This window comes from Thermobia domestica, chromosome 12 (assembly GCF_964235325.1).
Source record: "Thermobia domestica chromosome 12, izTheDome1.hap1.1, whole genome shotgun sequence".
NCBI lineage: Eukaryota > Metazoa > Arthropoda > Insecta > Zygentoma > Lepismatidae > Thermobia > Thermobia domestica.
In genome coordinates, this window is record NC_137465.1 from 112,051,496 (window position 1) to 112,123,584 (window position 72,089).

The 72,089-nt window shown below is 36.2% G+C and overlaps 1 protein-coding gene and 1 pseudogene across 1 annotated transcript; one reads left to right on the forward strand and one right to left on the reverse strand.

Annotated features, from left to right (window-relative positions):
• Window positions 1-12,611: 12,611 nt before the first annotated feature.
• On the reverse strand, window positions 12,612-14,565 carry LOC145666073 (uncharacterized). The gene is made up of 2 exons (XM_081733170.1): window positions 13,857-14,565; window positions 12,612-12,697 (listed from the first exon to the last, which is right to left on the reverse strand). Exons 1-2 carry the CDS (start codon window positions 14,563-14,565, stop codon window positions 12,612-12,614), a joined length of 795 nt encoding a protein of 264 aa, XP_081589296.1.
• A 27,830-nt stretch (window positions 14,566-42,395) lies between these two features.
• On the forward strand, window positions 42,396-42,962 carry LOC145666074 (protein GVQW3 pseudogene; annotated as a pseudogene).
• The last annotated feature ends 29,127 nt before the right edge of the window (window positions 42,963-72,089 follow it).

The following is a 72,089-nucleotide window of genomic DNA, read 5'->3' on the forward strand; positions in this document are numbered from 1 at the left end:
ATGTTGCTTGCGAGCAATAGTGTCAAATAAAGGGTTAAAGTGCATAAAAATTGTAAAAACAGTTAATAAAGCCATAAACTGACATGATGATTTGTTACAAAAGTCCTTTATCATATAAATCCTAATTTATTTGTTTAAACGTATCAAGAAAACAGAACAACCGCAACAAACATTACTAGCGTTCCCTTTTGAGCAACCAATCAATTAGCTATTTCATGAGCAAAAGGAATGTGCATGATAACTCGTGATATTTTAAGGAATACGAACTGCAGTAATAGGCAATAGTAACATATATAACTGACAAGCCCAGTTGACAGGCTTCGATTGATTATATAACAACATACAGGGTGTCCACAAAGTTCTGGAACAGTTAGAACGAAACATAGCTCGTAAACTACAGCAGATAATAGCAGATAAGGACATGTGGTTTTATGCAACTTGTTCTACAACTCTCACCTGAGAATATGACCGGTAGCAGGTACTGATCGCTATCGTTGATTCAGGCCAGAATGCGAGCAGCAAAGTCAGCCCGCTGAGGAAGGTCAGTTGCTCCAAATCTTTTGTACTTTGCACTTTGTAGGGTGCAGCTGTAACCGCTTCTGCGTGATCTTATGACTTGTTGATCTCGGGATATACAATTCGCGTCAAGCACGACGGACTGATTTTTGAGGGCTGCGCTGCAGTGTCGCTTGCAGGTTGTCTATTACTTCTTGAATCACACCTGGTCGTCCACTCCGCTGCAAGTCCCTTACGCTAATTGTGAGTAAAACTTGTAGATGTAGAACACGTTGCAAAAAACCGCATGTTTTTATCTGTTATAGTTTACGAGCTATGTTTCATTCCAACAGTTCCAGGAATTGTAGACATCCTGTATATTCAGTTAATTTAAGTGAGATTCTTAATAGGAACTGTAGATAATCAATCCACATTAAAAAAAAAACAACATAGTTGCCTAACTGGCTCAAAGATAGCTATCTATTATCTTCAAGAGATAAAATAGCTATCTACTAACTTGCACATTTTCAATCGACTATATATATGGCTTTTGACACCAATCGGCGTTGGAAGAATGCCGTTGCCTAAACAAAATCTTTCACTTAATTTTGTGCACAAATGTACTAACGATAGAAATAATTCTAATGTCAACCGGTGTTGGTGATGGAGCTGACGTCTAACAAGATACGCAAATATCTCAACTTCCTTTTGTATACAAACGAAAATTTTCTGCGCACAAACGATACTCTAACGATTGAGATTAATTTGGCGCCAATCAGCTTTGATGGGAGACTGGCGAATAAACAAAATACGCCGATATTTCAAACTTCCTTTTGTGCACAAACAACAATATTGCGTGCAAACGATGCACTAACGATTGAAAACACTTTCTTTTATCAATCAGCGTTGGTAGAAGGGCTGTCGCCTACACTGGATACGTCAATATCTCACATTTCCAATTCTGTACAAACGAACTAGCGATAAAGATCATTCTGGATTTAATATGCTTTGGTAGGTAAGTTACTGCCTAAATACATACACCAATACTTAGCACGTCCTTTTGTATACAGACAATAATTTTGCACACACAAACGTGTGCAAACTGCAAACGATGCAGTAACAATTGAGACTATTTAGGCATCAATCTGAGTTAATTGAAGGGTAGCAGCTAAAGTGGATACGCCAATATCTTATACTATCTGGTGGATACGACCGAGAATTTTGCGTGCGCAAACGGTCGACTAACAGTTGAGAATATTTCGCGCCTATTGGTGTTGGTAGTGAGGTTGGCGCCTGAACTAAGTACGCCAATATCACACGCTTTCCTTTGTGTACAAATACAAATTTTGAGTGCAAAACGATGCAATAACGATAAAGACCATTCTGGCTTTAATCGGTGATTGTGAGTGAACTAGTACCTAAATTAAATACATTTAAAACTCACATGTTTTTGTACACTTGCGTGCACAAACTTGCACAAACATTGCACTAAACGTTCGACAGCTGTGTAAGGGCAATATGGCAAAGAGAACATTTGTAAAAGATGATGCAATTTCTGACTTGTTAGAAAACCTAGAAATTAGTGGTGCAGATGATACTTTGAGTGATTCAGATAATGAGTTTATACCTGATGGACATTATGACTCAGAACCTGAGGACAATTTAGAAGTAAATATAGAAGAAGATAGTGATGTGGTTGGTGACGAGACAATTCCAGATAATGATGAGAAATTTGTAGCAAAATCTGGGAGAGTTTGGAAAACTTCAGCTCCACCTGTGACTCGTCGTCGAAGATGTAATATTGTGAAAGGAACCCCAGGGCCTACAAGAGTCACTTTGAATACAAATAACATTCTTGATGTGTTCAATCTTTTCGTTGACGATGAAATGATAGATATCATTTGTAAGTATACGAATTAGGAAGCCGTCCGAACAATCAACGAATTTAACAAAACGTGTGTTCCAGGAAAACCTTAAGTTTAGAAAAATGTAGATCCAGATGAACTTTGAGCTTTCTCTGGTGTTTTAGTGACAGCAGGAGCTCTGTGCTGCACAAAAGAAAACATTTCCTAAATGTGGAGCACAGACGAAAGTATTCGACGTGCAGTTTTCACAGCATCCATGTCAAGGGCTAGATTTACTCATATCAGTCAATTCATACGATTTTATGATAAACCTACACGTGATCATCGAAATATGAGTGACAAGCTTGCAGCTGTCAGGGAAGTATGGGAGCACTTCGTTAAAAATTGCAAGAAATGCTATGAACCGTTCGATACGTTGACAGTAGAACAGCTACTTGTGGCGTTTCGTGGACGTTGTCCCTTGAAACAGTGCATGAAATCAAAGCTAGCGAAGTATGGCATCAAAATCTGGACTGCAGCTGATGTAAAGACATCGTATCTATACAATTTACAAGTGTATACAGGGAAACTTCCCGGAAGTATTCCAGAAAAAATGGCACATCGCGTTGTATGTGACATGATGCAACCTTTGTACGGAACAGGAAGAGGTGTCACAACATACATTTTTTTTACGTGTGTACCAACTACAGAATTTCTGTTGACAAAGGATATTACTATTACTGGGACACTCAGGGCAAAGAAACCAGACACACCACCGATCATGGACACTCCAAAGGACAGGGAGATTTTATCATCATTTCTCTTCTCTGATGATATGGCCATGGTCAGCTACGTCCCCTAGAAAAATAAAGTCGTGTGCTATGAACACAAATCATTGATGATTCTTTGTCCGATGAAGAAAATTGAAAGCCAATGATGATTCTTCATTACAATCAAACTAAAGGAGGAGTCGACAGCTCTGACGAATTGATTTTAGAATATAATTCCTCAGGAGGCACTTCCAGGTGGCCTTTTAGACTTTTTATGAACATAATTACCATTTCAGCACTAAATTCATTCGGCATTTGGCTCCTGAAAAACCCAGACTGGAAGAAGAGCATAATAAAAGATACCACTTCTTGTTACAGTTGGGAAAAGAACTCATAAATCCAAACATAGCACGGAGAACTGCCTATTCCATTGGGTTACATACTCATGTGTTGAAGGCCATAGAAGCAACAGGAGTACAAGCATCCCAAAGTCGCGTCGCAACTAACACAAAAGTACAGAAGCAGAAGAAAAGAGGACGATGCTGCCTGTGTCCACGAAATTCGAATCGGAAGCTAAGTACAAAGCGTGATAATTGCAATCGATTTATATGCAAAACTCACAGGGAAGTTCAAACTTGCAGTGTTTGCTCGGAATGTTGTTCCAACTCGTAAAATGCAAACTTCATGTTTGTATAAGCTTTTTTTTCCTGTAGAGTAGAAATTACTAAATATGTCCCAATATTGTAAATGTAGTGTTGTATCGTATTTGATTTACAAACCATGTAACAATCTATTGTATAGATAGAATTGTAAAGCATACAATATATAAGAATGTAGGACAAATTATCATTCTTTGTATAAGAAACGCTAAATAAAGAAACTATGAAAAATGATCAAAATTTATATTGTAAGTTTTAAGCTGCAGATGTGTTTCTTGAGATACGTTTTGACACACCCCGTATATACGTACTTATCCACTATTTACATATCTTAAAAATAAAAAAAAATAAGTGTTGAGGTATAACGGTATACAAACGGTGATCGATATTGATGCAGTAGTATTGACGTTCTTGTTTAATTATTAGGGGTACACTTGTTTAACACACACTGTATATATGTATATATACATTTTTTTCTAGAATTATAAAACTGAAGATCTTACGAACCTAAGATTGAAAAATGTGAGAAAAAGCATCAAAATAACACCGATGAAACAAATAGAGTGAAAAAAATCATGGGGTCCCTTAGAGACCCCCCTTGGTTAGGAACATTGATCAACTTACCTTGGTATGATAAGGGTTAAACTCTTTCCGCCTTATCCAGAGTCGTTTTGACGTATTATTAGGCCTCACTACTGCAGGAACCGTATGTTAGTCGAAGTCTTTAGTATGACTCTAGTCACGCGTCAAACGACTCTGTATAAGGCCCTTTAACTCTATCTTTTTGTTGGATATCTTTAGAATAGGACCCCTTTGACTTTTCTGTCCAAAAAATGTATACTTCGTTCTTGTTCCAGAAAAAGTTAAATTATTTGTTGAACACTACTTTTGTAGGTTTTCTAATATTGTTTCCCTTTCATGTCTTGAAGATGCCGGCAACACTATTGTTATGTCATCAGCATAACCAACCACTCCTTCTGTTTCTTCAAGTTGATTGAGACATTTCAGATATGGATATATTACAATATCCCACAATGTAGGTCCAGATACGGATCCTTGAGGGCATCCCTTTGTACTATATGTAGTTATGTTTTCATGTGGTTCTTTATATGTTATGTTCCTATCAGTGCAGTAATCTATAATCAATTCATACAGGGACTTTGGTACCCCCATTTCTTGAAATTGTTGAAATAGTGATGGCTACCATAGGTTATCGAAGGCCCCACTTATATCTACGTATATTACTACCTGATATTTCTTCGTCTTGCTTTTTTCAATTACTTCCGAAAGTCTCGTCATTGCAGTCTCAATTAGTGCTCTCAACGGGTCGGGTCGGGTCGGGTTGAAGATCGACCCGACCCGACCCGACCCGTGACCCGAATTGACTGACCCGACCCGATGACCCGACTGACCCGAACCGTGATCCGATCTGATTGACCTGACCCGATAACCCGACCCGAGCTGACCCGGTTGACCCGACCCGAATAACCCGACCCGAGCTGACCCGATTGACCCGACCCGACAACCCGACCCGAATAACCCGACCCGACAACCCGACCCGAGCTGACCCGACTGACCCGACCCGACAACCCGACCCGAGTAGCCTGAACCGACAACCCGACCCGAACTGACCCGACTGACCCGACCCGACAACCCGACCCAAGTTGACCCGACCCGACCCGTTTGAGAGCACTATGTTCACGACACTGGGTGAACGCCAAAATGCACTCACATTGGGAAACTAATTTTAAAAGCATAATTTTAGAAAATAAAGCATAAAGCATAATTTAAAATATATAGCACAATTCTTGGAAAATTCTCTTTAACTGAAAGTTTAACATACTGTGTTAATATTTTTTAAAGCCAATATTTGCAATGCAAAATCATTGAGAACATAACAATGCAACAATGAAAAGCTTATTTTCATTTCTGTAAACTTTTCGGTGTAATCCTTTGATGTGGAGAAAAGAAAGTAAAAGAAGAAATTTTTCCGCCAACAATGAATAGTATGCAAGAACTCCATACTATATTGTTACAGTGACAACGCCAGCTTTAAGTTGTTAGGGGGACAAAGGGGGGGGGGGCAGATACATTTTCGGGGGCGGCTATTTGCCATACCAAAAATAACATATTTATTACGTTTGACTTATTTTACATTACATTGTGTATTTCGTTGCTGTTTTTATGTTAGATCTATATGATTATAAATTAAACTTATTTCAAATAAAATTTGTAACTAACAAATAAGTAACGTCTGCACATGAAATATTTTTCAATGAAACTTTTGAAGCCTAAACATAAATTGAATTACTTTCGCGTATGCTACAAGTAACACATTCGTCTATATGCTACGTATCACTGTATCTCTCTCTCTCTCTCTCTCTCTCTCTCTATATATATATATATATATATATATATATATATATAGAGAGAGAGAGAGAGAGAGAATTTACGAGGAGCTGCTGAAAATGTCGTAGTCCAATCCAGAAGGAGTGTAGGTACTAGGTAGAAAAATGAAACCGTAGTTTAGAAAAACATATCTCTGTATGTACAAATATAAATTTTCATATTAATAATGAAATTCTTATTGTTTCTCAGGCCTCTGAAGTGATTATGTGTGCCCAAACAGATAATTTCACGAACATCCAGATCCTTACTGTTATAACATTTTTGTTCCACCAAGGAAAGTCACCGAAGTAAATTAATTAGGAAATCAGTGAAACACCACGGGACTCTCCTCCGTTATATATAGTGGTGAAGAAGTAAGTGGCTTAGTATAAACGTAGCATTTTCTCAACAAATTATGTTTTACATCCAGGATGATTAAAAGCAATGACTCTTCCTGGAATCATGGATGCAATTTGTGACATTATTCTTGAAAATTGCAGCATTTCAGCCAGTGGTGGATATAGCCCGGGGCCGGAGGGCCTAGGCCACCCCAGTTTTTGTGTGACAAAAATAATTTAAGCTATTTATATTTATTATAGTCTGAGGTCTGCACCCCGCTTTCTCAGTTTTTACCTTCTCAGCAAAACTTGTGTCAGGGATTCTGGGCATTTCTTTGGAACTCGTCGGTAGCATAATTCAGAATGGCTTGGGTATGCGCAAGTTCTCGGCATAATGGGTTCCCAAAATATATGTCAGGAGAATAAAAGGGTAACGGCATTAAGAGAAGTATTCTTCCAATTTGACCGTAATGCTGATCAATTTCGCTGACGAATAGTAACCATAGATGAAATATGGTTGTACCACTATGATCCTGAATCGGAACAACAGTCAATGGAGTAGTAGCACTCATTTCTCCATCGCCCCAAGAAGTTCAAGACACAGAAGTAGGTTGAGAAACTGTTTAGAACATTCTTCTGGTATAAGTATGGAGTGGTAGACTACCTCCTCAATGGTCAGATATTTAATCCAGAATCTCTACATTACTTATAAAACTGAAAGAAAAATTCAAAGTTCAACGCTGCGGAAAATGAAAAGAAAGGAATTATGTTCCTTCAGGAGAACACACCTGTCCATCAAGCCCCTGCGAACATAACTGACATTGCATAATCTAGGATTTCAATGTCTAGATCATCATTCTTATTCCGCAGATTTAGCTCCGTCTAACTATTACGTGTACTTATTTCCCAAACTTAAATAACACTTGAAAGACGCCATTTTAGATCTGATAGGGGTAGTGCTACGAACAGTGGTGCGAGGAAATCTAGATTTTTTTAACTTTTCTGCAAAAGCTGGAGCACTGTACAAGGTAGTATATTGACTCGCGGGGGAAGAGAAGAAGAAGTAAAACTTCACCAATCCACGTGCACTCCTTCTGGGTTGGGCTACGAATTTTTCAGCAGTTCCTAGTCAATATGGTAGACGTCACGTCAGTACTTTGAAACAAAATAAGTAAAGGAGCACTAGTATAAACCAATTACTAACTAAAGATCAGCACTCTGACAATACATTTTATTGGGAATCAATTTCATTCCATAATTTTATTATTATCATTTGCAGGAAGGGAAAACACAACTCTTTTTATCTCCTTCAAAAAATTAAGCCCTGGTAGTTGCAAACTAAGCTGTTATATGCACATCCTCTGAATATTGGAAGCCGAGAATAATGTATCAGAAAAAAGAAGTTTTAAATAAAACAAAATATGAAACTGAAAACTTCAAACCTGGACAAATACAAACAAGTTACGTAACTGGTTTTACCTTTCTTTTGTTTCCAATCGAAGTTGATCCAATGAGAAGAAAACAAGTCGACCAAATCTACTATTGTTCGCTAGGCACAATTATTAAAAATCATAAGAAAGAAGTATAACTAAAATTTACCTCAAAAGGGGCTAAATTAGAAAACAGAAATATGCGTGCATACCCAGACGCTCAAAGAAGAAAGCTTGAGGATTAATCTGCCACATAGTAAATTCATGGAAAGTAGACTACAATTTGTCAATGAGATTGGTTATGATACTGATATATAATACTACATGAAGAATGTTTAAAGATTGTACGAGTCTGGGGGGGCAGTCTAGGTGGCAGTCAGGGGGGCAGAAGTAGCTACTAGGGGGGCGCTCGCCCCCTTGCCCCCCTCTGGCGTCATCACTGTATTGTGATATTTACTTTTTGAACTTAAGCAGTTTCTGTACTTTTTGGTGGCATCTTTTACTTTCCCTTTCTGTATATATGTACCTGTAAGGCGCACACAAATGATAGAAAAAATTTATTTGAGCAAAGCACATCTCTTTACAATGAATTAAGTAGAAAGTTCATTAAATATGAGAGAAACTAGTTGCAAAAAATATCAATAAATAGATCAAGATATTTAGAATATTTGATGTATAATAAATATACATTATACACGATTAATGTAAAATAATCATTGAAATTAACAATAAAGCATAATTTAAAAAAAGCATAATTAAACAAGAAATAAAGCATAATGTGGGTTGCTCTAACAATTAGGTTGTATGAAGACGAGAAGAAAACGAAAGCTGATTCCTTAACGAATTTCGTTGATCATCTTTGTGTCTACAAAAACGCATTCCTACAAACCTACAAGCTAGGTATCATCTCTGTGATTATATAAGTTTCTAGTGCTACATGTGAAAGGTCATTCTCTTCTTTGAAAAGATTAAAGACTTGTATACGCAAGTCAATGACTCATGATAGGTTGAAAAACTTAGTGTTACTTTATATTGAGAAGAAAATTCCTAAATCGTTAGATCTTTAACAAGTTGTGGATATGTTTGCTGCTGCCCACACGAATAGAAAGATCCTCTTCAAGTAGAGGCATGAACCTATAAGTTATTTTCTTTACCTGTAAAAGTGTATTTGCTTCCACTTAAGTCAACCAGCTACACATATTTTAAACGCCATGATTAAATAACTATTTACTTATATTAGAAATCAATTGCATTAATGAATCCTAGTTGTTTGAGGTACTAGATTCTTATATTTTCACTCTTTTCCAAAGAGTAAAATCATGAACAATAAAGATGGAAACATTCACCTCGAATACACACACACACACACACACACACACACACATATATATATATATATATATATATATATATATATATATATATATATATATATATATATATATATATATATATATATATTGGAGATGTCCCCCTCAAAATCCTCTTGGGCCCTTCATTGTCCCCCCCCCTGAAAAAACTCTAGCTACGCTACTGGACACCATGCACCAGAGATGAATTCTCTACCACTGAGCCACCGCGGCCCTGCTTGGGCTTGGTCGTCCATATCCAATCTCTCTTTTGGTGTTGCTTAAACTACTTCTAGTTTTGTTCTAAATCCAGACTCCATATTGGCGTAGATATTAATATTACAGTCGATTGGTAAAATCAATCTTCCAGATTTAAAAATTAAAGTACACACAAGTAGAAAAATAAGCATTTATCATAAAAACACTAGCTGCAAGTGTTCAAAATAGATTTATGGTTTCTATAAAATCAATTGAAAATTGCTATTTTTAATTAGGCAGCTAGTGAAAAACAGCAGCTTTCGACTCCAGCCGAGTTTAAACTCAACCTAAACTCAGTTGACCAAAATGAACTGACCCGACTGACCCGACCCGACAACCCGACCCGATAACCCGACCCGACAACCCGACCCGATAACCCGACCCGAGTGACCCGACCCGATAACCCGACCCGAGTTGACCCGATTGACCCGACCCGAATAACCCGACCCGACAACCCGACCCGAGTTGACCCGATTGACCCGACCCGACAACCCGACCCGAATGACCCGACCCGACAACCCGACCCAAGCTGTCCCGACCCGACAACCCGACCCGATTAGCCTGACCCGACAACCCGACCCGAGCTGACCCGACTGACCCGACCCAATAACCCGACCCGAGTTGACCTGACCCGACCCGACTCGGGTCGGGTCGGGTTACGGGTCGGGTCGGGTCAACCCGACCCGTTTGAGAGCACTAGTCTCAATACTTCTTCCTTTCCGAAAACCATGTTGTAGTCTATCATTTTCTATATTTCTGTATTTGTTTAATCTTTGTGCGATAACTCTCTCGAAGAGTTTGCCAATTGTGTTTAGGAGACATATTGGTCTGTACGCTTTTGGATCGTCATTCATTTTGTCGTCATTCTTTTTGATTATGACTAAATTGTCTTTCTTCCAGTTTTTAGGTACTCTTCTCTGTTTTAGACTCAAATTGCACAGTCTCGATAAGTATGGTGCCCATTTCTCCATTTGATCCTTGTATATTTCTGATTTTATATTGTCCGGTCCTGCAGATTTTTTGTTTTTCACCATTTTTATGTACGCTATTATCTCTTCCTTCGTAGTTTCTTCTATTTGTTCATCATTTCTCGGTGGTATTTTCATCTGATTTCATGTCTATGTTCATCGATGCTAATTGTCCACGGATCTCTAAATTGAATTAAATTTAATGATTTGAAATTCTTGTTTCTATTTACTATAACCGCCATTAGTATCTTCCCTGTGTTATTTTTGTTCGGTTTCTTGTCCTTGCCTGGTTTATCACCTGTGTTAGTTTTCTTAGGTTTCTTTCTTGCATAGATAATATCCTTTAATCCCATTACTGTTAATTTATTGTTTTTGGTGTAGGGTTCCTGTATGAGAATAATATCTATCTCCTCTTTTTCTGCATATATTTCAATCTTCTCCATGACCGTTATTGAGTTTACTGCGTTGATCTGCATGATTTTGATCTTATTGTGTGTAGTTAGTTCAACCATTTTGATGGTCAAGGATTAAAACGTTTGACGTGGCAGTGTGGCGATTCTGCTTCCTGGTCATAGACGATTCTCCCATGTTGTTTAGCGAACTCTCTATACACCTTTTTCAAGTCCAGTGTCATCCTCTTTTCTTGTATACTTTGTTGACATGTTCTAAAAGATTGTGTGGATCAGATGTTATCCCATTTGCCTTTAGTTGTATTTCATCCACGTCTTCCAATTGCGGGAAGACAATGGTTTTCCCGAGTTCAATATGTTGTCGCACTAAGCGTCTCAATGCCGTAGATAGCAATTTAGGCTCTTCTAATCTTTCAAAAATCATATGCGTTTCAATGTTTTTATATATTTTTTCCGTGTCCGGTATTTCTTCGTTCTCATTTTTTTTCTTTCCTATTAGTAGTCTCTCCATCTTGACGAATGCATCCCAATCTCTTTTCTTTTCCATCTACTTAACATTTTCTTCCATTAGTTTTGTTTGTGGGTGTTCTAAGTCTTTTCTTAATTCATTCTCCTTGTACTCATGACAAACTGTCTCGCTACATTCCTTTTCGTAACACTCAAGTGCTAATTTTGAGCTACGGAGGAGTATTGTGTCCATTATTTTCATTTTTAGTATTAGTTTTTGTATATTTTTGTTGTTGTGAGTAGTGTCTGGATGACCTCTTGTGGTGTTTTGCCACATAACCCCATCGCAAGTGCTAGGACTAGAATTTCTTATTTTATATTTGCTTACCTCCAAGGTTAGAATAAATCTTAACACTATTTCTAGGTCCTCCAGGGCCGATTCCTTATTTCACTTTATATGAATGAAGTTGGTGCGAAACTTATTCGAGGAGTAATATACTCTGATAACTTTGTTTCACTCTTTAATATCTACATAATGCATTTTGTCTATTTTAAAGTTTTCATGACTTTTAATCACGTTCTCCGCAAAACCTTTTGGAAATGTTGTCAAATCAGGATTAATGAGATGCATTACACACGTGTTCGTAATCTATCTTCAAGATCGATATATCCGCCTTCTATTATATACTTTTCAGCACTGTTTACTGGTGTTGATTTTTCAAGCCAATCTTCAAATTTTGCTTTTAGGAAGTTCTTGCTTCTGTTTTCAGACCTAATTTTGTCTCTTATTATATTGGACTGACTTTTCTTTTTACCTTTGGTTTCTTATCCCTCTTGTTTATAAATAAATCTTTTAGGATGCTTATCCATCATAGTCTATTCTTGCGATGGTGCGCTTGTAAAACATTTTGTAGGTCGCACAGTCCTTCTCCGATTTAGCCTCACATTTCTTTTTTCTTTTGTTGCATGGTATACAGATCTTTGCCTTGTCTTTTTCAATACAACTTGAACGTTAGTGACCATGGTTTCGCGCTCTATGCAGATTTTTTGCTTCTTATTGCAATGTTTACTTACGTGACCATGGTCGAAACAAAACAAACATATGTTGGGATTGTTATAAAATCATTGACTACGTTTACCTCATGCATCAGATGTACTTTACCTTCTCCAATCAGCTTCCTTCTTATGCTCGCGTTCGTTTCGATCACGAGATGGCATTCGCTTTTGTTCTTGGGTCCCGTTCTAAAACGAGGTTTTATTTCCTCTTTCGCTTTTCTATTTCTTCTTCCTCAAAATTCTGTTCAATGAACGTTTCCGCCAGCCCTTCGTTGGTGTGTTCCACTGGAACATCATAATGAACAAACTCCATGGCTCTGGATAAGTAGAGTAACAAATAAAACACAGTTCTGACCAGAGCAGAATGAAATATATTAAAAACTATGCTTACAATGCGTTACAGTTTCAAGGACCTAACGTCCTCTTCATCAGACACAAACACTAAGAAAAAACAGGTGACAGCAGATCTTATATACACGAGAAAGTGAAAGGCCACGCCCTTTTCTTCTCTCTCATTGGTCGGAGGGAACCAGTGAGGATAAAGGCAATTCCGCGCCAACAGAAAAATATAATGAGCCCTTTCACTTTTTCTAAAGGTTCTTTAAACAGATGATATACAAAGAAAAGTAAATAACAAATAGAAAATATTAAATAAGAAAAATAAATAACTAAATATATATGTAAAAATTTTATAATAAATAAATAAATATTAATAGCCTATATGCATTTTTCTTGTTCCTTTTCTATCACATACAACAATTTCTCCCATTGTTGGTGTATACTCATACCACTTGTCCAATTAATTAAGTTCTCTTGTTCTCTCTTTATTCTTCTAGCCTCTTTCCACTTTCTAATAATTTTCCTGTTCTCTCTTTCTAAACCCCTAGCCCCCTCCCAGTCTATTTTATGTCCCGTTTCCTTCACACGTTTGTATATAGCGTTATTATCTCTTTTCAGTCTAACATCATCCTTATGTTGTTTTAATCTGTCCGTAAGCTTTTCCCCGTCTCCCCTATGTATTTCATGTCACACTCACTACACTTCACTTCATATATCACTCCTTCTTCCTGCTCCTCTATATGATTTTCCTTCCTTTTCCTTTTCTTCCTTATGCACTTCAACAAAGTTTCTCCTCCTTTTCTATAAGTCTTCACACCACCTTTCCTTAATAACTTCTTCAGCACTTCGGTCCTTTCGCCTATGCTCTGAATTCCATACCACTTCTTGTCTTCCTCTTCTTTCCTATCCATATTATCTTCCTTTCTCTTTCTCCTAAACTGCTCTATCCTATATCCATTATTGTTCAATTGTTTGTAGAATTTTTCCAAATCTTTTTTCTTTCCCTCTTCCTGGCTGTTGATGTTGTCTATCTTCCTTTCCATGTTCCTAATGAAATTCTTCTTAGTTGCTTTGTCTACATCACTTCTCGAGTGGTAATAAATACCTGCCCAACACGGTTTCTGATACCAACTTGTAGTCACTTTCTCACCTTGCTTCTCTATCTTCATATCCATGAAATTGATAGAGTTATTTTCTTCAACTTCTAATTCTAACCTTATGCCTTTCTCTTGGTCTTCTATACTTTCAACACATTTCTCCAGTTGATTTCTATTCTTTGTCCATATGCCTAAACAATCATCAACATACCTGCAAAAGAACAGTAACTTTCCTCCTGCTTGTTCTGTCACTTTTTTCTCCCACTTGTTCATTACTATTTCCGCTAGAACTGGACTCAGCTTGGATCCAATGCTGAAACCTTCTTTTATCTTAACTAGTCTTTCTCCAATTATGCAATAGGTATTTTCCCACAAAGTCTTAAGCGCTCTTATGACTTGCTCTTTTTTCCACTGACGTATAACTTTCCCTTCCATCTCCTCTTCTATTGCCTTCATGACATAATTCCTTCTTATACTGGTGAACATGGCTTTAACATCTACAAATAACATTAACACCTTCTCCTGATTCCACTTAATCTCATCTATCCTCTTCCTCAATTCTTCCGTGTTCTTCACTCCGCATGTCTTGTGTCCTTCTCTGATGTCGTCCATTATCTCTCTTAATTTCTCCTCTAGTGGTTCAAAATAGTTACCTCTGCAGTCCAGTACTGGTCTTAGCTTCACGTCCTTCTTATGTACTTTAGGAAATCCTTTCATAACAGGAATCCTTGGAGAAGTGATGTAGAGAAAGCAAGTAAGAAGAATTTCATTAGGAACATGGAAAGGAAGATAGACAACATCAACAGCCAGGAAGAGGGAAAGAAAAAAGATTTGGAAAAATTCTACAAACAATTGAACAATAATGGATATAGGATAGAGCAGTTTAGGAGAAAGAGAAAAGAAGATAATATGAAAGGAAGACAAGGAAAGAAAAGGAAGACAAGAAGTGGTATGGAATTCAGAGCATAGGCGAAAAGACCGAAGTGCTGAAGAAGTTATTAAGGAAAGGTGGTGTGAAGATTTATAGAAAAGGAGGAGAAACTTTGTTGAAGTGCATAAGGAAGAAAAGGAAAAGGAAGGAAAATCATATAGAGGAGCAGGAAGAAGGAGTGATATATGAAGTAAAGTGTAGTGAGTGTGACATGAAATACATAGGGGAGACGGGGAAAAGGCTTATGGACAGATTAAAACAACATAAGGATGATGTTAGACTGAAAAGAGATAATAACGCTATATACGAACATGTGAAGGAAACGGGACATAAAATAGATTGCGAGGGGGCTAGGGGTTTAGAGAGAGAGAACAGGAAAATTATTATAAAGTGCAAAGAGGCTAGAAGAATGAAGAGAGAACAAGAGGAGAACTTAATTAATTGGACAAGCGATATGAGTATACACCAACAATGGGAGAAATTGTTGGATGTGATAGAAAAGGAACAAGAAAAGTGCATATAGGCTATTAATATTTATTTATTTATTATAAAATTTTTACATATATATTTAGTTATTTATTTTTCTTATTTAATATTTTCTATTTGTTATTTACTTTTCTTTGTATATCATCTGTTTAAAGAACTGTTAGAAAAAGTGAAAGGGCTCATTATATTTTTCTGTTGGCGCGGAATTGCCTTTATCCTCACTGGTTCCCTCCGACCAATGAGAGAGAAGAAAAGGGCGTGGCCTTTCACTTTCTCGTGTATATAAGATCTGCTGTCACCTGTCCTTTCTTAGTGTTTGTGTCTGATGAAGAGGACGTTAGGTCATTTAAAATGTAACACATTGTAAGTATAATTTTTAATATATTTCATTCTGCTCTGGTCAGAATTGGGTTTTATGTGAAACATCATATATTATCAACAATAGTTTTTTTCTTTTTCTTTCTTTCTTTCTTTTCTTTTCTCTTTTTTTCTTTCCTTTTTTGGGCTTTTCCACTTTAACCATCCGATGCAGGTTTCTGTAATTCATTATTTTAGCCTTGTCTGCATTTGAGACAGTCTCCACAATTAATGTATTTTTCGTTTGTTTCATTGCTGTTATTTTTATTTTTTCTTTAGCGTGATTTACAAGTCGGAAAAAGTTCACCTTAACTGAGGTAATATCATTTTCTTTTGTTTTCATGAAGATGGTAGGTTTCTGTTTGCTTTTTGTGTTTTCAATTATTTGCGTTCTCTTGGTTGTCTGTTTTGGCGCCTGTCCTCTTCCTCTCATAGTTGCATACAGTGGTCTTTCTTCTACACTTGTTCGTTTTTGTTGTTTAAGTTTCTCAATGTCTTACATCAATTCTTCGTTTTCCTTTTTGAGTTGTTTTTATTTTCCATCTTTAAGTGGTTATTTAACCCTTCTACTTTTGACTGTTTTATTACCCAGCCAATCAGCTTGCTGTGATTGCCGAACTTGCTTTATTTTTCTTAATAGCTTGTTCTACAAAACTTAAAGCTGTTTCATAATCCTTTATTAACTCTTCATCTTGTATTTTGACTGTTTCATCCTCATGTTTCATTTCCTCTCCATCACTTTCAATTTGGCTGTAATCGTTATCATCTTCCACGTTGTTCTGTTTCTTTGTTGGGGTATCGTCTTTCCTTTTCTTATTGTCCTTGTTGCCTGGCGAATCTCTCCCTCTTTTGTCGTTCTGCGATGATACTCTTGCTTCTTACTTGGTCGATTTATCCATTACGTTCGTTCTCGATAGATTAGGCCTACCTTGTGGTCTTAAACTTGATCCATTTGATCAAGCATTTCTGTGTTCGAGTTATTCGAATGTATCGGTAGCCGATCCATGACGTGATCCATGTTTATTCTCTTTTGTCTTTTACCACCCAGGGGGAGAGCCTCCTAGGGGAGGGAGAGCAAAATTTCTTTTAAGCTAATGAACTTGGACCTGTCTGTTGTTATAGTATATAAAATTGTCTCTTATGCAGATGACATGCAATGGATTCACTATAACGTAATGCTGGTTGCTTACCATCTACAAACGTTTATCTTCCTTAAAATTGGCGCCAAAATTAACTATCAATAAAAAAGTCGTTTTGCACTAAAAATTTAATATAATACTATTACAAATCCACTTACCTTGTTTTTGTCTTGTTCTAAATACGTTCTTCTTCACTTAGAGTTTGTTTGTTAATAGTTATCACTACACTAAACACGTGCTATAGTTTAATACAATACCATGTGCCCAGTCAGATTTGCTTGCTTTGTATATATTTACGCACATTTGTATACACTCACTCACTATTTTACTCACTTCCTCTGCGTAGGAAATATTTTCTGACAAGCAGGACACTGACAATTCAAGGTTTGCTCATCCTTGCAATTTCTGATTCTTCAGTAAAATTGAAGACGTTACTTTTTTTCTTTCTTTTTTTCTCGTTCCGCGTAATCCACGTAGTCTTTAAATGCCTTCAATATTACATTGAAAATCACTGAAATTATGTATATATTTTTATTTACACTTCCGTTAGTATTTTTTAAATTTTGAATTCTGGGTGTTCAAACATTTACACGCATAGAGGCAAGCGATCACTCTGCTGCTCAGCCTGCAAACCATTTTACCGGCCACTTTTCGCGGAGCGACGTGACACACGTTTCTCACATTCTAACGCTACTCAACTAATAATAATAAAGATTAATAAAATAAAAAAGAAATAATAAAATATAATAAAATAAAAAAGAAAAATATACAGAAATGGACATGGTTTAAAGTATTAGATGCCATGCTAAAAACAATACGCCTCATTTCATTCTGCTCAGGAATAATAGCCGAACAGAAGAGAGAGATAAATGAAAATAAAAGAAAAAGAGAAAATAAAGGCAGAAGCAAAGTTGCGACTATCCTATAATAAGACCAAAAGTAATTGGCAACGGCAGGAGAATATGGAGGCCTTACACGTAAAAACAGAAAAAAAAAATCTCGTTTGAGGAAGGTGCCATTTCTGGACAGGGTGTTGACATGTGATGAGAAGTGGGTCCTGTACGAAGCTCCACGGCGCCATTATCATTGGTAACGACTCCATGAACCGGTTCCAAAACAGCCGTAACCAGCATTTCACCGGAAGAACGTCCTCCTGTGTGTTTGGTGGACTGCTCGCGGCATCGTGCATCGGGAACTGCTACCTGCTGGTCCGAGCATCAATGCAACTATGTACTGTCAGTAGTTGAGCTGTATTCAAGAAAAACCCAAAACTCTGGAGCCAGCACTTCTAAATCGGAAACGGGTCTTCCTATTAGAGAACAACGCGAAACCCCACGTTTCTAGGATGATCCGGGACACCATTCTAGCCCTGGATGGGAAACATTATTGCATCGTCCAACATTACACAGTCCGATTATCACCTGTTCCGTTCCTTGGACAACCACTTTAGAGGACGCCCGTTCAAATCCCTAGCAGAGGTGTTCATTGTGGATCAGTCTCGGACTTACAGTGGGCGTCCGTGTGCGTTGAAGGTAAACGTTTTAACAAGGTACTACAAATTCAGCCATAAAACAAAGGTACTAAACTGATTTGTAAGTACAGTATATTTTTATATGCTTTAACAAGTGTTTTAAAAAACATAGAGGATGGAAAATTTGGTGAGAAACAATGCTTTTATTGAATTTGGATTTCATTCGCTCTCTCTTTTATTTCTACTCAGTGTAATAAAATAATTATGTTTTTTTAGTCACGAATAATAAATAAATATTTTTGTCAGGACACCGTAAAGAAATTAAGTGAAATTTCAAAGAAAATCAATCTTGTGTACATGGGTTCTGTATACAAGGTCTTTGCTGCTGCCTTCATACCAAGAGGACCGCCATGTGCTCTCTCTGGTACTGCTAACAGTGACGGAGGAACTACCAGTGATTTTGTGCCAAGGTATGAATTAAAAGCAAAAAAACAGTGCCTCATTCTCGTTTGTTTTCTCTTCCTTTGTGGTGATATTCACGTAAACCCTGGCCCACCCTGTCCATATTACACCAGTGTTTTCAATATATATTATCAAAATGTTCGTAGCATTAAAAACAAATTACTTGATTGCTCATTGAACCTAGGTGAGATAAGGGAACTGGATTGTTAGGTGAGATAAGGGAACAGTGACCGAATCGTGGCTGAATGAATCAGTGAACGACAGTGAAATTAGCTTTTCTAATAATTTCACCATTTATCGTAAAGACCGCATAACTCGTGGAGGTGGAGTGATGATTTGTGTAAATAATAAGTGGAAGAGCAAGAGAAGACTGGATCTCGAACAGGATTGTGAACTTATTTGGGTGGAAGTATTTATTCCAAAGCGTCGTTCAGTGTTTATTGGGTGCTTCTATAGGCCGCACAAGAACACCCCCCAGCACATCTTAGAAGATTGCCATGGCTCACTGTTACATGCGTTGTCACACGGTGACGTCATCCTATTGGGTGATTTCAACCTTTCCATCACGTGGCAGGACAGCAAGCATGGTGTCGCTAAAGATGGAAACGACAGTTATTTCATTGACAATTTTATTCATGGACTTGATCTAGGTCAACATAATATGCATAATACCCGCAATAATAGCAATCTTGATTATATTCTCTCTAACTTAGAACCTCGTTGTGTTGTCCCATGCAGAAATCTTTTTCCCTAGGATCACGATTCCTTGGATGTTTCTTTTGATTTCCTCCCCTCCACTACTACAAACCAGCCCCTCATAAGTAGGTCACAACTTCTTTGGAAGAAAGCCCCCTGGGGTGACATTTGCCGGGCTATTGAACTGTTTCCTTGGTGTTTGTTAGAGGTAGGAACTGTTGAAGACGCTGTGGACTTATTTACATCTGTTGTCCACTCAGCCATAAAGGACTTTGTGCCGGTGAAAGCATCAAAATCGAACAGGTTTCCGGTCTGGTACGACAATGAACTTCGTGAACTTCTTAAAAACAAAAAGCTTGCCTGGACTCTATGGAAATCACATCCGAGTGACTACACATACAAAAACTTTGCTAGAATTAGAAGTCTTGCCAAGAAGGTACAGCGGCGTAAATATTTTGAATACATGGACTCAATTTGTGATTTTACTGTTAGTAACGCTAAAGTCTTTTGGTCTATAATTTAATCTAGAATAAAATCTCCGGGCATACCGGCAACAGTTCAAGATGAAAATACTGAAGCGAGTGATGATCAAAGACCAGACCTCTTCAATAACTACTTCTGCAAAACATTTACTTCCCTTCCCTCTACAACCCATCTCCCCCCTCTCCATCCCACATGTTCGGACACCTTATCCATTCTCTCTACCACCCCGGGCGAAGTTCTGTCTCTCTTGCTATCGTTATCTCCACATAGATCACTTGGACCTGATAAAATTAGTCCTCTCTTTCTCAACAAAACTGCTTCAGTTATTGCGGTTCCTCTATCTATCTTATTCAATAGATGCTTCAACTAAGGGTATTATCCCACCAGTTGGAAACTAGCTCACGTGACCCCAATATATAAATCAGGACTTAAAGATCATGTATCCTCCTATAGGCCAATATCTCTTCTTTCTGTAATATCAATTATCTGCGAAAAAATAATCAAAGACAGGCTACTTAAATTCACCTCACCTTACATCCATAGTTCTCAGCACGGCTTTCTACCGAAAAGCTCAAGTCTCTCAAACTTAAGTACTCTTCTTTCCTGTGCAGTCAAATGTATGAATAACAATACTCAATTAGATGTTATCTACTTTGATCTCTCGAAGGCCTTTGATTCTGTCAGTCACATTCATCTTCTTCATAAACTCTCCAATAGATTTAATGTACATGGCAAATTTCTCTCTCTAATCACAAGCTACTTGAAGGACCGTAAACAGAGAGTTGTTCTTTCAGGGGCGGCTTCGAACCCCCAACCCGTGATCTCAGGGGTGCCTCAGGGGAGTGTACTTGGGCCTCTGCTGTTTGTCCTGTATATGGATGATCTCTACACGCACTTATCAGCTCAACCTAGTGGCCTTCTGCTTTTTGCTGACGATTGTAAGTTATACAGAGAAATATCGTGTCTCCATGACAAAATTGCTCTACAGGAAGACATAAATTACCTTACAGGCTGGTGTGAAAGTGGCACTTGAAACTCAACAGTAAGAAATGTGACAGTATTACTATTACTTTGAAAAAGTCTGCTGTTCCCTCCACATATCATATCAACGATTTCCCTATCACACATTCTGCTAGTCATTACGCTCTTGGTGTCATCTTTGATTCAAAACTCATCTTCTCTGACCACATCTCCTCAATACTAAAGAATTCAATGCGCACGTTGGGACTTCTTTATCGATTCACCGAACTACGCACTGTTTCTTCATTAGCAACTTTTTATAAGACTTTAACAGCGCCCAAGATCGAATACTGCTCTCCCATATGGGCCATGGCAGCACCTACACATCTGTCCAGACTTGACTCTGTTCTCAATTTCTTCATTGCTATAGTCCGTTTTCGTTTTCCTGCACTTCGAATATTATCTAAGAAAGAGCTCTTGCTACATCTTAATATTCAGACTCCTGAAGTACGCAGAATTATCTCTGACCTGAAATATCTACATAAAATAGTTAATGGAAGCTTAAGATCGGAAATATTACTTCAGGAACTATCCTTACGTGTCCCTTCCCGCATCACCCGGAATACTCACCTATTCCATCTTGCCCGTCCTAGGTTGGCTGTTATACAGAGGTCTCTTTTTTATAGAATACCAAACTGTTATAATCAAGTAACAACTGATGTGGACATTTTTTCGAGCTACCCAGTGTTTGAAAGAGCAATTAAACGAGCTTTGACGGAATAGTTTCACTTTTACACTCTTTTTTCTATGTTGTTGTTATTGTTGTCATGTTTTTTTTCTTTCTTTTGTTAGCATGTCCCTGTGTAAAATGGCAAAGTTATGCTATATCTGGGAATTTGTTCAATAAATAAATAAATAAATATAAAGGTAACCAAGAAAAGTTTTATTGCTTTTCCACCCACCACCTCCGAACATCAATATGTCACCTCACCTGGAAGATCAAAAATAGTCCCCATCAGCATCGACGACCTTCTGAAAACGTTCTGGAAGGCCATGGAATCCATCACGGTTAGAACTTGGTGGGCCGTGAAACGGAGAAAGTATCAGGTGCATTTTGGAATTTACTAGGGATTTGAACTGGCATCCTCTAAGGTGATTGTCCAAAGAATGGAACAGGTGATAATCGGACGGTGCAATACCCGGAGAATATAGTGGTTGCAATATTCTTTCCCACCCAAGGCGAAAAATGGTGTCCTGAGTCATCCTAGCCACGTGGGACTTAGCGTTGTCCCGTAAACGAGGACCCATTTGCAATTCAGAAGTGATGGCTCCAGAGTTTTGAGTTTTTTCTTGAGCACAGCTCAACTGCTGACACTACACAGTTGCATTAATACTCTGATCGGCTGGTAGCAGTTCCCGATGCCCGATGCACCACAGAAGGAACACACAGAAGGACCTTCTTCTGGTACAGTGCTGTTTTGCAATCGGTTCATGGGATGCTAATCAATTATGGCGGCGCCGTGGAGCTTCGTATAGGACACACTTTTTATCACATGGAGACGCCCTGTCCAGAAATGGCTCCGAAACAGTAAATAAACACAGGCGAATGCCGCGTTGCCTTCTGGCCCGGAGTCAAAATATGAGAGACCCAACTTGTAGTGCTTCACAAGTTGATGGATCTGCTGCCGAATGGTTTCTCCACACAGTGAATTGTAGTCCCAGTTCCTCTTTGTACATGTGTTGGTCTTCTGGCACATGGTGTTTTCGGATGTTTCATCATCGTCCTTAAACTTGTTAAACCATCGCTGCAATGTCCGCGTCGTCACGACACCTTCACCAAAAGCCTGGCATATCTACTGTCCCGCTACAGCGGAATTTGACTTCCATTTGAACTCGTTCAGCATAATGCTCTTATGACGCTCTGTGGATGTCCCATGTTCCCTCTGTCTTTACGCAAGTTCACAGTGTGTCTGAATTGCCACAACCAGGTAGTATGTTGGATATACCCACACCAACAATTGACGTCCACCTTATCTCCACTCGCATTCAATTTACGGTGTGAGATCCAATTGAACAAAGACCTCCACGAAAAGGGACAGAACTTTCTTGGTTACCTTTATAGTTATGCACAAAAGTATAGCGTTTGGTCCAGGACAGTAGTTCTTGATTAAGCATAATAAAAACTATCTTGAATATAATTTATGGATAATAATAATAATAATAATAATAATAATAATAATAATAATAATAATAATAATAATAATAATAATAATAATAAGAGGAAGACGAAGAAGAAGAAGAAAAATAAGCTAAAATAGTGTCTTTAGTTTTCCAGAAGGAAACCAAAATTTTCTTTCTTTCAGGCCTCAAAAACACTAGCAGCAACAGATTGTTTTTGCTTTGTACGTTGTAGCTGTCCCCCCCTAAAAACGACGGGCCCCCTACACAAACCTGCTGTCTACACCTTCAGAATCTTTCAAGAAATTGACACAAACAGTTTCATCACAAAGAACAGTGGAGATTTCTAACAATCTGGTTGCCTATCATAATTCGATTGGTGGGTTCTTTCTTCAATGTATCCAGGAAATTCTAAAGACAAATAAATAAGAAGAGAGATTTAATGTACATGAGAATTATAGAACGTTGACCAATTAATGATTATTTCAGTCTTGCTCATCCCCCTCCAACATCTGCTGCGACATGAGAACATTCATTCAGGGCCTTTACCGGAAACAAGAGTGGAAATGTGTGAAACTAGATCGAAATGTGCGAAATTAACCTACCTTCTTTCGATGATGAAGTAAATGAAAATGAGATTGCTGAACCATTTTATCGCCGTCGCAGAATTGAATGAAGTACAGACCTATTTCCTTAAAATTCCAGAGCTTCAATGGAGATGTGATTTTTTTTCCACAATGTGAGAAATTAGTATTTTTACTTCTAAAATTTATATTAATTATTGATGAAGTGATTATCTATCGATATTTGTAATTAAGAGTAAACTGATCGGCCAACATAATATAATTTCTTATTGATAAGTAAATGTTTAAATTACAATGCCTGCCTGAAGATCGAGGCTTCCGTTGCTGTACAAACCAAAAGGGCGCATATACAAACGTGAATACGTATTATATCCTGTAACTTAATTAATGTGGTAAAAATCGGGAGCTGATTCTTATCCTCGAGATAAAACGAAACGTATAGACCAAACTGGGTGTAGAAATACCTCGGAGCTATGATCACCCGAAAATTTTCGGAAAAATTCAAAAACAGCCATACTCGAGAACAAAATTTCGGATAGAAATCGGGCGAAAGGGAATGTTCATTATTTTTAGTTGTATATTCCATTAGTGTACAATCGGTTGTAGTGCAGTGGCGGCGCAAGGGTGACCCAAAGAAACTGGAGTATTCCTTCGAGTATTTTATCAAACGTTGAATGAGGAAATTGAACAACAATCAAGTAAAAGATTTCAACAATTAAAAGTAATAGTACATCGTTCAAATTAGAACACTTAGAATTCGTAAGAAAGAGTGACATACATGTGTGATTGGTGTAACACATGTAATGGATGATAAATGAAGGCTTCCTGTCCAAGTTAAGAGTGTGTGAAAATGAAAAAATAAAGAAGAAATAACTTTACGAATTACGACTGTACATAAGACAGACGGCAAAGATCATGTATGATGAACAAGAATAGAAGGGATTCTTCATATGGCAACAGTGATACCCACAAATTATATTAACACAATTTAGACAAAAGTAAGCTGCATTAAAAGATTTCCTCCTCGTAATATGTAATTCCGTGGAAGATAATCATTTCGAGCACAGAAGCAATGAAACTCTACGGAACACAATCTGTTGTGCATGTTGCACACAGAGTTGAATTGATGCATGTTCAAGGGGATGCTGAGCCCTGTCCATTATATATATATATATATATATATATATATATATATATATTAGGAATGGCCAAAATTTTCCGGAATCCGGATTCCGGAAATTTTGTTCTCCGGAATCGGAAAATTTACTTTCCGGAATTCAGAAAAATTCCGGATTTCGGAAAAATTCCGGAATTCAGAAAAATTCCGGAATTCAGAAAAATTCCGGAATTCAGAAAAAAATCCGGAATTCGGAAAAATTCCGGATTTCGGAAAAATTCCGACATTCGGAAAAAATCCGGAATTTAGAAAAAATCGGAATTTTTCCGATTTTACTTTCCGGATTACGGAAAGTAAAAATTCTGGAATTGGCCATCCTTAGCTAGTAGCTGTTAAAAGAGAAACACAATAATGAATATATATACTGTATTAATTTCTTGTAGTTGGATATGTCTTTATCATTTACGTAGCCAATTGCTACTGCAGTTATTTACTACTTTATGAGAAAGGTCTTATTTTCACACACAAAAAAGTCGCCGGTATGTTTCAAACATTATCGCGTTCCCACCTGCAGCTGCTCCAAAGCACTGCAAACTACGGTACTTTTTAACCAGGCGAAAGGCAGTGAAGGAAAAGAAATCTCAACAAATATTCTAATAACATTCGCTTATTGTCAACATACCTACAGTGAGCGCAGAAAGTGTTCGTACACCTTGCATACTTTATATTGAAAACAGCTAGCATGAGAACGGGAGGTGGAAAATATATATATAACCAGAATTAAGACTACACATTTATACATTTTATTTCTATATACAAGAGAAAGGCCAAACAAACACAATCACTGTTTTGCTCAGAAGAAAAGAGAGAATTCCTTTTTTGTAAACGCAAAAAGTCACCGTACACTTATGCTTGAATTAATGCTTATAAAGTATATTACGTTATTTAATATTTTGTGGGATTACCCTGTGCATTAGTGATTGTCTGTATTCTTCGTGGCATTGATTTCACCTGTAGTAGTTCGTAGTTCTGTAGCTTCGGGACTGATTATGTCCCATTCTTCTTGAATAGCTTTTCTTAGGCCTTCTTTAGTAGACAAGCTGCCTTCTGATTCTTGTCTCCAGAGCAGATCATAGATGTTCTATGGGGTTCATGTCTGGGGATTGGGCAGGTGTGCGAAGCTGTTTCAAGGTATTATAGAGTCAGGGGCGGATCCAGAGGGGGGCGATCGGGGCGATTGCCCCCCACAAGAGGAAACTTTCTTATTTTATATATAAATAAACCCATCCATAACAAGTTTGAAGCTCTTAAAAGTAGCAGTATTACCGCCGACCGCCCCCCCCCCAAGAAGTCCGTCCTGGATCCGCCCCTGGCAAACCTTGCAGACAGGCCTCGTTCAACAGTACAAACAATAATTGCGATGTATAATGTTTCTATCACTGTGCGAAACCATAAATAATAATAATAATAATAATAATAATAATAATAATAATAAAAGAACTGGAAGACCAAGAGTGTTGAGTGAACAAGTTAAACGTTACATTATTAGGGAAGGAAAAAAGGTTCCAAAAAGTAGTGCTGTGCAATTGGCAACGGATCTGGAAACACGCGGTGTTAAAGTATCAGCCAGTACAGTGCGGAATATTTGCAGGGTATCATGGTCGGATAGCCAGGAAAATGTTCTGGGTGAACAAGACAAATCGTATAAAGAGACTAAAGTTTGAAAAAGAGTATAAAGATAAGGGATCAGGCTTCTTTCTGGAATAGGGTCATATTTTCGGACGAAAGTAAATTTAATTTTATCGAGTCCAATGGGAGGCGTATGGTATGGCGCAAGGTGAATACAGAGATGAATCCTCAAAATCTCGTCCCTAAAGTAAGACACGGAGGAGGGTCCGTGCTCGTCTGGGGTCGTATGAGTGCCTCAGGAGTGGGTCGTCTCCACCTTATCGATGGAGTGATGATCCACAAAGTGTATATTAACATATTAAAGGAATATCTCCATACTAGTGGGCAGAAGATGGTTCTTGAAAACAATTTATTGTTCAGCAAGACAACGACTCCAAACATACAGCGGAAAATACTCGATTGTGGCTACTCTATACAGGGGCGGATCCAGGACGGACTTCTGGGGAAGGGGCGGTCGGCAGTAATACTGCTACTTTTAAGAGCTCCAAACTTGTTATGGATGGGTTTATTTATATATAAAATAAGAAAGTTTCCTCTTGTGGGGGGGGGGGGGCGATGGTCCCGATCACCCCTCTCTGGATCTGCCCCTGAGGTTTGCTATCTTTCTCAAAGACTTACCCTTATACACTTTAATAATTAATTTTCTTGTCTCCTCATTTGTTTCTGTTCGGTTGCTTCCCATTTCGACAGCCCACCGTGCAGTTTTTTCACTCCTATTCACAACTAAACTCATTCTGTTACTCGTCATGCTATATAGAGGTGTATACTCAGGTGAATACTAGTGAACCCCAGTTGTGGTATCTTTGTTTCGTATTCGTACGTCAGGTGTACGATCACTTTTTGCGTCTACTCTGTACATTTTCTACGGAATTTATTTACTTTCTGACCATTAAACTTGTCTTTGTGGTTCTTTATTGATATATTCATAAAGCTTAGTTTTCATTATTCATATTGTGTGTGTTATTACACTTCTTAAATTTTCTGTTTCTTTCTCGCAGGCATTCTCGTTTCAATAGCATAGGTGTACGAACACTTTCTGCGCTCACTGTATGTACAGTAAATACAAATTTATAATTTTTAACTTTACGAAGTATACAATGTAATTGTTCAATAATTAACATAAGCAAGCATTCATTAATTTATATTAATATAATAATTAACAAAACTAATAAGCGGGTGATTGATGACTCAGTGGTAGAGTTTTCATCTATGGTATTCTAACCCAGGACATGTGGGTTTTCGATGGCTAATTTTGTGTTCGAAAATTTTCCCGGTGGTACTCTTGCTTCCCTTTCTTATATTTGTTCCATCATCACTCATTAATGAATTTAGTTTATCAAAACTTTATAGCCATATATTCATTCTGTCCGTCAGTGAAACAAACAGTCTCAAGAACTATCTGATGGATTACAAATCAATTTTGGCCATGATGTACAGAGTCAATAGTTAAGAATCGAGTTCCCTGATGAATGTAATATTCAAACCGGAAGCGGTACAAATCAACTATTTCCGGTTTTAAAGTTAATCATTATATAGTAAATATGGTAATAGATAGCGAGAAGCGGTTTCCAGTAATCGACATATATAACATTCATGTAGATAGAATGTTACCCAGTTTGTGCATCTGCTGAAAATATTGAGCTTAGGTATTTAGAGAGCATTTTCCGCTTTAAAAAATGTGTGCTTGGTAAAGAATGTAGAGAATTAGCTGAGTCAGGCACGTAGCTAGAATATGGTAATAGGAAGGAGGGGGGTCTGTCACGAAATACTGTGGTTATTTACCAGGGGCTCAATCATTCTAAACTATTTTATTGGCAACATATATTGGTTCGTTTAGCCAAGATTTCTAATGAGGCCATGATATGAAATACTGTGGTTACACACCAAAGGCTCGATCAATCTAAATATTTTACTGACAACATACCCATATTGATTGGTTAGGACAATAAAATGAGGATATATTAGTAAGTATTTTAATAAGAAGCTATGAAGAAATCTCGAGTAAAAGAATATAAAAAAAGTATTGAAAAAGATATCGTCTTCCGAGGTCATTCGAACGGTGTCGAGAATTTTGCGTCTGGTAAATTTGAGCCCTACCTCAAGAACAGGGAAAATTGCGCCTGCGATGTACCTCCACCGGGAAGTTTGAGCCCTGCGAAATAAAAGAACCTATTGGAGCTTACGCATTTGCTCGGAGGGGCTGACATTACAGCATAAACAATCCTCCCCCCACAACCATGCCATTTGTGATTTATTTTCATTGTGGCTATATAAGGGGAGAATAAACTTCAATATAAGCCAAAAGAACACAACGGATCAACGCAATCACTGCTTCTTCCAGAGATGATTTTGGGGGAACACTGGCCTCCCCAGAGCTCTTAGAGTGCCCCCTCGGAGGAGACCAAAATAATACGTCTATAATATAATAGTACCAGCAGTGACCCCCCTCCGGAATATTAAATGTGCCCCCCGGAACATTTTTCCTGAAAGAACGACTGAACGCAATTGTGTGTTTGAAGTGTAATTCCAGCAAGTAAACACACTGTACATAGTTTTCTTGATAATATTACTGAACTGATTTTACATTCACTTTACATTTTCTTTACTATATTTTGTGTCCTGAAAAGCCAAACAACTCGCAAGGATTGTGAACAGAGATATCTGGGTAGAACCAAACAGCCTTTTGTAGATTAAATTATACTCTTTGATTATGCTAATAAATAATTATATATCAGTCATTTATACGTTTATTGTAAATTTTGTAGTATAATGAAAAATTGTATTTGTATTTATTGCCCTTTAGTGAACTAAAATTGCATTTTTTTCATTTGTTCGGAATATTATAACGGATGGAGTAACTCACTGAGACGATGAGAGGCAAGCCTAGTTCAAGTGCTAGTGGAAGTTACTTTACACAATACAATAATAAGTTGAATTGTAGGGCGAACATCCCAGTGCAAATATATAGCCGGCGCATTTTCCCCTCTTTTTGGGGTAGGGCGCAAACATCCCAGTGCAAATATATTGCGAGCTCATTTTTTCCTATTTTTGTGGTAGGGCGCAAATTTCCCGGGCGCAAAATTCTCGCATTCAAGGAAAATATAATGTCCGTGAAGTTGACAAGCCACTTATGTCAGACTCCAATTACGACTTTAAACGTCGCTAGTGCTACGTTAGTGTTCGATAGTGACGCAAATCGTTAGTACTCCAACTGCATGCCAACACGCCCACTTCTAAGAATCATCTCAAAAATGAGGTTAATCGTGTTAGAGCAAGTAAGTGCTCATTGGTGCCATTAACATTAACGTTAATGCCTCCATCGTACGGCCCTTTGAGTAATAATAACACCACTTTTTTTGCTAGTCTCAATGCGTCCCTATATTCTCGCGAACATTCTGACGTGCCCAAGTTAGTTACTTTCTTTTTGGAACTATTGTTTATCTGTTATTGTTTATTGTTTATTGCTAGTCTGCAGAGTAGTCCTTATATTAATATGTCATTGTCCTTGATAATCATTGCGTATTTACAAGCAATTTGTTATTACTGTTAGAAGATACCAAAAAACAACAGATAAAATCTACTACTTAACGGTTCATATTTTTCTTGTACAGTACATAAACGATTAATAATAATAATAATAATAATAATAATAATAATAATAATAATAATAATAATAATAATAATAATAATAATACTATTCCAGCATAAAAGTTATCAATTGCATCACACTGGCAACAAGCGACGCATATTTTAACTTCATAAAAAATCGTTTCTCACGATTTTCTGGAAAACTACGTATGATAACATCTTCATTATGTCAAGTTGTTTATCTCAGTGTGATATATGTCTTACCTCTGGACAATATCACAGTAAAACAAAAATTAAATATTAGGAGTACATCGTACTTTTGGACTACATCTCATTAACCATGGGAAGATTGAGTAGTGTATACTTTAGGATGTAAGTTTCAGCTTAACTTGCATCATACATTCTTAGAATTACAAAAAGGAAATTTGTTCGTTTGCATTTGAACAAAATTCTTAGGATTACAAAAAGAAAAAATAATTTTTCCGAATTCCGGAATTTTTCCGAAATCCGTATTTTTTCCGAATTCCGGAATTTTTCTGAATTCCGGATTTTTTCCGAAATCCGAAATTTTTCTGAATTCCGGATTTTTTCCGAATTCCGGATTTTTCCGAATTCCGGATTTTTCCGAAATCCGAAATTTTTCCGAAATCCGGAATTTTTCCGAAAGCCGGAATTTTTCCGAAAGCCGGAATTTTTCCGAAAGCCGGAATTTTTCCGAATTCCGGAATTTTCCGATCTTACTTTCCGGATTCCGGAAAGTAAAAATTCCGGAATTGGCCATCCCTAATATATATATATATATATATATATATATATATATATATATATATGCGCCCTCCGTAGAATATCTACAACATGCATTGAGTTTTTTTTTTTTTTTTTGTTCATTTGTTTCGGAAATAAGAAGTCTCAAAAGCAAATACTTGTTTTTTTTTTTAAAGAAAATTAATTTCTTCTTTTGCACAACCTAATTGTTCTAATTAACAAACCACGTTTTCATATAAAGTCGTTCTTAAATAAAAACTTGGGAATTAGATACAAACGCTCACAAACGCTTTACAACATTGGTTAGTTAAAAATAGCAATATGTTGGTTATTGCAACCGACCAGACAATAACAAGTCGCAAGTTTTGTTGCGATAGATTCCTGCTGCTTATTGCAATTAGAGGTCTGCACTTACTCGGGCCGAGCCCGCGGGCCGGACTCGACCCTACAAAGCATATATCACTTCGGTCCAGGCCCCAGCACAGGCCGTGAATTTTTAAATATTCTGTAATTCAGGCTTATTTGGGGCTCATTTGATTATCACACGAGCTCGGGCCGGGCCAGGGCTAAAGATTCCGGCCCGTGCAGACCTCTAATTGCTATTTAGAACAGAGCCCCATCTTATTTTTTTATTGGCCCCCTTGTACAAAAGTCTGAATTCAACACTGTGCACAATGATACAAAGAATTACAATTTCAAATTACCAATTTATTCTGTTTCGTAGAAAGCAGGATAACTGTGAAATACTAAGAGGTATCTTGTACAGTATTTGTGCAATGCAGTACGTGTACACGAAACAGCTGTGAAGAATAACAGTTCAGAGTCTGATATTGTCAATCGTTGACCGCATTGCAAAGATGACATCAGCGAAACAAATCATTCACCGTGCGACCAAACACACTTGAAATTTCGGATATGACTGCCGCAGCTATATTAACTCGAGCAACAAGTTCTTCGGATGTCGTGGCTGCTGTTGCATACAAAAGGCGTATCATAGTCCTCTCCCTCTTCCCTCCCAAAAAAAGAAATCAAGGGGTGGGAGATAGGGTGAACGTGGTAATAACATACGGTGTAGATCATTCTCTCCCAATCCGACAATCTGAGAGTGTTTCATTTAGGTAGGTCTGCATATTCCTGTCAAAATGTGCAGATGCATTATCATGCTGGGATCACATCTGATGTCTTAGGTTCAAGGATCCATGTTCGAGCAATTCTGGGAGAACATTATGTAAAAATAAAAGATACGTACTCCCACATAGGCGTTAATAAATAAGGTCCTACCACAAAATTATCCACCATACAGCATAGCACCGCTCGCTCACACTAAATCTCTGCTGCTGATCGTTCACTAGAGTTGCATGTGTATTTTTACGCAATACACTTTGCTACTGCTAGTTTCTGGACGGTCTCTGATCATTCCCAGTACGCTGTCTTTAAATTCAATTGTCACAGAGTGCGATTTCCTCTGATTTCACGCAGATGAAATTAAAGAGACCCTATTTTTCGAAGACGAATATGGAGGCAGGGAAAGTTACTATCCTTTGAGAGCGGCGGTCACTATATAAACGCCTCACCTCTGGACTATTTCCTCTTGCCTCTCCATAAATGAGGTGCATATCTGCCAGCTCGTGGACAGGGTAATTTACCATTGCGCAGGCACGTACAGGTTAACACAATCAATTTTACTTAAACACAAACGTCTACACTTTTACATGACCGTAAATACCTGGACATTACCCTCTACCTTTGAACGCAACACTTCCTATCCTGTTAAACACCAATTTCACACGCAACACTAGAGCATTGAACTATGTATATCACTCACAAGTTGTGTAGATGCCTACCTCAACACATCCACGCTAATAGACACCATTCCACAATAGAACTGCAAGACAGCCTTTAGCGAGTCACTCGTAATTGGCACACAAGGGACGATAGTTCTGTAGTGTGCGACCAAACCATCATGTCCTTAGTGAAAACACTGTGTTGTTACGTGTACGAAACAGTGTCACATTCTCTTTCCTTCATGTAGATATTCCATCCAGCTGCAAGGCACATTGAAACGTGAAAAATTGATTTTCCCCCATATTTGGTTGTAATTCCAACCAGCTTTATTCTAGAAATGTTTTTCCACCAGTGACAAAATCAAAATGTAAATAGGCTATATTAGAAGGCTATTTAGGTATATGCACAATAGCGATGGAGTTTTTCGTAGCTCAGGGGCAAGGGACAGTTTGTCAACTCCAAGAGATGGGAAAACCCCTCGAAAGTATCCCTGGTAGAAGACTCACTTAACGGATAAATCAAGTAAGTATACTGTCCCAGCGCATTTCTTTGTATGCTTATGCAACGTGTACAATATCTCGTGTTTCGTCCATTTTTGTTCCTTCTGTGCACAGAAATATCATATATCACGGAATTACATGTTAGGAGGAGAAAACTCTTTAATGCAACTTATTTTTTGTCCAATATGTATTCACGCAATATTTGGGAATTCCTGTGTCATCTGGAGAATCATTTGTACACTAGTTTATCACTTGTGATCTGCAGTTTTGAATACATGCCGCCTGACTGTTCTATGCACAGTCATTTTAAACCTAATCTGGATCAAAGTTATTTTTTCCATTTTCACACACTCTTAACTTAGACAGGAAGCCTTCATTTATGAAACGTTACGCTTAGAACATATAACTGTGATACGTTAAATACTGCGTTTCATTTAACTTCTTCCGAGAGTTTATTCTGTACTGAGACAAAATAGATCAATCATACATGTGTATCTCTCTTTCTTACGAATTCTAAGTGTTTTTCTAATTTGAACGATGTACTATTATTTTTGATTGTTGAAATCTTGTACTTGATAGTTGTTCATTTTCCTCATTCAACATCTGATAAAATACTCAAAGGAATACTCCGGTTCCTTTGGAAGTCACCCTTGCGCCGCCACTCCACTATATCCGATTGTACACAAATGGAATCTACGACTAGAAATAATGACATTCTCTTTTACCCGACTTCAATTCGAGTTTTGTTCTTGAGTTATGGCTGTTTATACATTTTTCCGACAAATTTTCGGATGATCAAGGCGCCGAAAGGAGGCATTTTTACACCCAGGTTGGTGTATGCATTTTGTTTAATCTCGATGTCAGGAATCACCTCCTGACGTGTGTTATATTAATTAAGTTACACCCTGTATATATACGGACGCCATTTTATGTATTAAAACAACCAAATTTGTTTAGTAAGTAGCTAAACGGTGAAAACGTCTTTACTAGAAAGACACTTTTTAGTTCTTGTAATAACTTTTTTTGTCAAATAAAATTAAGCTAAATACAGTATATACCAATTAATGAATATAGTTATATTTCAGAAATACAATAGACACTGATTATTCGAACATTGCTTTAAAACACATAGGAACAATCAAATTTGTAAATAAAGAGCTTAAAAAACGAATTATTTAAACTTGCGCTTAGCTTCTGAAAGTTTTTTTTTTTTTTAAATAAATGAGTAGCAGCAGGAGAAATTCCTACATTATCTTACCAAAAGACCTATATGTTAATTGCTTTACTGGCTTTATACATACTTTTTGAAAAGTTATTGTACTCTTTACCTGTTGTGGGGTCCCGGGTTCGATCCCAGCCCCCGCCAAGTGAACTTTATGGCGGACAAACACCGTGTGCGTGGGTTTCCTCGGGGTTCTCCCGTTTCCTCCCACTTTCTTCATTCCACTATTTCATTCATTACTCATCATCACCGTCTCCTTTAGTCTAACTGGCATAATTGTGGGACGTAAAACAAAGATTTCATTTCATTCAATTTTCTTTACCTGTTGTTTGCCGATAGCAACTGTATGAATGTATGATACAAAACTATTATACAGAAGAATTAAAAAAAGCAAAACATTTAGGCCTATAACGTGATATTTCACAGGGCGCCTTATGTAAAGAGCGTACTGTATCCTTCACAGGTTCTTTACCAACAGCCACTATATGATCTTACTATACAAACTGGTATACAGAAGAAAACTAAAACTACTTGTGATGTTTCGCAGGGCGCACTACCCTTCACGGGCTCTTTATCAACAGTAACCGTATGTATTTATTTTACAGAACTGTGCTATACAGAAGAATAAATAAAATCGTTTTCTTTCATGTGGTCTCGGAAGGGTGCAAAACCTTGTACTTTTTTTTTATAATATAATGTTTCGGAGGGCGCACCGGGACATGGCACCTGGTAACTAGTCAGAATATATTGCTGCAAATTCATCGAAGTTTTTAAATTGTGAATCTGATGCTACCACTATTATTGGTGTCAAGAAAAGTTATACATTACATTTTCCAGTATATAAAATATATTAGCAATGCTAGTTTTAAAAATACATCAATGCTACCTCATTGGAAAGCTCGCGAAGTACCCAATAATGATTGTTTCAGATTATTTTTTGGAATTCGTGGCGGTAACGAAGATATTTGACCCTAAATAACAAAAACAAAATTGTGAGTATTACATTTTTTCACTTCACGGCGCCATATTTAAAAATGGCGACTACAAATAAAAACATTTTAGTCTAGAAAACAGTTTCCAATATATTCTCTCATAATTAGCACATAAACTAAATTCTTATCTTAAAATGGCCTAGAGTTTTAATTGTTTGAAATTTGAGAAACGAATTCGGCTCGCAGCCACATTAATGACGTCATATCTCCGTTTCGTCAAATGGAATCCATTCGGACTTTTAGTATGTTAATACATAGATATAGTAAAGTTGATGCTGAAAATTTCAGCTTGTTATTCCCAAATTTCCACCTTCAGGACTATTTTTATTGGGTTATATACGGTAGCAAGTTCTCTTTCACAATGTATAGGCCTAGGCTATAGCAAAGATGACCAAACCATAGCCTCCGTTCGCTCTTGATGCAATTCGAGATCCGATACTTGATTACGATAGTTCCGGATACTTGATTACGATTACGATGGTTACGATAGTTAAAGTTTAATTCATTATCTAATTTCTGAATGTACTAGTAGACACACACTGTTGCCAACTCGTAGAGTGCTACTACGTCCCTTTTCTTCCTAAACGTATTACGTAGCGGAAGAAGCAAAAAATATCAAGTATCCTAAATAGCCCAACCAAATTTGCCACTTTATGGTGTTTTTATGGTACCTTAGATATTTTAAAATTAAAGCTTTGAAAGGATCACAGGTGACAGTTTAATAGTGGTATTTAGTTTCCTGACTAATCAGAACAAACTGAAACAGATAATTACTTGCCAATATTTGAACCTTTAATGAAGTCGTCTTTTGTCTTAAATATTTGCTTTGGTTGTCTAATTAAAAATTTACGAAAGCATATTTTTAACGTTTGTTGTGCTAATCGAGGTTGTAGTACTTGACCATGAGATATATTCTAACTATAGCATTCGTCTCACGCAATATTTGGGAATATTTAATCGTTGTTAAAGGGCAGTATTTAGGCCACCCCGGCTATAGGTTAATAGATACAATGGAAGATTTTAGTATTATGTATTCATTTTACAGTTCTTGATGTGTTTCCTTACTACTGCACATAGTTCAGTAATGGGCAAAATTAATACCACAAGCTAGAGTCAGTCACAAAAGACGGAGCATAAGCTAGCAAGAAAACAAAACGATGACAGTATTCGTTAACTGCCTTTACTGAAGCTATTCAAAGGTGAAGTATGCTGTCCCGAAAGAGACATCGAGAACGTATCAGGTTTCTTTAAAAATGTTAAATGATAAAATAGACGTCTGAACATTCAGATGGTTTTAGCCGGAAGCCCTTCATGAGTCCACAAGAACACTGCATTAGTGAACGGGTAAGAAACAAGGCAAAAAGAGATTTTTCGTTTAAGAAAAAATATTTTTGGGCACTGGCCAAGAAATTGTACAATCATCAGAAAGAAACACACCGTTCAAGCATGTAACATCAGAGAAAACTTGGTACAGGTGTTTCAAGGGACGACACCCCACAGCCTCTCTCGGAAGAAGGCTGAAACCATTAGCAAGGGTTGGGTTGCAGTTTCAGAAGATAATATGTGAGTGGCTTGTTGGAATGTGGAACAGCTTGATTTTGAGGACATAGTGGTAATTATCAAAGACCCAAGCAAGATTTTCAACGCAGACAAGACAAACTTTTTGTTTCACAAGTTTTCAGGAAAGTACTTCATGTCAGGGGAAAATATTCAAATTACGGCAACAGTAGAGAAGAAGGCTGAAGAGAAAGAAGGCTAACAGTACTCTGTAACTTCTATGAGGAGTGGCTTTGCACTGCAACCATAATAGTCTGCAGCAACATAAGACTTCAGCAACTTATCAAGAAGAGTGTACGTGAGCTATGGCCTATGAGAAAACGGAAAGTGAGTAAATGTACGCCCAAACATTTTTAATTACCTTCGAAAATTTAGGTTGTGGCTATAAATAGAAAAAGACATACTTCCAGTTATTATCTTTCTCGGTGAGTACAGGAGTCATCTATTATTTCAACTCAGTGAATATTTTCACAATTGTGGAATAAGATTGTATTGCATTTTGCTCAACGCCACTTATCTTCAGCCAACAAAAGAAGTGGAAGTGTTTGCAACATTAAAGCGAGCATGGTCTTTGAGACAAGAAAATTCGAATTCTCAGCGCAACAGTACCCAAGGTAAACGTTGCAATAACTTTGAGATGATCCCGATAAACCTGGTTTTATGGAAAGCATCTTTTGTAAGTGTGACCTTTATCAATGAAATACTAACACTGTGGACTATAGCATGTGTATTGTAAATATTCTAAAGATCTTAATTGGAGGACATCCGCAAGAGAGTGACCAAGGCACCTCTTCATCTCCTCAACGAATGATCCCTAGTTTCATCAAAATTTAAAAATTATGGTTAATGAACTCGAAGAATTCATGACTCCTTGTGTTCTTGGTATGTTTACTAACAAATTGAGATGTAATGGAGAGCAGCCAAAATGGTGTCGACCCAGATTTGTACTCTTATTAGAAAAGTATTAAAATTCGGTACAGCCCAACATATGAGATAATATCAGATCAAAATGAAACAATGACTGATAGTAGCTCAGAAGAAGAAAGAAATGGCGAGCACGACAATGATAATCGTGAATTCACATTAAACTCTGACCGTTTAGAAGTATACGTACCTTCACCCAAAAAGTATCTTCCTGGTGCTGTCATTTCAAAAAGTGAGGTAAAAGTTCACGAGTCGAAATTATTGTATTCGGATGAAATAGATTTTGAATTAACATGTTCACCTTCCTCAAATAGTAGTGAGGATTCTTTCAATGATTTTCTCAAGCTGCCTGAATCAGAGAAACCTAATCAATTCAGTTTGAGGAAAAAATCTCTTCAAAGGAGTATCGAGGAGAACTGAAGAAAAACAAAGTAAACAATAAAGACTAAATATGCTCTCTTTACGGAGAGATGGTGATTAGAAATATTTTTATATTGCTAAGAACATTTTAATATGCATTCTTCCTTGCGATTGCTTTTGTGGTTAATACCTAGGTAGTTTAGAAATATTCCAATTTGTTCAAAATTACACTAAAGTCATAAAATTATAGTAGTTGATTTCAAATTGTTCTAATCATTTTTTCAAACTTCGCTGCTCGATATAAAGAAATTGATGCTCGATAATTAAAACCATACAGATCGATGTATAACACAACTTGTTCGATACATGAAGAAATACAACCGTGTCATTTAAGTACTTCCGGACCTCTAAATTGTGCATTTGAATCCTGTGAACAAGCTGATTTCAACGAATAGGTATTTTGTTTAAGTTATATTATTCCTACAGTGATATGTTTGGCACTGGTAGAAAATACGGATTAAATATTCTAGGCATTACCTTAAGTGTTCGATATATAATACCATTACACTACCTATAGTTTTGGTAAAATTGACCCACATATCTTTTGACTTCTTTGCTTGCGCAAGTTGAAATTTCGTGTGTAGACTCATTAAGACGTGTAAAATCGAATAGCATCAAATACAAACTCAGAAAGTCAAAATGCCTATAACCTATTACCGACCAAGAAATAAAGTTCGTTGTCCAGTACACATTTCGCATTCAACAATTAGGAGAAATGTTAACGAAAGGTGGGGCATGAATCTTCAGAAAGTCCCTATTTTTATTTTTTGAATACCACCTTAGAACAACGCACTTGGACTTCCATAAGCTGTTTTGATTATTTTATGAACACTTTCTGTCACTTTGGCCACCGTAGAGATTTATATTGAAGACTATAATGTAATATTAATATTGATTAGTCATATCCGTACGATAAAATAGTTTTCTGTGGAGATGTAAAGAAGCGATTTTTCTGGGAGGATGATGCAATGTACATTTTTAAGTCTAAAAAACAGTCTAATAAACTTTAAAGAAGAAGGAAACAAAAGTATGTAATGTGGTTCTGGACTTTTTCTCTTTCCAGAGTTTTTACAAGATGAAAACCACACTTTAATTGCGCTCGTTACTCTATCATTCCTCTTAAGGTTGGTACCTCTGCCCTCTCCCAGTAGTAGTTCTTTACAAAGACTTAATGTAAACTTCCTGTGGAGTATCTTGGTTTGAACTTTTCTTATATATTAAAACACATTTCATTTTCCGAGTCCAAGAAGAGTTTTATGAAATTAACTACTCTAGGGAGAACCGTGGTTGTTTCATTAAGAAATATACTGTAAGTGAGAAAAGCCTGTTAACAAGTTTCTTCTGCTTGGTTCTGAACAGCGCAGCACGAGAGTAACAACCTCTAAGAACGATGACCTTTTCATATCTGTTTTCAGCTATATGAACCAAAAGTATCTAGACTGAATAGCATATATCAGCAATGGCCAAATAGTTGACCACTGCTGAATCTGATCCGCTAGTATCGTCAATCTTTCCCGCGAGTAAATAAAAATGGAAAATATTATTATTATTATTTTTAATTTTCGAGCTTCTTGAGTAACCGGAAATGTGTAGTTGACCGTCGTAGTAAACCTAAATAGAAATTTGACTTTCAATTGTGACTTTTTAACGTTGATTACAAGTGCACTCTGCAAGGTTCCATCCATCCGTGTACCGGGTCGATTAAAACCAAAAACTGAATTCCATATTTAACGTTCATAGTTCGTTTCCTAATTAGCACCGACACATGCAAGAAGAAGAAGAAGCACTGTCAAAAATATTTTCTTAAATCTGAGAAACCGTTTCTTATCTGTGCACCGAGAATGCCTTTTCTAGGAAACAAGAGTGTGAAACTCTCATTAATGAGAAATGAAGAAAAGTAGATGAGTTTGTATAAAGCGAAACGAGAAAATATACTGTTACGTTCCTTATGAATGAGAATTACTAAATCTAATTTCTAAGAAAATATTTTATCGGTGCACGGATAAGAAATGGTTTCTCAAATTTAAGAAATTGTTTTTAACAGTGAGGATACTTAAAATAGAACAAGAACTTCCAAAATGTATGACTTGCGCCAATTGAGCAAATCATTAGGTCCGGGGGGGGATAATGAGTGGATTATAAAATGCCTATCACTATTGCGTTTTAAAAATCGAAAGTAAATTTTAAAGAATTCTTTTTGTCACTCTAGTTAACCCTTAAGTAGGCCAGCTATATTTCGTAACGTAGGTAGGTGCGTGAAGTTATCAGCCACACGCAATAAATATTTGTATTTCTTAATTATTAAGATAAGTTTTGAACGGTAGTTCTTAAATCATTTCCCATTGAGTTAATGATTAACAAAATTATTATTTGTATATAGTTTCTCTTCCAAGAATAAAATGTAAGTATTATATTTAGGCACTTTGCGTGCCTTTATTTTTTGATTCATGCAGATAAGATATCAACAGGCAGTGGCGTATTTACGATTTTGTTTCGGGATGGGCTTTGCTATCTTTCGGGGGGGGGGTTGCCTGGAAATATGAAAATTCTGCAAGACATTTCATTTAGTTTACTATACTAAGTAAGATTTCGGGGGGGCTTAGGCCCGGAAGCCACCCCCTAAATACGCCACTGTCAACAGGGCTGCAACTGGGAAGCGGCAAACGGGGCACATGCTGCAGGTGCGTAGTTAGAGAAACATCTAAGACGGCAATACACATTACAACATTCCATTATTTCAAGCCGATAATTAATAATAATTTCAATGTAGAACCTAATCTTATGCATTAAAAAGATAATATTACATTTTTCTCTTCTCTGATGACAGATACTATGCACCTTGGTAGAAAATAATTTTACAAAGATATCCTCCGAGACTTTCCCTCTTTCCACCCAGAGCTTTCTTCAATGTTCCATCCAGCAAGATCGAGTATTTTGATGAAAATTCTTTTCAAGTTGTGAAGTAGACCAGAGCGAAGAAGGTATTTGACATAGTTTTTTCTGATTTCATAATCAAAATAAATACATAAAAATAAGAGTTAATTACGTATATATAATAGAAGAACTTATTTAAAATATATCGTATTTCGTTTCAATAACAAGTTTATAAGTTGCATTTTCTATTATATTTTATACTGTACAATAGAAAATGACTCTGTGTCACACGAGCAATGTTAAGTTTTGACACATACATGATGCTACTCCATCACAGATTGCCAAACATAAGTAAAGTGACAAAATGATAGTCGTCACGCAAACTATCTGAAATGATGGGGAGTTATTTTAATAACACATTATTGGTATTGTTTTATATGGAGTTGCCAAAAACTACTTTAAACAGCTTTTTATTTCGTATTATACGGGCATGATATTTAAGACTGATAATAAAGTATTGCATAGACTATTCATGAGTGGGTACAAAGAACAAAATATAGTCGGCGACAAAGAAGAACATAGTGAACATAAGAACAACAAATCGCACCACTTCTACTCATATAAACTTCAGGGAATCAATTAACAAATCTATTGTCATGAAATATTATAGGAAATATAATACGTTTGTTTTTCGTTACATGATACGAGAAGTCAAATTTATCGCGTTAAGATTTGCTTACAGCAAAGAAATAAAATCATGTTTATAAAGTATCCCTTTATATTTATAATTTGTGGTCAATAGAGCTTGTTCATAAATTTTCTCTTTATATTTAAAATACAAATTTTAAAGTTATGAGGTCCGCAGTGGTTCAGTGGCAGAGCGTTCACCTCTGATGCATGGAGTTCATGTTTCGATCCCCGCTCGCGCCTAGTGAGCTTTGTGGTGGACAAACATCCTGTGCTTGGGGTTTCTCGGGGTTCTACCGTTCCCTCATAGTTTATTCATTCCAGCATTGCATTCATTTCTCATCATCACCGTCTCCTTTAGCCTAGCCACATATTCGTGGGACGTAAAACTTAAATATTTCATTTCATTTTTACAGTTCTAAATGTCAGTTACTAGATATTTATGATATCTTTAAAAGGCAATGTGCAAGCTGAATATTACAGTATACAGGGTCAGTCCTGAAAGTAGTAGACTGATTTTTCCTTTTCTTTTTACAGACTGACGACGGTTACTCCACCTGTTGTTGGTTGAGGTGGGTCTAAGGAAAGACAGGAAGCAGCGCCAGTCGGCTGCCAGCCATAGCAGGGTAAAGATCTCTCGTCATCGTAACCTCTGCGAGTGACCCTCGTCACGCTGCGTCATGGCCAGTCTTTTGGAAAAGCGTTACGCCATCAAATTTTGCTTGAAGCTCGGTAAAACTGGGAAAGAGACTCATAAAATGATCAAGACGGCGTACGGTGATAACGCCATTGGAAGATCGAGTGTGTTTGAGTGGCACAAGCTGTTTAGGGAGGGGAGAGAAGAAGTTGAAGATGCTGCAGGGTCAGGACGACCTTCGAGCTCGAAAACGGAAGAAAATGTTGCAAGAGTGAAGAATTTGCTGAACAGTAACAGAAGATTAACTGTTCGCATGATTGCCGATGAACTTGGCATTGCTAAAACCCAAGTTCACGAAATTGTGCACGAACAATTGCAAATGAGGAAAATTTGTGCAAAGTTGGTGCCGCGAGTGCTGACAGGCGAGCAAAAGAACGTTCGTAAACGGATCTGCCAGGACCTTCTCGAAGACGTAAGTGTAAATCCAAACTTGTTAGACAATGTGGTGACTGGGAACGAGACGTGGACGTTTGAATATGACCTGCGACCAACTGTCAAAACGCGGAATGGCACACCCGAAATTCCCCACGCCCCAGAAAGGCGCGCATGACGAAATCAAAAGTGAAAAGCATGCTCATTTGCTTTCTCGACTCACAAGGAGTGATCTACAGGGAATTTGTTCCACACGGACAGACTGTCAATGCAGTTTTTTATCTCCAGGTTCTGGAATGGCTGAGGAAACGCATCGTCCGCGTCCGCGCAGCGATCGCCAACTCCTAGATATTGCATCATGACAATGCGCCGAGCCACACAGCCTTCCGAGTGGTGGCGTATCTGGTCCAACATAACATTGCAACCTTGCCTCAGCCGCCCTACAGTCCCAACCTTGCCCCACCAGACTTTTTCCTCTTCTCCCGCCTCAAAACTACCCTGAAAGGGCATAATCACGGCTCGGTGGAAGTATTACAACAGGCCGTGACGAAGCAGCTGAACAGCATTCCAGTTTCCGCCTTCCAGGAAGCGTATGAAAACTGGAAATCCCGCTGGCAGCGGTGTGTAGATGTAGGAGGATCATATTTCAAAGAATATTAAGCGTAAGTGTTATTTCTGTCAATATCTTATTTTTAATTGACTCAGTCCTACTACTTTAAGGACTGACCCTGTAGGTGTATCTATCTAATAATACACAGGATTTTGAAGTGGCTGTGATACCTACACTAAATCATTGTTCGTAACTAATGAAGCGTTCGTTGACCACTGACTAATAATACAGTTACTAAAAATAATATTTCCATGACTTAGATTTACCATGCTAGCTGAGATGTTACTAGGAAGACATTGTATATACATTGAAAGATTATTGTAGCGTGGCCTCTATTTAACGTTCGTTCGTTCAATGACCTAGGTCTGCAACAGATGCAGTGCTATTTTCACACTGCTCAACACCATCTCTGTTTCAAATCAGTACCGCCAGGTTTTTGGTATCAAATCGGTAACCACAACATCAGACCTTTGATGCTGAATTAAAGTTGTTTTCATGTTAGGACCATTGAGCTGCCAAAATTCAGTTGTTTAAATACAAGAAGTACTTCTGTGTGATTTCGTATTTTTAAACTAAAACTTATCTAGAAAATTATGCTTACAATTTTTGGAGCCAATGACTAATGAAATTCATTTCACTGCAATAAGAATATTCCAAGGGAATCACGGATGTATCAATTGCGTTATCTTCAGCAAAAATTACTCAGGCGATCAAACTGGAGTTTAGCACATGTAAGGAGACTTAGGAAAAGTCAAGTCCAAAAGGACAAGCCTGAAATTTCAAATTCGTCTGGTAGATGTCAACTGCAGGAGGATATTTTCTCCCAACTAACGTTGCCCTGTGTAACTTAAAGAATTCAATAAACATACACTTCTGTTTCAATATAAATAAGTGTGATATGGATAAGGTACTGTTGGTCATGAAGATGTTTGTGGATTGACTGTATTAACACGCAAGGCCGAGACAATCGTTCTAGCTATCTATTGAAAACAAAAACCCTCAAAAATTCATTTTTGTTCAAGAAATATTGTTGGGAGTAACGGAAGAACCTTAACCTGTTACCCGTTAAGGTGTTAACAGATTCACTCCGTTAGAGTGACTCTACCGACATAATTGCTCTATTTATGCACTGGAGTAACGATTACAATCTTATTCGTACCACTTTCTTGATCATAATAATACTCAGTAAACACTTCACACAGAAGACTGTCAAACATTTACCTATTTTAGTGTGATATTCATGAAACTTTTAGTTGACATTTCGAATCTTCGGGGATATTTTTCCCTCGTGTTGCTCTATTGATTCATCTTTATTGCCGTGTTAGAATCGTTTTTAATCGTTAAAAAACTTTCCTTTTTAAGAGGTGTAGTTTGTAGAGCAAAGTCCGTAATTAAATAAGCATACACTCAAGTGAGACCTAAAAGATTGTATTGTTAGTAAGCCCGTCCAATACACCTATAATATCCCCATTTTCACGACAGTGTAGAAGGGTGTTACAATTTCTAGATTCTCATATATTAGGTTCTTTGTGTTGATGGAGACTTCCACAATAAAGAATGCTTTCCTCTCTTCTATCTATATCAGACGTAGACCCTACATGGCAGCCTACAATTTCTTGTAATCTCAACTTGATGATGCATCTTCAATAAAACAACGTATTAATATACATATTTCTATATTTATTTTTTAATTGAAGATCAATTCAATTATATTCTATTAGCAGCCTCTTCATCAATTTACACACTATCATTATAGTACTTACATTTCTATTCACATTCCATAGTTATTTCTACATTATTAAAATTATAGTTATTCCATTAATTTCGTAGAGAACTGTTTTAATAAGAAACCCTAGAATCATCTCCTCAATTCATATACATATAGGCAACATCCAACAAATTATCGGTTACTCTGTTTCATGAAACTGCACACTGTATTACCTGATGTCTGATTAATTTTACTCAAAATATAAAATACGAACTACAATTCGTATAACTTCGGTGTTCGATCCGAGGCTCACATATTTCTAAAGACACATACTTCTAAAATACATATTCCAAACTAATTCACAAAATGTTTCTTTCACCATACATATTATACCAATTATTTGTTTATCAATTTCGATTCGAAAAAAAAAAGGAATTTCTTTTAGATTTTGCAATTTCTAAATCATCTGATACAAACCGGTACCCCTTAAGACATCCTCAGGGATACCATATAATAGCGGTGCATTACACACCACACGATAAATTTGAACGGATACGAATTTTCGTCTTCTTGGGGAGGGGGGAAAACATAGCTGATCGATTATCTCAACCGAGCTCCTTAATGGAGTAAAATACGTTATAATCGTAAGGGTGACTTACGTCCGTTCAATAGTACACACCGTAAAGCAACTTCTAAATGTTGTTGTTTTCTAAAGGTATAGCTAGAACAATTATCTCGGTCGAATTTGCCAATTAAATGAATTCCTTAATATCTTCATGGGAAATGGTCATTTTAACGGTACCTGTACATATCCCACTCTCTACTATTGAAACAAACTTACTGGAAGTTACATATCATGTCTTTAGATGGCAGTAAACATACTCTAGCCTTGACAACTTTCGGGTGAAACTAAAATGCAAGTACATGATCCATTCTGCTGTCACTAGAGTTTACTATTATTACAGCTGATTACTATTTTAGATATCAAATATTATAATCTAAATACTAATGAAATATCATGTTTTATCGTTAAGGAACCCCGAAAGTTACTCTATTTATTTACCTACAAATAATACACTGCACGTTTTAATGAACAGTGTCACAATCTAGTTGTGTGTAAATTAAACTGTGGATCCTTTTGACGACACTGCTACTGACTGTGTTTGATGCTTTGATGAATTAAATAATTTTGACAGTTTGAAAACCTAAGTGATGTGAAGGATATTGTTAAAATTATGTCCTAACATGAAGATGAAATATGTATGCATAAATTGTAACTTGTGAAATCACAGAAACGAGCCAAAGAAACTTGTGATTGTGTTATTGAAGGAAAAGGTGGATCCAAATTGGATTACTAAACCACTTACTCGAAGTAAAATCCCTGTTTATTTTTTTTTCAGGAAACAAATGCTGAGATCATGATATACCTTCAGATCGCAATACATGGATTCTTCTCTTCACTGAGGACATAACGGAAACACCAACAACAAAATTAGAAAGCAGACCAAATTACAGTATGTCTTTATATTACATTGGTGATACTAATGACAGACAAATGTATACATATTTAAACTTCTTTACATTGTGGAAGTTTTAAAAGTGCTAAATTGAATGCAAACAGCATGTAGAATGAATTCTTTGTAGTTTCTTTATAGCCGCCTACTAACTTATGCCAATAAGTAATCGCGCTCAACATACAACCTCAGTAATCTTCTAATACCATATAAGAATTGAAATAAAAATATTTGAAATTAAACATAGTCATAAAATTATGAATTATATATTTGGGGCTGCCAACCACCTACCGGTGTGTTACAGAGTGTAAACACTGACTGAATATTCTAGGTTTGGCTTGATTGTAATTAAGTAGTGATGTGAACACAATATATTTGCCGATGATTTGTAGTAATTTTACTGAGAAAAGTTTATTGCGTTTATACCAATCCGTTTAAAAAATACCTTCAACTCCACTAAATAAACATACTAGTTAAATATTGATCACAAACAGAGACACTTGTACAGTACTCCATTGAGCATTCTTTGGACGTCTAGTCAATGTCGTTGGAATACCAGTCGATGTCCATAACCTGCATGCAATCTTGATTGTTTCCATAAGATCCATTTGCACAATGCTTGTTTTATTTAATTGATTGGCTTATTAGAAGCTTTATATCGCATAATTACTGTTACACAGGAGATGAGGAATGTCTCGTCTCGAGAACGAGACGAATGTCGAGACAAAATGTGTATTTTCAAATTCGAGACGAGACGCGAATTATGACAGTTCTCGTCTCACTGAGACAAGAATCGAAACAAGTTTAGAAGTATCATAAAATATTCTCGACTGGTCTCAATTCTCGAAAAATTGTGACCATCTTTTAATAAAAAAATTCTACATACTAGACATTAAATGAAACTGTTAACAAGTACTTTCTGTTTCGAAGTTCATCGAGTATCTGAGGCATAGATAATTACTTCTTGCTTTATACGTACACTGGACTTCTTTCTTTCCCCTAGAATGATTAAATATAGTACTTAATCTTCAAGTTACTTTCTGATATAAATAGAAGGAGTTTCTACAGTTCTACAATACGACTTTACTCATTAGTAATGGGTATATATGCGTTTCTAGTAGGAATAGAATGATATTTCGTCACTTATGTGTTAAAAAACAATTTTTAGTGTTTATGTTGAAATGTTAACATTATAACTAGGGCTCGAAAATTCCTGGGTACCAGATCGCCACTGTCAACCAAAAATACATGTATTGCTTTTTGCTAACTTATGGCCAAAACATATAAGCAAATGTAACAAATTACATTCGTATTACTATGACGCTTGGTTTTCAAAACTGGCACCTAGCTCAGAGGCAATTTTGTTTTGAATATTGATTATAACTATATTTGAATTGTAAATGCAATTTCAAAAATATTCACAGAATTAGATTAAATGTTCTGTGGACAGACGAGAAATATAACTTGAAAGAAAGCATGAATACGTTTGTGTAACTTAAAAATCTTAATATATACAGATTATTTTGATAATGCCTCACCCAAGACAGAAAAGAAATTTAAAGTTTGCGGAAAATATGTCACAAAAATAGTCTGATCAAAATTCTGTCGTTTTTCATATTTGAAAATATGATAAAATTACACTAAGTTAGGCTGATCATGTTTGACTTTATCCAAATATTGACAGAATATGTCTGTTACCGTGCAGAGTTTAGTTTCCCTTGCCTGTGTGAATATATCCAAAAAAATGTTTTGCTTCCGTAGCGCAGAAGTGGCAGCAGTATAGAGCAGATTCAAAGAGTCTATTTCTTTCGTTTCGTCAATTTGACCGTTTTTTTAAAAAACTTTTTGTAGTTTTTCCAAATGCCACCCATGCTACAGGCAAACGATCAACGCTGTGCATACCTAAGAATGCACAGATACATTTCCTATGATGTATATAAAGCACGAAGCATAATTTTGGAATGATATTCACAAAGCACACAACCACCATGTTTTATGGACGATTACGGGTTGTTTGCCACTACTGGATTTTGGTGTTGTTTGCCACGGTATTGTTCTCTCTGATTTATCTTATATCATAATCGTGAAGATTAATACAAAATCGACTCACAAATTGAGGGTTGCTAGATGACTATATTTGACGAATCAGACCTATTATATTTATAAACAGAACCACGGGCGTCTCTGGCGGGAGGAGGCGTCCCCCCAATATTTTATTCTAATTTAATTTATTTACTAACGACAGAATAACACATAAATAATAATAATATTTATTTGGAATAAATCATTCGGGCTGTGACAGTTCTTGATATGTCTCAGGGGGTTCCGTGAATTTAAGCAGAAAGGTAAATTAAATCGAAGACAATAAACAGGTTGGGCTAAGTACTACCATTTAAATCACATTCTTTGATGCCCCCCCCCCCCCAAATTTTACAGGCTAGAGACGCCAGTGAACAGAATATGTACAATACAAACGGTTCCAAACAAAGCTACTGCTTCTATTCCTTAACCATAGTTTTGAGTATTCATTAGACATTACTCTCTAAAGGTATTTTAGGAGTGTTTTAATTTATTCTCAGAATTTAAATTATATCTGAATGTCCCATTTTGCATTCCCTAACTTTGACAGTTAGCTGTTTTACTGGATTAATGGTTTTGCTCGTTTGACATTAGACAGTACTCGATCGCTTATTAATTTATGTTTTAATGAGTTCGTATAGGCTAATTCTATTGAGATATACACGATAGAGCGTTTAACTCTGGTGTGTGGGGACCTTGGTTGCTCGGTCCCTGCTCGCCCCAAGTGGACTTTGTGATGGTCAAACACCGTGTGCGTGGATTTTCTCGGGGCTCTCCCGTTTCTTCCCACTTTCTTCACTTACATTTCATTCATTTCTCACCAGCACTGTCGCCTTTAGCCTAGTTGGCATAACCGTGGGATATAAAACTTAAAGATTTCATTTCATTTCATTTTCTCGGGGCTCTTTTGTTTCCCCCCAATTTCCTCAATACATACTTTTCCATTCATTCTCATCATCATCGTGTCCTTTAATTTACACTACATAACCTGGGACGTAAAACTGATATATTTCATTTCTTTTTTTTTTAAGAATATGTAAAATCGAGTTCTTATGTCGCGTAGCACAACAAAAAACAGAACATTATGTAACAGGAGGTTATATTAAGAACTCCAATTATATCAATTATATATATATTATATATCAATTATATCAATGAGAAAATGCAATTATATCAATTTACTAAGTTATCGTGATATTAATGATCAGGACCCAGATTTTTATGCGCTAAAAAACTGTATAGTATATTTTTTAAAAAAAATATTTGCAAAAAATTAAAAAATATATTTAACAAAAAAATAACAAGGAAAAGTATGGGAAAACGACAAACATAAGAAACATAAATACCAATAGCTCCTATTCATCACATATCGAAATTCCATAGGCGTTGCAATAAATAACTATCGCCTTGTCCAAATTGCTTATTCTAAAACATACTTATTGTTACGGAATAAAACCTTATATTGAGAAAAAGAATGTTCTACATTACACAATGATAACCTCGAGTATTTGAAAAGGAGCATATCACGAATATTCACACCATCAACTTCACTTGTGTTTTGGCCTTCTAGTATTTACATAGGGATTTACAGCCAATGTTTTTCTCAAACAAACCCTTAAGTTTTTTTCTTTCGACTTTAGCTTTCGAAGCAGAAAGAACATTCAGGTTTCTTTAAACGCACTGTACTTCTTTGACCGATTCAATAAATCTCCCGTAGTTTCTTGTTTATTATTATTATTATTATTATTATTATTATTATTATTATTATTATTATTATTATTATTATTATTATTATTATTATTATTATTATTATTATTATTATAGAGTGAGTCAAGAAACCAAAACTGGCAAATATGGAAGCCAACTTCACAGTTCAAACCACTATCACTAAATTTTGAACAATTTCAATGGATGAAGCATCGTCTGAATGTTACTAAAGATACAAATACTTCAAAATTCTCCACATAATATATAGTACTGCATTAAGCCAGATACCCCGCCGCGTGATTACTGATCTTGGAGGAAGTAAAAGATCTGGATTTGTTTCTATACTTGGTTCAATATATAATGCATTAACGTCAAATGTCTAAAATGAAACCCGATAATGTTACGAAGGACCGAGACGTTTAGTACCAAGAAGCTTCTGGTAAAAGAGCGACAATTAGGGTGAGATTTTGAAGCTTCACTGAATGGCTAGCATCACCACGACTGACAAGTCACGTGGTGGTGAATGCAATGAAAACGCAGTGCGACGAAATCCTTCTCCTTCCTTAGTAATTTAAAATATAGTGCTATGCCTAGGATTACCCCCCTTCACGTACGGTCACTCGTCCTCCCCTCAGTTTTTGCTTTGAAGTACAAAGTACTCCTATAGAAGATCTTTGTTTGGCTCAAGTTACCCCAGCGATGATAATCAGAATTTAAGACGACGCTGTTTCTGCAGGTGGGAAATTGCTTGTAAATATGACGGATCTATTTATGTATTTTCTATCGTATTACTTTTTTTATGTTATTTTCTTTCGAGAAAAAGAAAAAAACAATTCATTGTGGAATTTAGAATACGTAAAATAACGGAAAATTATTAAAAATATGTATTTATTACATAAATATCCTAAATATTTATTTACATAACTTTTTTCAGAAAATATGTATTTTTATGTTAAATAAAATTTGTAATTTACACTTTTAAACTCTTAATTGAGATAATAAACTTTGTTTTGGGCTTGTACGTGTTTGAAAAAAAATATGTTTTTACATACAAATACGAGCCTTATTATTGATATTTTTTGTTCATTTGTTAAGAGCTCAATGTTGTCTTTCAAGAGCGAGTCTAATGAGAACACTTACCACTTAATCCAAGGAAACGCAAACAGAAATGCCTGGCAACCCTTCCTTTTTTATACAGGTGTGTGTGAATCTTCACGATAATGAGATCTGATAAGATCGGAATGCAAATACTGTGGGAAAATCGTGACAAACAACAACAAAACAAAGTCGTGGCAAACAATACGGTGGGAAACAACACGCCACCTTATGGATGCTGATATTGTCAAAGTAAAACTACCCAAATTCCAAAATTAATTTTGCGCAACCAAGGCGATATCATGCTGTCCAACAGAATATTATTGTGCTTTGAATACCCTAAGAAAATGATTTCATTCTTCAGCGAGTGAGCTATACTGGATTTAGGCACGGTAATCTATCAAAACTACTGTTCGTACTATTTCCAAAAGCCAAGTACAATAAACCACTGACTATTCGGCTCGCAACTATCTGGCATATTTTATTTTTCTTTAAAAGAAAGAGGCCAACCCGTAATAAAATGAGTATTTTGAACCGATCTATTCAACTTGTAACGCTATAACACCGTGCCAAGGAAAGCAGTCATCTACAGAGCATATTTTCAAAAATTAAAAGCTGTACGTTTTGACTTGTTAGACATACTTTTTCACATTTGTGTAGTCGTTCATTATCGTAATTTTTTTGTTTATTTTAAAATTGTATGTATGTATAATCAAACAATAACAGCCAGCTTCTCCCCTTGACTGTGGTAACTCCATTACGTCGGATCCATTATTTTTCTACTACAAATGCCTGGACAGATGCAACCTAACTTACACCAAATATTTCAACCAGGAGCAGAGCCGTAGCTATGGGGGCGAGCGGGACTGTCGCCCAGGGCGCTGATAGCAAGAGGGTGCCGAACGAGTAAGAAGAAAGAAAAGGTGTTGGGAATAAGTAAACGACGCGTCGCCCCAAAAAAATATTGGTGCTCTATTAAATCAATATTGTTGTCGGTTTGCAAAGAAATAGATTTGGTAAAAGGTTTCTTGCTCGCTTTTCACGAAACCCAAACGTTTCAAAATAAGAGTCATAACAAGTTTTTACTTATTACTTAATATGTAATAGTTAACGGCCCAGGATTTCAATTTTTTATTTTATTTTATTTTATTTTTTACAAAAAAGGTCCTTTAGTTCACGGCACCATATATAACAATACTTATATTTCATCACTCTTTATTATATCTTTATTTGTACTTGTGGGCAGAAGTACTTTTAAATTATGCACAAGCTGCTCTAGAAAGGAAGAAGAAGATTATGAAAAAAAGATATAGATGTAATTTATTTTCTAGTTGTCATAGCAACGAAATATAGAGTATATATATATATATATAATAAAGGTTCCATCTTGTGTACACTGCATGTACAATTTTTAAAGAGTGTAAAAGTTTAATGTGTCACTTACTATAATAAAAGGTAATATCATGATGTCGTGTGTAAATGGATTTTGTTAAATCAGTAGCCTTAGTTATATATAAAAATATGAAAAAAAAGGCTACGTAGTGATTTTGTTAAAAGAAACATCAAAACGGAATGTACTCGAGGCCTATTAAGGAGTGGCACAAAAATTTTCAGAAATATCAAAATGAGTCCATTAAACAATTAAAGCAAGATTTTGGTGATCGCATGGATCAACAAACCGAACGAATGAACCAACTTGATAGTAAAATCGATCAACAGATGGGACAATTAAAGCAGGATTTTGACGATCGAACGAACCAACAAATGGAACAACTGAAACAACTTGATAATAAAATCTACCAGACGAATCTACGAATTGAACAAAGCAGCCTTAAAATGGAACGAATTTAAATTAGATTCACTGAGATGCAAAAATTTTATTGAAGTAGTTGAAGTGATTGAAACTAGGGTCTATAGTTAATGAACGCACCAACCAAATTAAAGAGTTACAAGAAGATTTGCCAGTTACCGAAGAAATTTCGCCATAGGCTAGCATGAATGCTTTAACTGAACCTGAACCTTCCACAGATACTACAGAAAATACAGATCCTGAATTTGCATTCTACGAAGAAGTATGACATCACTGATTTAAATGTATGGATAAACTTTGCTGAGTGTTCACAAAAACATACTGCAGTATTGATTGAATCAGATTATCCCGACTTCTCTCTTTATTCGAATGTTTCTGATTGCCTTACTGATGCTGCGTGTAACGAAGATTTTAGTATGTATCAATATGCGAAAAGCTATGGTCATCTTCGTCTAGTGGTGGCCGCGGTGGCTCAGTGGTAGAGCGTTCACCTCTGGTGCTTGGGGTCCCGGGTTCGATCCCAGTCCCCGCCAAGTGAACTTTGTGGTCGACAAACACCGTGTGCGTGGGTTTTCTCGGGGTACTCCCGTTTCCTCCCACTTTCTTCATTCCACCATTTCATTCATTAGTCATCATAACCGGCATAATCGTGGGACGTAAAACTCAAAGATTTCATTTCATTTTTTTCGTCTAGTGAATGAACTGTTCAATGATATGTACCCAACATTGGTTTCTGTAGCAGGAAAAAAATTGATCCCAGTATTCGTGAAATTCAGAAAGAGAACGTGTGTTTCCACCAATGCTTGTAATGATTGGTCGATTGAGTTGGAGCTGTTGAAATGCTCACTCAACGAAAAGACCCAAATGATAGCAGTGAACAATCAGATGGTGATTTTACCGAACGTGATGCAGTGCATTGACTTCAATCATCTAGGTATGACATTACGAAATTTTGAAAATCCATCAATGGTGCAATACAGTGCTAATCTGAACTATACTAACTTAAATCGAAACCAAATTCGAAACATCCATGTGAGATAAAAGTGTGATCCCAATGTAAAAGGTGATGTTAAATTTATGTGTACCGGTAATGTAAGCGAACCTAATTAGAGAAAAAACAAAAACCGTGGTAGGACAAATTACCGTGAATATTGTGGAAAGAATAGGTACAGATGTGTTAGGAGACACGACATCTCGCCACCAGTAAATCGAATGAGAACTGAACCTAATTTTACCGGTAAGATAACCGAACCTAACCTTAGTAGTAACAGTAATAGTAATCGCGTAACCGAACCTAATCCTAGTGTAGTATGATTACTTACACTTAAGCAGCATGTAAACACTAGATCTAATTTCCTTCGAATTGGATTTCGTAGAAATTCCATAGATGGTACAAATTCTCAAAGTAAGAAACAAAGAACTGTAGAGGTAAATAACGCGCAATACTGTGTTCTGGTTTATGACTGTCAATGCAGCTTAAACGATTTATTTGGCCATGTAACTTAAGCTAAAATTACGGCGTCCGAGGAAACCGTATTCAATTGACTTTTGTTATACTTCACTGGAAATACCGTTATGATTTCGTTTATTTGTATTTTATTTGAATCAAACAAATTAATCCTAAACTTTTCGTGTTTTGGATTTACGCACTATTGGTGAACTTAAGTTATGGCATCCTTCAAAGTATACTAAAATAAATGGATGCAATTAGTTAAAACATTAGTCCCTTCTGAGACTGTGACTAAAGTTAACATAGATAACTTGTAATCTTTGAACTTATTCTTAGTATGATAAACTCTTTATTTGTGTTAGTTTTTCTTGTGATGTTAATTATCGTGTTTTGTTCTGGATATTGTCGATATTTCAATTTTAATTTATATTTTGTTTGAACGTATCATGTATTTGATCCTTTCTTGTATAAAAGAGCAATTATGTAAATGTCATAATTAGTTTTACCCGCTATTTTCAACTTATAATATGTATCAGTGGTCCCAAAAGGACCTTAAAATTAAACAACTTCTATGCCGTTATTCGAATGTACCTTATGTTATTGACGCTAAAGTATATGAATATTTGAAATGAAATTAATTGAAAGAATTAAGATAAAATATAAAAATAATATTGCTATAAAAGTGAAATATAATATATGTTTATATGAATTGTTTTATATATATATATATATATATATATATATATATATATATATATATATATATATATATATATATACGAGGGTCATTCAGAAACTCCAGTACTTAATATGTAATAGTTAACGGCCCAGGATTTCAATTTTTTTATTTTATTTTATTTTTATTTTTTTCTTTTTACAAATAAAGGTCCTTTAGTTCACGGCGCCATATATAAGAATACTTATATTTCATCACTCTTTATTATATCTTTATTTATATTTGTGGACAGAAGTACTTTTAAATTATGCACAAGCTGCTTTAGAAAGGAAGAAGAAGATTATGAAAAAAAGAAAAGATATAGATGTAATTTCTTTTCTAGTTGTCATAGTAACGAAATATAAATATATCAAATAAATGATCCATCTTGTGTACACTGCAAGTACAATTTTTAGAGTATAAAAGTTTAATGTGTCACATACTATAATAAAAGGTAATATCATGATGTCGTGTGTAAATGGATTTTGTTAAATCAGTAGCCTCAGTTAGATATATATAAATATAGGAACTGGCGATTTCGTCGTTATAAGTTTACATTGAGATTTAAACCACTAGAGTGCGATGCTCTCTCACCACCATCAGATCTAAACCTCGTAGTCCAGAGAGACGCGCATTTTCTACTAGACCAGTGAGGTAGAATATTCAAAATTGGGAATCTCCCACATGTTGGGTCTTCAATATGTGACTAAAATATTTTTTTTTTAAGTGATGTAAGTTTCATAGTCGAAGGAATCAAGTTCAATTAATTTTGCACTTCGTGATACACATGAAAATTTAAAGCAAATTATTCTTTGTAGTGCATAGAGAATGATTGTAACTTTTCAAGACTTTTATTAATAGAATATTAGCAGGATGATTTTTATGTACTACCCATTTTCTTTTAAAGATAGAGTGGTATTTTTCTATATATCTCTATAAGGATGGAGTGTATTTCGAAATATATACTTGTATTTCGATAATAAAGTATAAAGTACTATATTCTATCTACGAGGCGTGTACCATTTAAAAAATACTGAAACAGTTTTGTTCAAGCCAAATTTATTTTTACATGAAAGAACATACCTTAAACTATGTTTGGATATAGTTTCCACCAATATCCATACACTTGTCAGAGCGGGTGACCAACTTATTAAAACCTTTCTCAACGAAACGTCCCGCCAGTATCCGGAAGTACGCACCGTATCGTTTGAATGCCTCCGTGAAACAATACTGTAAAACTCAGAGCAAACTTCTGCGTGCAATCCGAAACAAGAGGACAAGAATGCTCAGTAAAGCAGCTGTGTTGCTCTATGATAATGCTCGTCCCCATACTGCTGGTGCGACCCAAACGTTAATCCGGCAGTTCGATTCGGAGCAGTTTACCACTCGCTGTACAGCTCCAACTTGGCGTCGTCTGACTACCACTTGTCCCTGCACATGATGCGCGAGATTAGTGGTGAGCGCTTTAAAGTGATGACGATGAACAAAACACTGTGCAATGATAGTTGTCTTCAATGCAGGGATGTTTCTTTGAGGAAGGTTTAGACAAGTTGTTCATCTTCACCCTCTATGAAAAACGTTTCAACGTTAATGGGAAGTATGTCGAAAATTAGTTTAAGGTGTGCTCTTCCGTGTAAAAATAAATTTGGGTACAACAAACCTGATTTAATATATTTTTTTTTAAAACGGCACTTACTTTCCGGACACGACTCGTACCATAATACATTTACTAATTTATATTTCATTACTTTAAATGAGGTTATAAATCCTTAGTAAAAAGAAATGGCGAACTATAGCTTTAGTGTGGATGTGTCTACAGATTCATTCCCTCCTTATACATTAAAATGCCACGGGTGCTGTGTGTTTAGCTCTACTATTGTTTAGAAAACGGCCTATTAAATAAAGAAATACGAATGTGGATAACATAGAGACTCCACGTACACACACACACACACAAACATTCATATGTATACACATATTCACGTCATATTTTATGTTTCCTCATATATAATGGCTAACAGTAAGTAAGTCCCTCACTCTAGCATATATAAACTCTAGATACGTATATATATATATATATATATATATATATATATATATATATATATATATATATATATATATATACGTGCTTACACCGGTCCCTCCCTCGTGACCCTCGTTAGTCCCTTTGGGTTTTACTTAGTTGGTTTCCATACAGTAGGGAAGTACGGCAGTCCCCGTCAACGGGGGGAAGTGTGAGAAGGGAGGTACTATAGAGTGTATATATGCAAATGCAGTTTTAATATTCATGAGCATACAGAGGTAGTATGTAACATCTTTATAACCTAATTGTCAAAACAGAAAATAATAGGCAAATTATGAAAGTCAGACGTTTTATGCCTACATTGTCATAATCATTTTGCATATATGTATCTCATCCTTTTGTATTTTTTAAAAAATATCAGTAAATTCTTCCTACATTGCAATTAACAACTGGTTTGGAGGTTATTTACTCAATATTATCATTATACTTTGTTGCTCTTCAAATATTTACCATTATCAAAGTAATATTTCCGTCTCTGATTCAAGTTTGAAGTATAGGATTAGTTACTTCTAGCATCAGAAATTTGTGATCGGAAATAATGCATTATTATTATTATTATTATTATTATTATTATTATTATTATTATTATTATTATTATTATTATTATTATTATTATTATTATTATTTTGAGAAAGTTATATTCAAGTTCAAGCATATGTTTGTGCTTATCATAATACGAGGATAGGTCAAAAAATATCCGCAATGTAGCTATAACTTTTCTTACATTGTCCATACTGACCTCTGTTCTAATTCCTAATTCCTAATTCCTCCATTTGTTCTAATTTTGATTCTAATTCCTTCATTTGTCCTCCTTTTGTTCCAGATATATCATGGCTGCTCCATTAGAAGTTTTCAACAAAGAGGAACAACGAGCAATAATCCGGTTTTTGTGGTCGGAAAGTGTATCTGGGGCCGAAATCTATCAGACTGTTGGCAAAATACAGGACAACGGAGTGTCAACGAATGCATTGAAAAATGTATGACCATAGATGGTCGTTCGGCTCCTTCCTCGTGCGTAACACTTGTGCGACCATTTCTGAATGTTTCAATTCACTCGTAGACACATCCGTTACGGCAAGGCACCGAATGAGTTATGAGTACACAGGAATTAGGGTCAACCTAGACATTAAGAAACAAACTAACAAAATAGGAAACTTGCTGGAACTTATACATAGGTTGAATAAATGCTCTCACATCAGAGGGCTGCATCTCAGCATTACAAGAGATCCGTAACTGATAAGAGAATGTGAGGTAATGAAGTGTGGCGAGTGATAAGGACTGTGTGTTATTCAGTCTAAAACAATGGTGCTGTAAAGAAGGAGAGGAATGTGGAAGCGCCATAACGACCTGTTTTGGAAAGACTAACAATGTCCGCGGATCAAGGTTAAAGTGGCACGTGGGCGCATCGCACAAAATTTCTCCAGGGACTCTGTGACGACTTTTTTGTCAAGATGAAGCCCTACTACACAAAAGGAACCATCATCCATACCATATGACGGTCCGTGTGGGACATCGACAAAGGTTGAAACACTGATAGTGTGCGACGCCTTCCACATGTGCACCAGAAGGTGATAGAGATGGAAGGCGATTAGATTGAAGCATGTAACAAGTGTTTTTCTGTGCATCATCAATATAGTCGCTGCCAGAATTTGTAGAGTAATAAATAAACAAGTAGTACGTCTCAGAGGGTAAAGGTACAAGTGTCATTATTATACCAAATTCAATGGAGCAATGGCACAATGCAGAAAATGAAGTGTTTTATTCATACTGATTATGCTTTGAAATTCATTAAAACAAAATCAAACAAAAGACACTTCTATTATAGTTTTTAATCTTTAACTATAAATGTTCCTGGAATTACAAATTCTATACTAACTTCCAAGATCCTTGACCTAGAAGATCTGCTTCGTCTTGTCTCTTGTTGTTGCACAAGTGACTGTCAACTGTTGGAAATAACTTTAAATATAGGCTTCTAAAAGAATATACACGCTAGATCTATCTCATGGAAAAGGATGATGACATCCTTAAAGATAAACGAAGATCGAAAAGTGGAAATGAGATCGGTCGGTCCTGATATCTACTATCGAACGCCCGAGTGTAACCAACTATAGTAATCTTCCCTATCTAAAACGTAACCCTAGCTTGAAGAAGTATTTTGTACTTTGAATATGGACTTAATATAAGCAAAGGATTTTGAGCATTGACACGTCGTGAAAATTAAGTTATCTTCATCACAATAAACAAAACGTTCCGGGTCTTCCGATCGTCGCACTACACGACCCCTTATGTGGAAGAAGTTGATCAAAACCTATGTACAACATCCTGCAGGCATTTGATGATTGAGTTAGCCCAGAAGCTATACAGTCACTTTCTAAATATACGTGCAACTTCAAAAGACAAGTGAGTATTATCTTGTATAAGATAGTGGTTTTATGAAAATGAAAAAATGAGCATATATTTGACTTTTCAAAATCAGGCATATTTAGAAGTTGCTGAAGAACGAAAAACATACAGCTACTTTAATAGAAACGAATATGTACTTAGGAAGATTTCAATAAAGTAGAGAAAGTGACGAACTCACTAGAACTGTAAGTAAACACCGAGAAAACAAAATATGTTCAGATAAAAGGAAAAGAATGAAAGAAAAGTTTGTGATAGGAGAGCAAAATATTTGAGAATGTGAATAGATTTAAATATTTAGGAATGACAAGAGATAACAAGAATAACATGACAACTAAAATCACAGATAGAATCCTACCAGGAAACAATACATACCATGCTAATGCTCGGATTTTAAAAACCAAAAATATTGACAGACAAACCAAATTAAATATAAAAATAGGACAGTTACAGTGATAGTCCTCACAGTACAAAAGTATGCACTCTAACGAAGGAAAACGAAGAAAAACTATGAATATTCAAATAAAAAAATTAGGAAGATTTTATTAGAGAAAATAACAAATGGAGAAGCAGAATCAAGAAAGGAAAATAAAATATCTTAATGGGAAAGATAGTGCACAATTTATAAAGGCGTAACTGATGCGTTGGATGAGGTATCTAGAGATAATGGAAGAAGGAGGGACAGCAAAGTAGTTACAGTATGAAAATATATTTTCCATTATCTCTAGATGGCAAGAGAATAAACACAATGTATTGAGAATAATGAAAGTGAGGAACTACAAAGAAAAAAAAGCAAAGAACAAGAAAGAATGGAGGGCCTGATGAATGAAGCATACCTCACTCAGCTGTATGTTAAAATAGGGTAATTATGTATAAATGAAAGAACACGTTACTTTTTCACGCTGTAGACTTTCACCAAACGACAAGACGCGTCAGCACTACTATATGAAGTACTAAACTATTCAGAAGCAACTTTAATACTGTTCATAAAATCGTTCAAATCTAGCGTTCGTAATAAGCAATTTCCATTGGTAATTAGTGTTGAGATCTCGGTCGAAACCAGACCGTAGTAATTAGATTATAAATTTGACCACAGTAACAGTTACACTATGAAGTGTCTACTGTGACTTAATAATTTTGATTTTATGATCCTTTTTTAAATATATATATATATATATATATATATATATATATATATATATAATTACAGTTACATGACTTTTTCTTGACGCATAATATTCAGAACACTATAAGTATTTTACAAGGATTTTTTTAGCAAGAAATTTTAGCTAAGGCTTAATTAATTTTAAAAAATCCATTTAATTAAACTGAGTACTGAGCACGATATGACGTTTCGTTTTAAATGTTTACTATGAAATAGTAACAAACAAAAATGTTCTTCCCTCCTATATCAACTTTTATCAATATCGTAATTACACAGATAATGTATTGGATAATACTATTTGCTCATCAAGGATCTCTTATGTCATGAAAATATTATAATGTTGTTAATAACAGTTCAATAAATAATTATAAAGATGTAGGGTTTGCATATCTCTTTTTATGTCTGCGTGCAAATGAACCATTTTGATTCAGAATTTGTCAATTCTGGTGTCTTTTGTTAAATTTGTTAGAAATTAAAGTAGTTGCTATGTTGTCGAGTATGGACATTACGAAAAAAATATGAAAAATGACTGTAAGCTTTCGAAATGTGGGTTTGGAGAAGAATGAATAGAATTAGCTGGATGGAGTGGAAAACGAATGACAGAATGTTTGAAATGGTGTTAGAGAATAGAATTATTTTAGATATTATTAAGTAGAGAAAGAGAAACTGGTTGGGGCATTGTATCATGAGGGATGTGCTAGAGAGTATGATGGCAGGAAAGAGAGGGAGTGACGAAGGAGATTACATTTTATGTACAACATCAAAACAGAGAAATCGTACGTTAAGACGAAGAGGTTAGCCGAAGTCGTTGAACATGTGAACATGGAAGCTTCTCAGTTGCGACCTACCAATAATGGCTGAATACCTATCATGATGATGATGATGATGTTGGGAACGTAAACTGCAATCATTGAATTATTATCTCTGTGGTTAAACAAAAAGCTCTTGCATCTTTCCCGATGCTCTAGTGGCTAGCTTGCACTTCCTTGGTGCACGACATCACGGGCTCGATTCCTGGTGGGAATGTCTTGAAATTTGAACCAATATGATGGATCTGATTCCACTTTAAACTGTAAACGTTTAATATAGCTTCAGTGCTGAAAATGAGCACTAAACTAACACCAATCAATACCAAAAGAGCGTCTGGGTTTATTTATACCAAAAACCATAGCAGATCAATTGATCCTGACCTGCGTTAATTCGAACTTATTAATTTTCGTGCACGTTTGTCTAATATCTACGTACCTTCCTTTAGTCGTTACAAACTGTATGTTAGTCGTCACACACTGTATGCACTGTATGTTAGGGATCTTGGATCGATATTTATTGTGTCTTCAGTTCCTAACTCTTTTAGGAACTGAAGACACAATAAATATCGATCCAAGATCCCTAACATACAGTGCATATAAATACAAACTTATTTCTTAAATTCTACTTACTTTACTGAGGAATTGTGTGTGTTCAATGGATATATCTTGATAGAAGAGCATAGTTTTATATATATATATATATATATATATATATATATATATATATATATATATATATATATATATATATATATATATATATATATATATATATATATATATATATATATATATATATATATATATATATATATATATATAAATATAAATATGACTATCTCATTTCACACTATTTCTAAAGTTAAATGATTTCTATGTCGGATTTACACTCCATATCTCCTCTGACCTTGAATACTGCTTTGATTTTATATAAACAACATGCGGCAAAACAAATAGTACTGAAATCACATAATTGGCATTTATTTATTTATTTATTTATTTATTTGTTGTACAACATAATGAAACATAAGAAATGTTGCCAAATGGATGTCAACTAAATGTTACTCAACACATATTGTATTCGTAAATTTAAGAGTAATCACGTCTGTACCTCATGCGTTCAAAATATTGACCATTACGTCGCACACATTCTTCATAGCGGTTCTGTACATAGATCAATGAACATTTTTGTAAACCGGGTTGATGGAAAGACAAAACAAATGATCGAATCTTTACTCCTAACTCTGGTATAGTGGCAGGAAATGATCTGTTCAGAAAATTGCTTCCTTCAGCATACCCTATAGGTAGGAATCTGGAGTCATGATGTCCGGTAAGGATGTGGAAAGTCCGTTCCACGAGAAGACAAGCGATGTCCAAACTCTAGTGGCCCGAAGTACACTCATGTCCAATGTCGCATATCTATAACTGTCTTCTCGTAAGAATATAATTTGATAATGATTACGCAGAGTATTTGCAATACTGAGATTTTGTGTATAATCGGGAAATGTATATTTGTGTTAAATTTCATATGAAAAGAATTATAAATACGAAAATTAGAATAAGTAAAACAAAATGTTGCTAAATGGACAAGAAAATTTTATTTTCGTTTTATTGTTCTTATTTACTGCTCTTTTGATATGAAATTTGCCACATACATATCTTTGCCAATTATACACAAACTAACATTGTAAGAAATACCGGGCGAATTCGTTATCAAATTATATTCCTACTACAACATATTTATAGACATGCGACAATAATTTTGGACATGAGTGTACAAGTGACTCACTTGCAGTCTGGGGAGTAGCTCCGTCTTGCTGTATCCAATGCTTGTTGTAACGACAGATTTTTAGTGCGGCAAATACCGCGTAAATCATGCAAGAAGGGTCAATAATCTATTGTCGATTGATGTAGCGATCAAGGTTCACATGACTTTCATCACTGAACCATATGTTGCTGATAAAATCATTTTCATATGTCATAGCAACAGAGCCATACAGGAGAAGTGTGCGCTTATCTCCTGCAGTGAGTTCCTGCCCTACACCGTAAGAGCGGAAATAATGCTCGACAATAAACACCTTCTCCTCTGTTGTGAGTAACATTATCTTCGCATTAACTGCACATTCTGCTGGTCCACACACAACTACGCACACATGTGGTGCTCACAGCTCATACATACATTGCGCCTGCGTGCCATCCGTACGCGATTTTAGAACTGTTTGTTTTGGGGCATACTGTACTACTTTTAAATTCTGAAAAGACATATTTGTCTTACTGGTTTAAAAATCATAATTACCAGTTTGTTTCCTTTTCTAAATAGCATTTCTTAGTTAATATCTTTATTATGTATTTTGATTTGACCTTTCACAACACTCCTCTGTTTCCCATGTGATATTCCTATGATATGATTCACTTCTGATAATGTGAATTGTGTGCTACTTTAAATGATGTTGAATAGAGTATTTTGGAAAGTATCCTAGTATTTATTTTGCATGTGTTGATCTGTTTCTCCCCTTCCAATCTCTCTCTCTCTCACACACACATACTTAACTTTTACTCGTTGTAACAAGCCCCACACAACTGTCAACAAGAGCAATTTCGCTCTTCATTTGTCATTCAATATGAGTTCTTTCAATACCCGTTTTTAAAACCATTTTGATAGGCACCAACTGTCATTGCCGTCTTTGCAACAGCTCACCCAAAGGGATTTCAGCCGTCAAAACAATGGAAAAAGTAATTAGTAAACATAACGTGAAAAATCATTATTTTCTCATTCAAGTGTAAAGTTAGCATTGCTTCATTACAACCATAAAGCTAAAAAGTACCATTGAAGAGTAAAGAGAAAATGAGCGGCAAATTAAAAATTAAATTACCTTCATTTAGAAAATATTGATTGCTTTCTCTTCTGTTAGTTTGTTTATAGTTTGATTTGCCCTTCCTTTTAAGCAAGAAGGCTGTGTCTGACGTAGAGCCTAACGAAGGACTTGTCCTACAATGATCTAATGCGTACAAAATTTAGAATACACGGTGTGGTTACAGTCATGGCAACAAGAAAGATTATTAGTTAATACGAAACTCGGTCTGCAAAATTAATGAACAACAAATGGAATCAGCTTACCTAGGTTTATGCAAAGTAGAAACTTCCCTTTTGTATACACAGATCTGCACGAAAAGTACAATAAGTCACGAAAAGATCTCTGGAAGTCTTGCAATGTAATAATATACAGGGTGTGTTCACAAAGTTTCAAGAATGGTCTGAGAATACAAAATGTATTAAATATTTTTGTACAGAGAACTAAAATTCTTCGAAATATGACCCTTGGGCTTCAACATACCGCTGCCAGCGTTTTTTCCAATGTTCATAGGCTCCCTGGAAGTCTTCGAGCGGAAGGCTGTTAAGGGACCTCTCTAAGCTGACTGGATCGCTGGAATCGTGTCAAATCGCTTCCCTTTCAGGACTTTCTTAAACCGGGGGAACAAAAAAAGTCGCAGGGAGCGAGGTCGGGGCTGCAGGGAGCTTCCGGCAGTGTTGACAAGTTGAACTTAGTCAAAACTTCGGCGGCGGCGAGTGACGTGTTAGAGGGCGCATTGTCGTGGTGAACAACCCAATCGTCTTTGATCTCTGGGCGGACGCGGTGGACTCGATCCTTGAAACGGCGGAGCACTCCAGCGTAAAACTGACATGTGACACTGTCCAGCAGGAACAGACTCTTTATGGATCAGTCCTTTAGCAATCAGTCTTCGACGGAGGTCAATGACACGTACTCAGTCCACTAGCGATCTTTTCACCCCAACGTCTCGGAGGCAACTGACTGACGTGCATTCTGTTAGCTGACACCCCTCACTACCTCATCCTGTCGTTTGAGGGAATGCGCGCACGTCCCTACTCAAAAAAACATCAGTCTTGAAACTTTGTGAATAAACCTTGTAAAAGGTCCTCATCACTACTTTCTCGATGACGGAAATATCATTAACCCTCATACACAAGCGCTAAATTTTAGCACATAAACACACGCGCGGGATATTTTACACCCCAACTGTTATATCTTATTACACAAATATTATTGTAAGTAATTGGAATGTAAGATTAAAATTATGTAAAATTAACCTTTACTATGAGATATGATCATTTTTTCTGGTAGATTTCTTTTTGTTTTCTCCACTAAAGGAATATAATAAAAGTCCTTTTAATGTCATGTAGAACGAAAAAAGAATAATATCATATGGCATGAAAATATAAATTAGAAAACTTTCTAACCGTATTACACATTTACTGTCATTTCCCCCACACATCAAGTAGAAGAGCCAAGTTTTAATTGGGGGCAAACTCTTCACGATACACAAAGCTGTGCTTCGTGCAGATCAATTTGCAGAATGATGATTGACTTTTCTTGTCCTTTTGACGCAGGCATATTTCACCGTCCAGAAACTCTCTTTTCTTCCTCCTTTTCGGTACATATTCAAGACTAGTGATGAACTTAACTGCTGATTTCAGATGAAGGGGCAGGGAATGCATAGATAGCCTAGGGGCAATATGCGCCCTACAAAGCTGCAAGTTCAGTACCTAGTGGCTACTTGGTTTTACACTCAGTTTTTTTAATGACAAGAACATTTATGCCTTCAACGTTTATGATGCCGAAAACCACTGTAAGTGACCCACGCTTACACATTCCTGATACAGTATGCTTTCCGCACAGTCTGCCAACAATGCCGCCAATATATAAATTATAATCAGTAATAATTACAATGGTTCTTAAATATTTATTGATGAGCCATTAATAATGCAAAGCTTTGTTGCAATTCTTCCATTTATTTATACTTTTTAGTCCTGACAACCAAACACCAAAGACCTATTATTTAAAAATTATATAACATATGAATATCTTCTTAAAAATCGATATTATTTTCTAACTAACTTCTTTTTCTTCAAAATAACCTGGTTTAGTACATATATAAAATACTTAGCGCCCAAATTTACAAGTTTACAAGTTTAAAAGTAATAAAAGTAAGTAATAAAAATATTTAGAAAGTATGCAACATACTATTGTATATTATGGCGCCCAACGGACTTTTCTTTTTTTTATTTATTCAATAAAAAGAAAAATAATTCTGGACCGTTTACTTTTGCATATCAATCATTTGAATTTTCTAATGCACCTCGTATACTCGACAATTACATTTCATATAAATATACATATATTTTATATTTACTTTTATAACAAATATTATTATCATATTTATCATTATATTTATTTTAAACTTTATCATCATCTTCATTTATTTATACTTTTTCAACGACGATAAGGCACATTCGAGATTTGATTAACAAGTTATTTGATTTCTTTTTGGGGCCATTACATGCTTTGTTACAATTTAATAATTATCTATTTGGGCATCATGAAGAAGGTTTTGAAAAAGATGTATGTGATATTCATATAGTTGTTCTTAGAACACAAAAATGATCAAATGTAAGATAGAGTTAAACAAAATATAGATGAAGATTGAAATATCGATAATAATCAGGACATAACATAATGATTAACGTCTTATTAACATCATAGAACTCAAATAAGATACGAATAACAAACGAAATCATAATGAAAACCAAATCAATTGAATACGATCTTCTCGGGCATCGAAAATCCATCCTAAGTTACATGACCAACAAATTCATTATAGAAAACAAAACTTATTAACTTCAATATATATCCTCGCATTACAAAGATGCTTTTAAATATACTTCGATAACATGGAACACGAATAATGTGATTGATAATACAAATATCAAAGAAAACACATAACATTAAAATTAAGAATCAATTTGATATATCCTTTCGGACGTCTCTACATTGGGTTAAGTTACATGTCCAATAAATTCCTTCAAGTCACATTGAAAGTCACAAATAGGAATACAGTCTTGCGCGTTATTTACATCTGCAGTTCTTTGTTTCTTACTTTGACAATTTTCGTCATCTATGGGATTTCTACGAAATCTCCATCGAACGTGATTAGATCTAATGCTTACATGCTTCTTAGGTGAATGTAATCGTACTACACTAGGATTAGGTTGAGTCACACAATCACATTTACTGTCACTACTAAGGTTAGGTTCGGTTATCTTACCGGTAACAGTAGGTTCAGTTCTCTTTCGTTTCACTGGAAGTGAAATATCGTGTCTGTACCTATTCTTTCTACAATATTCACGATAATTTGACCTACCACGGTTTCTGTTTCATGGAGTCTTCCTCTGGTCATCTGATGTCTTACTCTGGTCATCTGATGTCTTACTCTGGTCATCTGATGTCTCTCTGTCCTCAAATATTTAGAGAAATCCCCTCGCTGGTATGTCTCCAGGTACACCACTAAATTTTTTAAGTAATTTCACTTCACTAAATCACAAAGATTTACCTGTATTAACCTTTAAATATTTGTGATGGGCCCTTTTCTGATGGGATGATCGCCTCACTCTTCTTTCTCCTTCTGTACTATCTTCATTGCAACTCGAGGATTGGTTATCTTCAAGAATTGTTCTGGGATGACGTGTAGATTCCCAACCGATAGATGTGGGATGTAAGGATTCATGTGCCCACCATCTTGCACTGCACCTTCTGGCATACGCTTTTCTTTGATGAAGTTCAATTCATCCTGCAATTGTTTAATTTGGTTGTCGTGTTCTTCTACCACAGTCTCAATAGCATCCACAGAGTCTTGAATCTCAGTGCATCTCTGTATTATCTTGCCCATTTCATCATCATAATGTTCGCATTTGGCTACGATTAGTTGATTCATTTGTTGTAGTTGATGTTGTAAGCCGTCATTACGATGTTGCAACTGTTCTAGTCGCTCATCAAAATGTTGGGCTTGCTGGTTCACCCTTTGGTCCACCTTTTCGAATTTCTGATTCACTCTTTCAAATTGTTCGTCATTATGTCGAACTTGCTCCTGAGCTTGATGAGATTGATCCTTGATCTGTTGAGATATCTCCCTTAATACGCCCATCATGTGGTTCGAAGAATTCGTAATTGGATTGTCGACCGTTCCATTATCTGTAGTACTCATATTGTTTCTCTAAATGATCCGGCCACTCCTCAACAGAGTATAATTGATATTTGGCTCAATGTTTGTTCGTTTCTACTCAACTTCGAAACGATACAATCATTCAGTCTCACGTTTTCGGCACCATATACAACGATTAAACTTTCAGTTTCTTCCTTCCCGGGTTCCGGCACTATATACAACGGTTCTTAAATATTTATTGATGACCCATTAATAATGCAAAGCTTCGTTGCAATTCTTCCATTTATTTATACTTTTTAGTCCTGACAACCAAACACCAAAGACCTATTATTTAAAAATTATATAACATATGAATATCTTCTTAAAAATCGATATTATTTTCTAACTAACTTCTTTTTCTTCAAAATAACCTGGTTTAGTACATATATAAAATACTTAGCGCCCAAATTTACAAGTTTACAAGTTTACAAGTAATAAAAATAAGCAATAAAAATATAAAAACATATACAACGTACCATTGTATCATGTCAGGTTTCTTTTCCACACCTGTGTGTGGGTCCATTGTATTGTCATTGAGTATTGTTCATGCCACAAAAACCCTTTCGAGCTTGGAAGCATAACAAGTGATGATCATATTCTTGGAAAAGGCGAATAGGTTTGAATACTTCTCCCTTCGTCTTTCTTGCTGTTAGTTAATGCGGATCGTACCCATACAAGTTTGTACTCTTGTTCACACTCTTGTTTAGTATTTGTATGATGTCCACTTTCATGTAGATCATCTTATGCGTCAATACAATCGTTAGGAATCAGTTCTTCACTAATCTCAATAGAATCGAATAGGTTCCTTATTATTCCTTCGTCTTGCGCAACACTTTGCATTTTGTGTCTTATTCCTTACGGATTATTTCCATGCAAAAAGTTTACCAGAATAATATTGGCCTATATAACTAAATATATATAGTTAACACACGGTTTTAGAACATATAGATTGAAAACTTGACGAAAAAATATTACCCAAACACACGCACGGGGTGGATTTCATTCCAGCCAATACTTTATGATCCACATAAATAGATTGCTTAACGAAAATTGACTGAATGTTGAGTGAATACAATCAGAAGTTGCAGCCAGAAAGGTACCTATAATAGTGTGGGCATACTAGCATTCGAGGTAGAAGTAATTGGTATAAAGCTGATTTTTGTCTCATTTGATACAGAATTCATCCAAGATGAATACATCAAAGCCCACCGCTATCCAAGTTGGGAAAATGTATACAGAGTGATCCAAAGTTGCTGAAATTGCTATGTAAAGTGCATAAAATAATACTGTATTGACTAACTCTATGTACTAAAAATATGACTCACATGAGGACTTTTATCCTTCAAATTGGAAGATTGCGCAGTTTTACATAAGTACGTGCACTTTTCGTTCCTTTGCGCATGTGCATGTACAGGGTGAAACCAAAAACGACATTGCTTTTTAAATGAGAACTGTCACTAATACCTCGAACGCTCTATGGTTATCTGCCGAGAATATTCAGATGTGAAATGGCTATTTGCCGAGAATATTCAGATGTTAGCCAACAGTTGGACATATGTCTCATAAGTTGCAATCTTGATACCAACAAAATTGGTGGGTTTCAGAAGGTGAAAACTAAACTTAACTTTCTACCATTTAGCAAACATTGGAATGATCATGGCACTCGGGGTAGAATCATTGCTACCCAGGAAATTGATGGTGTTGAAAAGTACAAAGACTGTCACCATGTTACACCAATAGTACAGAGGTTGTTCAGTCTACATTTGGCCAGTTTCGACTTACCTAAAAATTTAAAAGAATCCATGGCGCCAGGTCCGTAAGTGCTCGATGTGTTTCTTTTGGTTCCTAACAATAGCCCGACAGCATAATTTCCATTGTAATAGGCTTCTCTGAAGAACTGGGAGGGGAATCGTGTCCCATTCCCTTTGCACAGCTTTCCAAAGTCCTTCCACAGTTGTCACACGCTGTTTTCCCAAAGCTCACTTTAGCAATCCAAATCCACAATTGTCCATAGGACTTGCATCTGGAGATTTAACAGGTACCTCACTGAAAGGTATCACCTGTATACCACTTGCCTCATCCATCTCCCTGTATAATGCGAGGGACGATCTTGAGGTATGTGATGAGGCCTTGTCCATGTGAAAGCGCTCCAGATTGGCGTCATTTCATTGTTGCAATCTCATGCTCATAGATCGGCTGCATAGTCTGCTCCTAAAAATACTGCGATTTTATTTTGCAGTTCTTCGCCACCCTACAAATCTTCAGTTTACCTCGGTAACAGTAGCCAGTAACGACCATGAACCCTTTTGGGAAGGACTCTTTACAGACACGGACCCACCTTCTGAAGTTCTTGGCGCCTTTCTCTCGGTACATGATTGCTCTCGGTTTGCCGCAGTCGGAAAGGTAAATCCATGATTCAACGAGAGTTACGATGTACATTCACCTTTGTTTTGACAGAGGCCGTTCGTACAGCTTCCGGGTGTTACACTATCGTTCCTTTTGGTGGGCATCCGTGAGAAGATGCCGCGAGCTTTCATGACTTTTTCCAGCTTGAGTTGATGGTGTAACGTCCGACTCACAGTCCCCAAAGACACGTCAAGACGATTAGCCATACACCTTTGTGTTGACGGATTACCTTGCATTGCAATTTTGCGAAGTTTCCTCTGCATGGTGGAGGTGGCCTTGGTGCATTCCCGCTTCCTAGGCAACTTCGTTGGTGATCCAAATAGTGGAGCTTCGTTGCCCTTGTGCTTTTTAATAACATTTTTTATTCCACTGAAACTGATGTTGCAACCATTCTTCTTGCACTGTTTTCTAATGTCAGAAACACTAAAGTGAGCGTCATAAAGAGCCGCAACATAGCCTTCCCAAAACCGGCTTAGTTTGGGCGGCATTTTGGTCACAGAGCGGAAACCCACACACTTGGAAACAGAGTTAACACAACACTCAGAACAATGGTCCTGTTTTGTGCGTTATTGTCGTCCGCGCAGAAAAACAACTCCGTTCCGAGGACGTCACTGCACAACACTGCAGCACGCCACAAGCCAGGTCGGGTGAGTCAATTCTGCACGGGAGGGAGAAGGAACTAATTCGGCCAAATG

Coding starts and splice junctions, on each gene's coding strand:
- LOC145666073 (XM_081733170.1), bottom strand. CDS start 14,565: ATGAAAGGATTTCCTAAAGTACATAAGAAGGACGTGAAGCTAAGACCA. Junction 12,698..13,856: donor TCAGAAACCGTGTTGGGCAG/GTATTTATTACC, acceptor ATGATGTTCCAG/TGGAACACACCAACGAAGGG.